The sequence below is a fragment of the Cibotium barometz genome, chromosome 3 (genome assembly GCF_041138505.1).
Source record: "Cibotium barometz isolate CiBa-2024 chromosome 3, ASM4113850v1, whole genome shotgun sequence".
Taxonomy (NCBI): domain Eukaryota; kingdom Viridiplantae; phylum Streptophyta; class Polypodiopsida; order Cyatheales; family Cibotiaceae; genus Cibotium; species Cibotium barometz.
This window is the reverse complement of record NC_141048.1, coordinates 45,239,447-45,300,395: the sequence shown is the minus strand read 5'-3', so window position 1 is coordinate 45,300,395 and position 60,949 is coordinate 45,239,447. Positions and strand designations below refer to the sequence as shown.

The window sequence follows — 60,949 nt, the reverse complement described above, 5'->3', positions numbered from 1 at the left end:
ATAATATAACATACTCTCCCATTGTGCAATTGAGTCTTGCTCTTGCTAATCCTCTTGCTAATCTCTCTCCCTAATGTATGCTAGTGAGTGTGTGTGAGTGAAGTGAGGTGAGAGGAGGAACGAGGATCTGTAGTGCAACGCGACAGTGTGACAACACTCATGGGAGGCGCGGTGGAATTACTTCTCAAGGAGTTATAGAGATTAGAGACCTCAAGGGTTACGAGCTCGGCCATTGGAAAGATCCTCATGAGACAGTTACGGTTCACCAGGTAATCCATTTTTGGATGTGTTTCAAGAAGGGTTAGGGTGAGCCATAATATTTTTGGCACCGCTGTCGGGGAGCAATCCCTTGGCTTTTTCCATCATTTTGCTTCTAATCTACTCATTACCCATTGCCCATTATCTTGTTTAATGGTTTCCCATGAAAAAGATGTGGATTTGATGATGGTGATTTGGTGTAGAATAGCTCTCTTTTTTGTTTTTGAAAAGAATACTTTTTGCTTAATTTTTAGATTAATTTATTATTTTTGTTATTATTTTTGTGGTTTTTCATGTTCTTAGGGCTTGCACGTAGTTTGTATTAGGCTTAGTTTGTATCCATTGCATCAAACAATGCAATAGAATGCAATTTTTAGTGAATGTTAGCTCTCTTTAGTGTTAGACATAGAACTAAGATCATTAATTTTAGTATAATTGTGTGTTTGTTGTTGAAATTGTTTGGATTAGAGTGTTAGCAAGCATTAGGAGTAGCTTAATCTTTTAAAAAATTTCTTAAAACCATCAAAAAATCCTTGAATTTGAGTAATTTCTCTTAATGGACTGGTTTTTGTCATTAAGGGTGATTAATCTTGCTCAAGAGGTAAAAAAATTAGAAAATGTGTTAATTAAGATCTAAATTGATCATATGAGTAGTCGAAATTGGTGTTTTTGAGTGTTTTGAGAGCATCTAGATACATTAAAACACATAATCACATCAATTTTTCCATCAATTGGGAGAAATTTGACTCTCTTTGCTTAATTTTGCTTTAGAAGAGGAGACCATAATTAAGAGTCTAATTAATCTCCTATTTTCGATTAATTTATACATTTGTTGATGCACAAAGATTAGCATTCCCTTGCTCTATCCAATGATGTGCTCAATTGTGTGAATTAATTAGGGATTAGTGGTTAATTAGAGTTCTTGATTAGTGTAAAAGAGGAAAAGATTAGTGAAAGAATTAATCTTGGATTAATTCTTAATCATTTTTTAACATAACTCATTAAGACTAATGAGCATTCAATAAGTAGATGCTCATGAGTTATCAATTTGTCCATTTTGGGAGTCATTTATGAAGGGTGTAAGGGGTGTCGTTAAAAGGTTGACCTTTTTTATTCCCACTTACCTTTTTGGAAAAATGCCCATATCCCTTTCATTTTAAATTCAAAAAATAGATGCTCATGAGTTATCAATTTGTCCATTTTGGGAGTCATTTATGAAGGGTGTAAGGGGTGTCATATTAAAGGTTCACCTTTTTTATTCCCACTTACCTTTTTGGAAAAATGCCCATATCCCTTTCATTTTAAATTCAAAAAATATCCTCCCCCAAAGAAAAATTCGTATTTCGCACTAGACTTTAAAAAAAAAGTTTCTGTAACTTCAATGAACCTGAGTTCATGCCCAAAAGGTTCACGTCCTCGGGAACTGTGCACAAAAAAAAAGAAAAAGTAAAATAAAAGACTCTGGAAAACACCCCTGTTTGGGACCCGTATCTCTTAAACTGTATATCCGATGAAGGCACTCTAGGGCTCATCAGAAAGCTGACATTGAGCTCTTTGACTTTGGACATGGCCGTTTGAAGTGAAAATCGATCATTTTGGCCTCCGACCAGCAGTCTCAAAATTTGACCCGAAAATTGATGCAAAAACAGCCCAAAAACCACGAAAAATTACAAAAATCAGTGCGAAAACGATGACGAGCCATATTCAGGCTACTTTTTGAAGGTCTAAACGACAAAATCATGGATGACTCAGGGAAACAAAATTGTAGTACTCCAAGAATACTACAACTTTCTCATATAGAGTTTTTTAAAATTCCTTTTGGAACACCCTCAAAAATGTGCTATGAAACATGGAAAAAATTCTCAAAAGAAATTTTCATCTTGAGATAGTGATGTAAAATATGTTTTAGGACCTCCTCTTCCATCTGGAAAGTTACTAGCAGATGCTTTTTTTGAAAAATTATCTATAAGGTTCACGTGCGTATATAGCACCTAAGCTATTTAGGGCAAACGGACATCCGTTTGATCCAACAAAGAGTACGCCAAGCCTCTTGAGGCTGTAACGGGTTGTGGAATAATATAAAAAGCAAAGAAAAAAACTATGTTTGCTCATTAAGGAGCATTTAGGCACTCCGACATGGCCACGATAGAGGAAGTGCCAGGAATCACACAAGGACAACCCGATGGTGGCTGACATCTTTGAGCCATTAAGATCTATGCCACAAATTCACCTCCCTATACCATTGGCTATGCCTATAACAAGCGTGTCATCAGGTTTTACACCCCCTATCACTTTGATCCCACAACCAGGCTTTGGTTCCTTACCTAACATTCCCGCAAATCCTATAAGTACCAACCCTTTCCTAGATGCCCACACCCTGGACGTACTGACTAGTCTAAGAAGGGGGGTAGCCCAAGGACTCAGTGACTCTCTTCCAACAAGAGTACTAACATACGGCCTCATTGACTCATACAGAAATACGGCCATACAGAAATACGGCCGTACAAATTTCTAAAATTATATTCAAATACGCCGAAACAACAGACCCTATTCAATTCATTCAAATGTTTGAACCACAGAGATGTGAAGCCTTTGGAAATCTCAACTGTCCCACCAAGGTACATGCGTTGAACCTATGCTTAGAGGGAAAAGCTAGTCGATGGTTCATCACATTGATGTCTGCGACCAAGACCAACTTCAAAACCTTGAAATCAGCCTTTATACATGGCTTTTCCAGACAAGGTGATCAGTGGAGTGCAGTAACAGAACTCTACTTGATTGAGCGTCAACCAAATGAATCCATTAGAGATTTTATCCTTCGAATAAAACTCTTAGACTCATGGAAAAAATTAAACGATGTTTGAAGAGATGTTTCATGATGGGCTTGAAGAATAACAGCTTACACAACTTAATCATTGTATCCAATCCGCGATCAATGTTGTAAAGAAGCAATACATTTAGATGACAACATGCTGGAAGATGATCATGCTACGAGGTGTACCTCATCTAAACCAAATGAAGCAATGGCAAAAGAAAAATTGATCTCGAAATTGACATTCCCCAAACTCTATGTAGCCTTGCTTAAAACCTTCCAATTGACATCTCTAAGAGAGGATGAAAACCTTCAAAACCAGAAATCCTTAATGCCTCTAAAAGTGAAGAACAAAATTCTTTGTGTTGAGTGCAATCACTACGACAATCCCAATCCTCATTGTGCATACAAGGCACATGTTCTTCTATATTGCATATATTTTAAAACCTTTGACCATGATACTAAAAAGTTTCCCGCTTCATCCACAATTGACTCAAAACATCCATCCCTCGTGTACCAAACAGAAACAGTCCAAAGGGTAGAAACTTCTCAAGAAACACTTAATCGAACACTTCAGTGTTTCTATTGTCGTGGACCTCACAAGGTGGTAGACTGCACAGTATGGAATACTTCCATGCCCATAGTCATTGACACCTTTGTGAGATGACCAATGTGTGAACAATGTGGCATTGACACATGTTCCAAGATTAAGACGAGTTGCGTCAATGCAACTCGTCTCACAAAATACAACTCTTAACATCTTAAGTGTACAAAATGGGCAATTGGCCACGGTAGCCTTGAATGTGCTTACACGCTTACAAGCCAAGACATAAGAAACAGTCGCAAAAGACAATACCTCAACATGGCTAGAGGAATATGCTTTACAGAAGAACCCAAAAGAAAAAGCAAAACCTTCTAAAACCAAGAAAAATAAGGGACAATAAACTTTCGAAACCAAGGTCGAATTAAAAGACAGGGAAAAGGAGCCTGTAGAGGACATAAACCCAAAAGGGGACATAATCCCAAAAGAGCCAAAATATACACAGGATGCAGAAGCCTCGACATCAAATGCCACCACACAAAACACAAAACCTATTTGTGCAACATAGGATACAGAAGTCCAAAAGAAAATTCAATCTCGTCGCATGGGTAAACATAATGAAAAACTGACAATCCAAATAAAGTCAGACGATGAAACAAGTTCTAGTACGACACTAAGTGAGGATGATACAAGTTCTGACTCTCCACTCACTACACCATATAGACCAATCAAGAAACTAGAACCCACCAAACCACCCTAAATGGATAATATTGATCATAGGACATATGCGAAACGCAAAAAGCAAGCTCAAGAGAGCATGCTTAGCTTGGTTGAATGTCTTACACAGGGTCACCGGTTGTGATTGAGCCTCATAATGCCAATCCTAAAACAACAACCAAAACACAAAGCCTAGAGGAGTATGGCTTCCCCTTTCAAGAGGAAGACATGCTCTCTATATAGAAGAGCCATTTGAGATAGATTGCATGAACTATACACTTGAGAAAGTATGTGAGGAATTCGATAATTCCCTTAAAGATTAAAACAGTCTCTCAAAACCTCATTCGGAGGAATGCTCTTCTCTCATGAGATAAACCCAACATCACATCCACACTTGCACCTTTAAGGGCTCAACCTCAGTTATACCAAGACATAAAGAACTCCATAAAATGGGATTTTGAGGATTTGCAAGTTTCCAAACAGACCTCATTAAGAATTATCAAAGGGCCAAGTGTGCCAGTGTACGCATTGGGTACTCTTGAAAAAGCTGAGACCCAAACAAAGGAAGAAAGTGAGTTAGAATACTAAATAGAAACATGATCTGAAGCTGAAACAAAAATTAAAATATCCATGGTTCTTTTGGAAGACTCCATCATGGTATGGTTGGATTTCCCTACATGCAATGATATTAAACGCAAACGCGCAGTGATTAGCCCTCGAGTCATAACATGCAATGATGTTAAATGCAAACGCGCAGTGATTAGCCCTCAAGTCATAACATCATGACAATAGACACTTGGGTGTCATTGGAAAAACCTAAACTCATCCCTATAGACAATAGTCTTGTAAGAGAAGCCAACATGGACAAAACATTGAAGTTCCAGGTTACTTCTTCAGATGCACTACTCAAGCAATCGAGGCGATATGGAATTTACATTCCATGTTACCCTAGATTCCCTTGAGTATGATGTTGTCCTTGGTGGAACGTGGATAAGTGAATCGTTGTATTCACTAGATGAATCCGTACAAATAGTCACTTTGAACACTCCTACTGTGCGGGTAATGTACAATTGCTATTATGGGAGGAAGAAACCTTGTGCAGGAGTTGGAACTTCTAACATATCTTACTGTGAAAAGATCCCTAGGATTTTGGTTGGATTGGAAATTTCAAATAAAATCACCATAAGCACAGCTTTATCCAACACGAGAACACAATCTTATGGCCCTCAAGATATGGGATTTGTTAGGTCAACACTCACGGCACATCCTGAAAAGATTACCTTTACACAAGACTTGAACATGCCATGTTTGGGGTACTTTGAACATACGATTCAAACATACGATGTATATTGAAACTAACCCCCTCATTTGCAAGTTTTTTATGGTTGAGTATGTGTTGGAAGCAGATTTGATCTTGGGGCATAAATGGACTATTGTTGCCCAAGCACCACTGTGCTTTGCTCTAGCGATAGAGTCATCATGATGGTCAATGACAAAAAGTTGACAATACCATACTGCAAGGAAGTGGATCCAGCTTTAATGGATATCTATGATGCTGAACGCAAAAGGATACAAGCCTTTTCCACACAAAAGCCCATCTACATAATGACCTACCATCTACATCAAAACGACCGACTCTGATAAAGCATCTACTCCTTTAACCCCATCCTCACCTATGAATTTCGATGCTAAAACCTCGCAAACAACAATCAACATCTATTCCTTTGAAGAAATTCCCATAGCTCAACCATCTATCTCTAACAAGGAACTCAAAGAACAGCCCTGGAGCCTATGCATCTTCATCGACAAACCTCACCAACGGAGACAACCACATGCTCAAAGGCCTCGTCATCGTCGATAACCACTCCACAAGAGACTCTAGCCTCATCATCAATGCCCATGAGTCTCAAACCTGTAGCCTCAGCACTAACCAAAGTCAAGCAGGGCCCCAAACCTTCCACATCAATCTAAAAGAAAACTCCACCAAGACAGTCACAATCATGGTATCTTAATAGTATCAAGATGTGGGTGGAGAAGCAACTACTTGTAGCTCAAGGATACTATGAATGTGCCAATCAAATTTGGGTGCCTCGATAGTCAAAGCCTCTTTCTCAATGCAGCAATCGGAGGCCAAGGAAGAAGAAAAGTATAGGCCACAACACCATCCACAAGAGCCTATCCAAGCTCCTCAAAGAACTCCACCAATTCATCAAGTGTGGGTACCAAAAACATTGCTGTGCACGCACAAGGGTACTACCAAAGAAATACCAAAGCTTGGGTCCCCAAGTGCATCACACAGTCCCCTAAGCTTGCACAAAGAAGGCTCAACACCACGCACATCGGCCACCAATTTATAATGGTCATCAAAGATGGGTGCCTGTGCATGTGCTTCAACAATAAGGATACTATGATGGTAATTCCATCATATGGTTGCCAAAATCGAACAATGTGAAGAAAACCTCACCACCGACTTCAACCCCAACAGCTTCACCTCCTAGAGTTCGACAAGAATGGAGGCCCAAGCAATAACAAGCAAAATCACTCAACCACTCTCGTGCATTCAGCACTAACACAAGAGCTTGTGTGTTTAAATAAACAAATTAGCAGTCTTCCCTACTGCCTCGTCAACATTTGAGCAACAAATGAAGAATCAATACCCACGTCTGCAAACACGAAGACTTATGAGTGCATCAAGGACAAAATAACAATGCTCTCGTTGCCCCTCTAGATGGGAGAAATAAGTGCACAAGAAGTTGTTGCTCGCAAGTCATGACCTAGCTGACCCATGAAATAAAATAAAATAAAATAAAAAACATCGAGGTCAAAACCTGCAACTTCACGAGGCCAAAACCTGCAATCTCACGGAATTTCTTTTTCATGGAGTTACATCTCACGGAATATCCCTTCACGTCCAAAAAACCTACAATCTCACGAGTCCAGGTTTCTCATGAATTATAGTCTCACGGCTTAAAAACCTGCACTTTCACGATTTAAGCCCCATCACGGATTAAGCCATCTCTCGCATTAACCTTTTCCAATGATCTTCAATAGCCATTGTACATTTGTTAAGCTTATTGCTTACTATTCTTTTGTCTAAATTAATGTAACAGTTGCTCCATGAGTACATATTCGTACTCATGCACTAGAGAACATTTGCACCAAAGCCTCACCATCGATAACTTCCAGGTACATATCCGTACTCATGCACTGGAGAACATTTGCACCAAAGCCTCACCATCGATAACTTCCAGGTACAGCCATTGTACACTTGTTAAGCTTATTGCTTACTATTCTTTTGTCTAAATTAATGTAGCAGTTGCTCCATGAGTACATATCCGTACTCATGCACTCGAGAACATTTGCACCAAAGCCTCACCACCATCGATAACTTCCAGGTACATCTATGGATGGGGGGCCATGGTGGGCGAAAGCTTGGTCAATGGTACAACCCGTCGCCTGGAATTTCTCTTCAAATTACCAACCTCTTCAAACGACGTTACCATCTTCACAAATCAATGATTTTCAATCCTTCATGAAGATATCTATATTAGCCTTGCAAGTCGATGTAATTCTTTCAATCCTCACCAACAAGTGGATAATTCAACACATAGCAATTCAATAAGAGTCTATATGACTCAATTTTTATACTTCATGTAAATTTGCTTCATAATAGCACTTAAATATACATAAAAACATACAAAGCACATGGGCAAAAGAAAGCAGGAACATGTCTTACTCAACAACATTTGACAAGAATCCTGACACACAAAGGGTCATCATCGAAGGCCAATATATTTAAATGATGAATGTCGCTTCAATGAATCAAACGAGGAACTGAGAATCACCATCTCGTTCTAATGATTACATCTACATTCCTCTGGATCCTTCCCTCTCTTCTCTCCCATTATTAACATCTCTTAGTGTCCCCACTAACAAAAATCACATGTAACCTTACCGATGATTACCAAAACCAAATTGAGCAAAAAAAAAACAAAAAAAAGGGCTCTCACAAATATAAAAATGCAATCATTCGCAAAAAAATCCCACCTGTTAGGAACTCCCAATACACCACTAACCTCTTCATTCATTGACTAGTTTTTCTTATTTCTTTCGGAGAGGAACAAAGACCATTGCACGTCACTCAACATCAAAGCCTTCAACAAAACTTGTTCATTCTCCCCACTTAAAGGTCTTCAATGCGATCACGAGAGGACGCGATCACCATCGGGAAGGGGGAGATGTTAATCCAATTCTAGGATTAACAAGAGCTACCGCCATTATCTTACATCAAGGAGTCACGGTAGATACGCCAAAGGGTCATACATTCAAGATATGAAGTAATAGTGTCCAAAGCTACAACTTGGACGGCGCTCGTAATGGTGTGACGGAGTACTTATGGCGATTGCCACTTCAAGAGCGTGTTGTAGCAAGTTAGGATAAAGTCCTAAGTGATGTACTTCATGGATATATTATGAGAGTAGTCATTGTAATAGCATTAGGCCTCTTGTGAGCCTAAAGTACCCGGTCGGCCAGAGTTTAAGTGAGTGTGAACACTTATGGCCATGTATATAAGTGAATATCTCTCATAATACAACATACTCTCCCATTGTGCAATTGAATCTTGCTCTTGCTAATCTCTCTCCCTAATGCATGCTAGTGAGTGTGTGTGTGAGTGAAGTGAGGTGAGAGGAGGGACGAGGACCCGAAGTGTAACGCGGCGGTGTGACAACGCTCGTGGGAGGTGCGGTGTAATTTCTTCTCAAGGAGTTGTAGAGCTTGGAGACCTCAAGTGTTACGAGCTCGGCCATTGGAAAGATCCTCATGAGACAGTTGCAGTTCACTAGGTAAACACTTATGGCCATGTATATAAGTGAATATCTCTCATAATACAACATACTCTCCCATTGTGCAATTGAATCTTGCTCTTGCTAATCTCTCTCCCTAATGCATGCTAGTGAGTGTGTGTGTGAGTGAAGTGAGGTGAGAGGAGGGACGAGGACCCGAAGTGTAACGCGGCGGTGTGACAACGCTCATGGGAGGTGCGGTGTAATTTCTTCTCAAGGAGTTGTAGAGCTTGGAGACCTCAAGTGTTACGAGCTCGGCCATTGGAAAGATCCTCATGAGACAGTTGCAGTTCACTAGGTAATCTCTTTTTGGATGTCTTTCAAGGAGGGTTAGGGTGAGCCATAACATCTTTCTTTTCCATATTGGGTACATGTTCATCTTTGGCTGCATGTTCATCTTCCTTCTCTTGTTGTGTGTGTGTTTCTATTGTGTGTGCGTGTGTGTGTGTGTGTGTGTGTGTGTGTGTGTGTGAGAGAGAGAGAGAGAGAGAGAGAGAGAGAGAGAGAGAGATTGATTTCAAGCTTGCCTATTTTTTTTCAAGTCTTATTAGTTCCTCAACATATCCGGTCACTACATTTTCGGGCCTCCTTCCATATACTTGCAAGTGTCTCAATCCCCCCCATTACCTGCAAAAAGCGTCTGAATCCCCCCCTTACCTGCAAGTGTCTAAAGTAAGTCCATCCGTTTTCTTACGTGATGTGCACAAGGTGGCATAACTTTGTGTGTGTGGCATGCAATAGCTGGGGGGCAAAGGTGGCCAAGAAAAGAAGCCACCACATTGCACAGACCCACATGGTGCTTACTAGCCTAGCTAGGCTTTCACAAAAAGAATTGTGCTCTAGGGCTGAAAAATTCAGCATTTCAGGGTTAAAATTTCATTATTTTTTTCTCTTTTCTTGCCATTCCCTAAGCTTTAAACCTTGTGTGTGTGGTGTGTGTGTGTGTGTGTGTGTGTGTGTGTGAGAGAGAGAGAGAGAGAGAGAGAGAGAGCGAGAGAAAAAGATTGGTTTCATTGTGTGTGTGTGTGTGTGTGTGTGTGTTTGAGATAGTTTTTTTATTGAAGGTGGATTTTTTAAATGTTTTAATTATTTGAATAGCAAGTAGGTGGGTTCTTTGTGTGTGTGTGTGTGTGTGTGTGTGTGAGAGAGAGAGAGAGAGAGAGAGAGAGAGAGAGATTGTACTCATTGTGTGTGTGTGTGTGTGTATTTGAGAGAGTTTTTTTATTGGAGGTTATTTTTTTAAAATATGTTTTAATAATTTGAATAACAAGCAAGTGTGTGCATGCGCGAGTGCACATTTGTGTGTGTGTGTGTGTGTGTGTGTGTGTGTGAGAGAGAGAGAGAGAGAGAGAGAGGGAGAGAGAGTGAGAGAGAGAGAGAGTGATTGTTTACATTTTATTGTTTTATTTGTACTTCTTACTTTTTTAAGTATGATGTTTAATATTATTAGTAAGTGCAGTCTTTTAATTTCTTCTTACTTTGTTTAAATATGATGTTTATGTGCTTTAAGTTTGTGCGTGTAATATTTTTGAGAGTTATAATGTACATGAGATTGACCATTGTAGTAGGCCGTATTTGTGTGTGTGTGAGAGAGAGAGAGAGAGATCGAAAGAGAGAGAGAGAGAGAGAGAGAGAGAGAGAGAGAGAGAGAGAGAGAAAGATTGGTTTCATTGTGTAATGAAGTAGGTTTGGGTGCACATGCACATGTGGAATGGGGCCTACCTTGGGCTATATTAGACATAGGGCTCATGGACATTGTACCCTTTTTGATCATATTCACTCTATAGAAATTCATGTGTTCTTGGTGCTCTTGCCCAAGCTTTCATGGCCTTTCTTGGCTATTGCCCTAGGATGGTGACCCACACCCATGTTGTCACTCCATGCTTTGAAATGAGTGGCCAACCCTAGTCTCTTGCATTGGTATCAGAGCTTTTGGCTTAGATCCCTAGGATTAGATCGCTTGGCTCAGATCCTCGCTTAGAGAGTGATTAATGATACTCATTTTCGAATTATTATTAATCTAGTTTTTTGAAATGCATTTTCTTAATCTTGATTAGTATTAATCATTTACTTAATCTTGATTAGTATTAATTTAGTTTTTTGAAATGCATTTTCTTAATCTTGATTAGTGTTAATCATTTTTAAAATTGATTTTTACATAGTTTTCAGATTTGCTAATTTCTTGTTTGACAAGATTAGCAATGAAATTTTTGTTAATCATTTTTGAATTTGTATTTAACATTGTTTTCAAACCCTAATCCACTTTACTGTTTGATTTCTTGAACTTCTTGATCTTCTTGATCTTGATTTTCTTGAAAATTTTCTTGATTTTTGAATTAGGGTTTACAGAGACTTTAGCAAACCAATATTGAGGGATTTTTTTGCATTCTCTTGCTTAGAGAGCCTACAGTTCCAATTATTAATCCTTTAAGCTCTTAATTCTTCAAGAACAAACCCTAGATTCCCAGATCTTAAGTTCTTGGAAGAAACATTACAAGAAGCAGGTTGTTGTGCAGAAAATCAAGGTTACTGTGCAGAGTTTTTCAGATTGTTGTGTAGAATATTCATATTGCTGTGCAGAGTATTCAGATTATTGTGCAGAGAATTCTGATTGCTATATGCAGAGTTCTCAGATTTCTATTGCAAAATTGCATAGTGCTGTGCTGAGTGTAGATTCGTTGCAGTTTTGAACAGATTTTCAAAATCTTGGTACAGATTTCAAGATTATGCGCAATTGATACAGATTTTCAAGGATTGGTATAGATCTATGGTGCAGAATAGAGCAGTTTACAAATCATGCAAAGTTTATTGTGCTGAAATCAAATCTTGACACAAAAACAAAACAGTATGTGATTCTTGATCAAATCTTTCTGATCTTGATACTTTCTTGCAAAGAAGATATACAAGATTACAAATCTGTTGGAATAGTACAAATCTACACAGATTAGTATAAATCTTAATGTATTAAAAGTAAAAGAAGGAAGAAAACTGTTTAGAAAAACATTGTTTACAAGCACACACCCTGGTTTATAGCATCTTAACACAGTGCCATCAAGAAGATGTATAGCATGTTATTCTATTATAGATTTGAGCATCAGTATTATGCAGAGAGCATGTTGATGTGACTAGTTGATGCAAAATGTACAAGCTTTACAATTTTGAGTGCAAAAATTCAAAAAGTTTGTTTATTAACACTGTATTTGCAAGTACGGCCTTGCTGGTATGAGCCAGTGTGCCCCATACACCACAAGGTTCTCCTAACTTGCATACAAGGTTCCTTGAGTGTGAAGATCTCTTACAGATTCTGTAAAGAACCAGTTCTGTGAAAGGAAAGGTTATTAAGAAACATAGCATAGTAAATAACGCCTATGCAGTGTGGAATAAGATCGAGATGTAGACTCGAAGCCAGACCACACCATACAATAGAATCCCTAACAAAGTCTCAGCTCAACATGCTTAGCGGCACAAGGTGCAACAATATCATCTTGAAGTATACTATAGCAGCCAAGCATAGCATTGCAAGTTCATGACAATATTGCAGTTGGACATTCTTATGATGACTAAGGACACAAATGTGTCATTGACTGACGTCAACAACAAAGGGATATATAAGCTACATTATGCTCATATTGCAGACCATATAGACACATTAGTGCGTACGTTCAACAAATCAACAGAAGTATTAGGTGCCAACGACCTTGCATGGATTCAAGAAGCCACATCAGTGCTCCATCGGAGTGCTACTCGTTGAAGTGTCCTGTGAATACAAATATCCCTAGAAAACAGTTGTAGCAACTAAGCATTGAGCAATTAATTTGGGTATAATATGAGGGTATGTGTTATATGCACATTATGTGTGCATATACTAGGAGGCTAACCCACATTAGGCTTGTGAGCATGGGAGCATAGGAACAAGCTCTATTGGAGCATGGGTTAGGACTAACCTTAAGGGTTAAGGTTAGGGTCAGGCATCCAAGGGTCACACAAGGGAGATGGAGAGTCAAGACTCACTTGAGGGCCCTCCTATATAATAGGGACATGGGGCACACTCAAGGGGGGCTTGGCTATGGTCTCCTGATGTTATCTTGAGGCTAGGTTATGTTATGTTCTCTTGTGTAGAGGATCATAACTAGTCACCTACCATTTCATACTATAGCTTCATGCTATTGGATTGGAGTTATACCTCTTGATGGTATGGGACATCAAGGTAAAGGTATGATGTACTTCATTATAATTCATGTGTGCATCCCTTGGGCTCGGGGGTGGTCGGGAGGATGAGTTTATGCCTGATTTATGTATGTTTATGCATAACTATTATCTAGAGAGATCTTAGGGTTTTAACACTGGTATCAGAGCAATCTCTAGTTAATTGTTGTTGATTTTTCTTTCTTATTGTAATTTTGGTATTTTTTGAAGTAAATTTTAATATTTACTAAATAAAAATATTATTTTATTGATTTGTGCTGATGATTTACACGTGGATCGTTGATATGGCGGTTGGAACGCATGTTACTACTATTCAATGGATGAATTGACATTGCGGGGAGATTCCATGAGTTTAATGCTATTTTTTCCTATTTTTTGTGGTTTAAAATAAGTATTAATGAAAAGTTTTACCAAAATACCACATATTTTATTGTGGATATTTTTAGTAGAATGGATTTTCTGAATTTTTACAAATTTTTACAAATTTTCTTGATTTTTAAGAAAATTTTAGAGCATTTTTATGGTTAAAAATATATTTTTATACATTTTTGTGGGTTTTTCCAGGGGTATGCTACCAAATTTCTGCGTGCTGAAATGCAGTAGGGGGAAGCATATTGATGCATGGAATGCTCTTCCGTGTGCGTGGGACACTCTTCGCCTCTCAATTCTGATTTTTCCTTCTTTTTTCCTCTTCCGCGTTGTGTGAATGTCTCTTAAGAGGGATTTTTTAAATTAAATATTAATCATAATTAATATTTAATTATGATTAAGCAAAATTAAATTTTTTCTTAATCCTCCTCTCTGATTACAAAGAAGGAGGGGATGGAGAGAATGGAATGGAGAAGGAGAGGAGAGAGGGGAGAAGAGAGAGGGACTTCTCTCACCCTCTCCCTCTGGTTTTTTTGCGCACGCCAGGGCCTGGGGGGGATTCGCTACAGGCTAGCGAAAAAAACGCCACCCTCCCTAAAAAATCATTTTGTAACCTTTAAAAAAAAGCTTATTAAAGTTTTTTTAAATATTAAAAATAGAGTTTTTCTTAAAAAAATAAAAAAAAGCTTTTCAAAGCTTAGAAAAAAGCTGAAAAAAGAGAGGAAAATATGAATTTTGAGAAAAAAAATTCTTTGAAATTTTTTTCTTGGAATCTCTTGGCTTTCCGCATTCCCGGGAAACCTTTTGGCTTTCCGAATTCCGGAAAATCTTGTGACCTTTCAGATTCCGAAAACTTTTGACCTTTCACATTCTATTTTTTTTGTCTTTTCATTTTCTGAAACTGTTGGCTTTTCGTATTCCGGAAAAACCGTTGGGATTTCGAAATTTTTTGACCATTTATATTCTAAATGCGTTCGGATTAAATTAAAAATTTTAAAAAAATTCTTGAGTAAAAATAGGCAAAGATTTTTTTAAATTTCTCGAAAATGTGGGGTTGGTGTTTGGCATGTGGTGTGTTCATTCGGGCAGCCGTGACCATTCGAATTCCTTTAAAAATGTATTTTTTGATCCAAAAATTTAGAAAATCCATTGAAATTATAAATTTTCATTGGATTTAAGAATTGTCGGATAGAATTGAAAATTTCGTGAATGATGGGATTCTCAGGAGAAATTAGAAATATTCTAGAAATTATTTTTAAAAATCTTAAAAATTGATATTTTTAAAATATCAATGGTATTTTGGCAAATCTAATTGCTAATTTTTTTAAAAAAAATATAGGTTTGGAATGCCACAAGATAGGTTTGGTGGAATTCAAAATTATTGTATTTTGAGACCCTATAAAATAAGAGAAAATTAGAAAAAAATCATGATAATTTCTTTTCTCGATAATTTAATATTTTTGAGAGTTATTTAATGTTAAAGTACGTTTAATATTTAATATTTTCAAGAATTATTTAATATTGAAGTACGTTTTCTAGTGTTAACAGTAGATAGATACGAGTTATTCGCATATATAAGGGTGCCAACTTTATATTCACACAAGTATTTTCAACCATGGATACAAAGTGCTTAAAGTACATAAAAACCTCTGACTTTTGCTTTAATGGATACACCCAACAATATCTAGAGTAATCATCAATAAAAGCGATGAAGTAGATACCTCGTATTAGTAGATATTTCTGTTTAGATTAACTTTAAAAACGATCTTTTTATGATTTTTTACCATTATTTAGCCATTCTTTTTGGACATGTTTCTTAATGTCTTTTAATGGCTATAATCTATGTTCAAAGAATTCAGAAGATGAGATTGTCTTTGAATGTTGAGGTCAACATGTTAAGTGATGTAAGCAAAGCAATAATCTTGAGCCCAAATTATCCCATAAGATAATATATATGAGGGATCGCTAGCATCCCATACCACCATGATACCACCCATATATACCTTATCAATTTGAAACTCCCTAATATACCATCTAAGAGATATGAATAAAATCCTTTATAAGATGACCTTATCCCAAACTTTCACATACTAAAACCTGTCTCTATATTTTTGAGACCACATCCAAGAATAACTCTTTTCGAGTACATCGTTAGAAAAGAATTTTAAATTATTGGCATCTTTCTAATAATAAACTCGATAAAGTTAGAGTAGAAAAACAACAATTCACCTAGATATATAAGCAACTTAGTATCTAAGTTGAAATATGTACAAAAGTACAAGGAACATAGTCTAAAATTACGTGCAAAAAAAACGAAGACAAATGCTACCTTCAAAGCACATGATACTATCCAAAAGATCCTTATAAAACCATGGATAAAAGCATAAAAGCTCCTCGAATCCATAAAAATCATAGTTGATCATAAAAATCAATGCATGCCATCTAATGGACATTAATCATACCAAAAAAGCATTAAAATTGATGACCAACTCATCAATCATCCGGAGTATATAAACATGGTATCGTTTAAGCAAAACTCCAAAGTAAGCAAGTGAAACACATGTGTGTAACACTCAATAAAAAACCCCTAGACACAAGTGATCTAGGCAAAACCTGATGAGTCCATATAAAACTTGAAAAACATCCAATAAAATCCAACAAAACAAATCGATCAACTAATCCATGATAGAGTTTATCTTAGGCTTAAGAAATTAAACATAAACCACACTTAAACAAGTACAAAATAAATTATCATGGACAAGTGTCAAAGGTGAAACATCAGTTTCTAGAGAGGATATGCTTCGTGCATGTCTCTAGAAAATCATCAAATTGAAAAAAGTATCTTTCAATGATAGAATTTGCGTATAACAATTTTAAATATACGACTACTAGTTTTAGTCCGTACATACTTATGTATGGGTATCAACCCAGAGCACCTATTGATGTTAGTCTTAAGGACATTGAGCTTGATGCATCGAGGAATTTTTTGCGTGTGAGATATAAAAAATGTTAATCGAAGCTCAGAATTCTATCAGGAGTGCTCAGAATGATAGAGCATGATTTTACGCTCATAGAGAACACTCATCTCGATCTTTTGAACCAAGAACGTTGGTTTATTTAAAAGTTTTTAAAAGATTCTCAAACTTTGTCAATGAAAAAATGCTTGAATTTATCTCCTAGATATTATGGTCCATTTCGATTTATACATCATATTGGCACAGTTACGTATGAACTTAAACTAGCTCCACATGTTAAAGTTCATCCAGTCTTTCATATCAATACATTGAAAGAAAAACTGAAAGATGAGGATAACATAGTTACTTCTCAAGAACTCGTTGAAGTCGAAGAATCATCATATGCTCTACATGAACTTGATAAGGTACTTCAATTTAGGAAAAGAAAACTTTCTAGTTGACTAATCCCTGAGGTTAAAATTAGATAAAAAGATAAAAAAATAGAGGTTTCGACTTGAAAGTTGGTTGAGATTGTTTAACGCAATTCTCCTTCTTTTCATTGCAAGAGTGCAATGTTTTGAAAGAGAAAGTATATTATATGCACATTATATATGCATATATTAGGAGGCTAACCCACATTAAGCTTGTGAGCATGGGAGCATGAGAACAAGATCTAGTGGAGCATGGATTAGAACTAACCTTAAGGGTTAAGGTTAGGGTCAGGCATTCAAAGGTCACACATGAAAGATGGAGAGTCAAGAGTCACTTGAGGATCCTCCTATATAATAGGAACATGGAACACACTCAAGGGAAGCTTAGGCTATGGTCTCTTGATGTTATCTTGAGACTAGGTTATGTTATGTTCTCTTGTGTAGAGGATCATAACTACTCACCTACCATTTCACACTATAGCTTCATGCTATTGATTGAAGTTATACCTCTTAATGGTATGAAAACTAAAGATAACATAGTTACTCCTCGAACTGAAAGATGAGGATGACAGTTATTCCTCAAGAACTCATTGAAGTCGAAGAATTATTATATGTTCCATATGAACCTGGTAAGGTACTTGAATTTAAGAAAAGGAAACTTTCTAGTTGACTAATCTTTGAGGTTAAAATTAAGTGGAAAGATAAGAAAATAAAGGTTTCGACTTGAAAGTCGGTTGAGATTGTTCAGTGCAATTCTTCTTCTTTTCATTGCAAGAATGCAATGTTTTGAAAGAGAAAAAGTATGTTATATGCACATTATGTGTGCATATACTAGGAGGCTAATCCCACATTAAGCTTGTGAGCATGGGAGTTGGAACAAGCTCTAGTGACGCATGGGTTAAGACTAACCTTAAGGGTTAAGGTTAGGGTCAGGCATCCAAGGGTCACATATAAGAGATGGAGAGTCAAGAGTCACTTGAGGACCCTCCTATGTAATAAGAGCATGGGACACACTCAAGGAGAGCTTAGGCTATGGTCTCTTGATGTTATCTTGAGACTAGGTTATGTTATGTTTTCTTGTGTAGAGGATCATAACTACTCACCTACCATTTCATACTATAGCTTCATGCTATTGGATTGAAGTTAACCTCTTAATGGTATGAGACATCAAGGTAAAGGTATGATGTACTTCATTATAATTCATATGTGTATCCATTGGACTCAAGGATGGTCAGATGGATAAGTTTATGTCTTATTTATACATGTTTATACATAACAATTATCTAGAAAGATCTTAAAGATTTAACAGTATGTACTTGAGATTTCAGACCGGGCATATTACTGATGGCCCAACACAAACTCAACTATCATAAAAACCAAAGCAAGTAAACCAACGATCACAACTCAGGCGTGACTGTGTAGAAACCTTGAAACGACAAACAAAGCAAATCAAAGCTCAGATCTAGACCTTAAATCCAGTCGAGCGTCTCTGCGATGATTGAACCAAGACAGGCGACTACATAGCAACCTAGACCAGACGGGACATGAGAGTGCTTTCGTCCTCAACCTTGATTACCAGGTCTCCATCTTCCACCACCAACTTTACCTCCTCCTTAGGCATGTCCACTCTCAGCTTGAAGCATTTGTTGTCCTCCATCACATCCCACGCGATGCGGTTGTTGGCGGTGCAGAACAATCGTGATGGATTAGAGATGGCTGGCAGAAAAGAGTTATCGAGGAGATGGTCCATGGTATCCATCATCTGCAGAGTTATCGAGGAGATGGTCCATGGTATCCATCATCTGCATAAGAGAGGTGGCCTGGCCAAAAGGAGAGAACAGAGTGTAGGCAGAAAGCTCCTTGGCCGCCTACTCTAAGAAGCCGGAGCTTGGCTCTCCTTGCGATCTCAACCTGAACCTGAAAAGCAAAAAGAAGACGAGCAGGTTCAGGCCAACACGCAGCAAAGTGCAACTTCACCAAACACATCACGTGTAAGCGTGACATTAGCCGAAGCAGAGCAGCACGCAGCAAGCTCAGAAACAACACAAAGCTGACTGAGCCTTAGACTGAGGCTCGGCTAGCAATGCAGACCTCACAAAAGCTCTGTGGTGTTGATGAGCGAGAGCAAGTTCAACGTCCTTTTTTTTTCTTAGTCGCTCGTCAGCTCGCTACAGTTTGAGGGAGCACAACCACCAGCCGAGATCCACAAGCTCAAGCAAAGGCGGAAAGAAACCTTCCTAGCCCGAGTATAATGGATGTCGCAAAGCTTCCAGCTATGGCGATGCAAGGCGTTGGCACCTGCCTTCCTCTAGAGGAGGAAAGAAACACCTAACGTCTAGCGCTTGAAAAAAAAAAAAACAATATAACCATTTCATTTTTTTTCCCTCTCTACAGCACGTTTGAAGCTCTGTAGTTTGATTAAACACCTCAATAGGTTCACAGTTTTCCATCACTGCGCATGAAGCTCTCAGGCAGCAGTTTGTGGTACGAATGTGTGGAGATGTGTGTATGAATGTCTGGAGATGTGTATGAACGTGTAGTTTTTTAATCGCTTCTATCCTCTTTTTGGCTTTAACCCTATTCTCACTCACATCTCCACCTTCCATCTACTTTACATCTTGTCCCTTCATTTCTTTGGGGTTTTTCACACTAGCCTATCTTGCCCATTTTGCAGTTTGTTTTCACATAGCTTTTGACGTGCTCTTGTGCCGAAGTATTTTCCCGGGTTCCTTCTATAGATTTGGATTTTTTTTGAGCTTTCCGATGATTCTCACGTGCATTTTGGCCCTTGTTCATGCACACACTTTTGGCCATTTGGTCTATTTTTGGGTATTCACACGCACATTTTGGCCATTTGAGCATACTAGTGGCTTTTTCACATGTGGTGTGGGATAGTTGGGCACATTTGGGAGTGTTTTCATATTTTCGGGCATTGGCGAGATGACATGGGGATCCATTACTACCTCTACCCCGTCTACGATCGTCGTGCTACGTACTATCATCATCCACCATCGACATCACTATGTCTCCATTCCAGACGCTGATCGTGTGGCATCTGCTCATACCCTATTATTCTGGCTTTTTGATTATTATCTTGATTTGCCATTTCATGTGAGGAGATGCATATCATTTGCCATATCATTTGCCAAGTTCATACATACATTTGGCACATCACGACTTCGACCTCTAGATCCTTCTTCACCGACATCATGCTATGATGACACATCATATTCATGTCGCTTATGGATGTTTGAGCTTGAGATGTTGTTGCTAGCTAGTTTAGACACTTATTTGATGAGGGGGATGTCCGTGCCAAATGGTCCAGACGTTCTACATATGGTGATTTTGCTGAGGATCTATGTAGGTATCTTTACAGGGATGGTTCACCATTGCTTGCGTGGGATGATGTATGTGGAGACTTGATTGAGTGCCCTACATTTGTGAGCAGAGATGACTATATACCTAAGGATAGGTTATGACATGCATTCATGGGATGATGATGTAGATAGTGATGATGATGTTCATGCTATGACTATAGATGATTATATGGGTGATGTGATGATCGTAGTGATCATTCATGGGATACATTTTTTAAGTTATGGCATGACATGTTTGGATCCTTGGAACGTCAAAGGATATGCTAAAACTATGATCGATATGCATACTCCTACGATGTCTCACCTCTATGAACTCATCACTACTCTCATGCACTATCCTTGACTGATTAATCACAACAACTCAATCCACCCGAATGTTGCTATAAGAATGCTATGAAAACTAGGATTAGTGGTCGTATCCAAAATCTCTCCACATGTAACAACTCTAGAGGAGTAGCCCAACACATCTAATACTAGAACCTCCATGGTATGTGATGTACTCAATGACATGTGAAGTGTCAATCCCATGTGTAACTAGGGATGTATGACTAGTTGAATGATCATGACTAGTCAAACACCCATCAAGATCATGGAATGCATCACTATGGTCATCTAATGTATCTTTATGATCACTAGGAATAGAGATAAGTAGCTCTATGATGCTCGTAATGCCCGTTGCCTTCTCTTCCCTCGAGATCATGCCCACATGATTTAACTCACACACATCACCCCTTATTATCACTATCACATACATCATCATCATGTGCATATGTGTCAATGGCATCATGTGTACGTGTATCAATATCATCATGTGTAACTAGGGATGTATGACTAGTCGACGAATGATCATGACTAGTCAAATGTCCATCAAGATCATGGAATGCATCACTATGGTCATCTAATGTATCTCTATGATCACTAGGAATAGAGATAAGTAGCTCTATGATTCTCGTAATGCTCGCTGGCTTCTCTTCCCTTGAGATCATGCCCACATGATTTAACTCACACACATCACCCTCATTATCACTATCACATACATCATCATCATGTGCATATGTGTCAGTGGCATCATGTGCATGTGTATCACTATCATCATGTGTATGTGTGTGTGATACATCAATATCATCATGAGTGTGTGTGTGTATAATACAACATCATCCCCATCATAATACAATCAATGAGTCGGTCTAAGTAAATGAGAATCAATGAGATGATGGCTAGTCGATGTCGTGGGTGAGTCATAGAAGCTCTTAAGGCCCATGCGAACACCACTGTGATAGCAATGAAAGTGGTAGCATGCTCGATCTATCTAGAATTTAGGTCATGTAGGGACACCATTGATGGAGATTGTCTATACTTTTGGGGATGACCTTAGTGGCCTTGTAGATTCCACTGATATTGAGTTGTTTGATACCACTAGTATCTCTCTTGTGTAGACACTTTGTCAATGCGTAGTGATTATGATCTTTATGATGATCCAGCTTTTATTTTAGAGGGACACACACGTATAGAGTGTCTTGCACATGGAGATATTGTGCAGGGGTCAGATCATACTCATACATACATTGATGTGGTGGATCATGCTTTTGACTTTTCGACTGGTGGCATGCATCCACATTTGACTCTACGTGAGGCCGACCTTGAGATATGTTCTTTTGGCTCCTATAGATGTCGACACACGAGCCTATGTTCTTGGGAGCCAGGGCATTTTCCTTTGGATGCATTCTTTGCCATTTGAGCAGCATAGTTTTTGGATATGTGGCTCGACATTCAGATGCATCTATGGCATTCTAGTCTTGGTCTACACACTTGTGCTAGCACCATTTGACATTTTGGCCAAGAGTTTCGAGCTTCTTTGTTGGATACCTTTCGTACCAGATTCACACTGTGGTCATGAGGATGGGCTTACGAGTTTTCCTTTCAACCCTGGGGCTACTATCTTTTTGGATTCAAGCTTTCCTTTTGATCCAGAAAAGCTACTACCATTTCAGCCTCTTCGACGGTTCAAGGTGTATACCATACATATCCCTTTGATCCTGGAGGATACTTGACTATCTTCGTCTCATCGACAATGGTTCCTTATCCTCTCCACTTGCACCAGATGTCATGGGACCATTGTCTTGGGATTTGCTTTTGATCCAGGAGGTTGCATAGATAGCCTCATCATCAAACGAGAACCCTCTATCCTTTCCATTTGACCCAGGGGGTCATATGATTCATGTATGGGTCTTCTGCTACATCAACATTCAGTCATGGATGTGATTTTTAGCTTTTGTACATAGCCACTTGTATATGTCTTTTCTTTGGGCACGACCACCCTTCGATTTCGAGAACGAAATCATTGTAGGAGGGGATGGCTTGTAATAATGAAGTAGGTTTGGGTGCACATGCACATGGGGAATGGGGCCTAGGCACTTGGACTTAGGGACATTTACATGTGTACTTTTGGGGGCCTTGGGCTATCTTAGGAATAGGGCTTATGGACATTGTACGCTTTTGATCATATTCACTCTATAGAAATTCATGTCTTCTTAGAGCTCTTGCCCAAGCTTTCATGGCCTTTCTTGGCTATCGCCCTAGGATGGTGACCCATACCCATGTTGTCACTCCATGCTTTGAGTGGCCAACCCTAGTCTCTTACACATTATGTGTGTGTGAGAGAGAGAAAGAGAGAGAGAGAGAGAGAGAGAGAGAGAGAGAGAGAGAGAGAGAGAGAGAGTTTTTAATGAAGGTGAAAGTTTTTATAAATTTTTAACAAAAAACTTCTTTATATTCATGGTTAGTGTGTTAAAAAGACACATTGTACTATCTTATTCGATCAATTATGATGTTGTCTCTCTATCTCTCTCTCTCTCTCTCTCTCTCTCACACACACACACACACACACACACACACACACACACATGTATTAATTTAAACACACATGTTTTACACTTATGATTTTTACTTCATGCACACTAATATAGTAGTTACAATTATGATTTAACACACTTGCACATAGTAGTTATGCATCTACTTACTTATATATATGTATGTATGTTTGACAGAGATGGAAGAGGTGACTCTTATTTTTTTTAGTATATGAGGAGTACTCTAGTTGGCTACTACTGAATTTGAGCATTGCTTTTTTCCTAAGCTACGCTGGTTTAGGCCATGGTCAGTTCAAGATAATGGATAGAACGATGTTTTTAAAATTATTATACGTTTAGATTCAGAACAATTGGATGAAAATATTACGCTAATGAATATTAAAGAAATTCTAGGCTTGATTGATTTTTATGAAATAAAAGATAATGTCTTTAGTGATAGAGATCAAGTACGTCAAGTATTTGACGAAGTTATTAAATGTATCCCAAAGCATAAGTTAATTCGAAAATAAATATTGTTGTGTTATTCTTGTGTGACCATTGGTACTTGAATAGTTTTTATTATTTTTGAATACAAATACTGTGTTATATGAATTTTGATGTTGTAAATAATGGAGTGTTGCCTCTCTCTCTCTCTCTCTCTCTCTCTCTCTCTCTCTCTCTCTCTCTCTCTCACACACACACACACACACACACCCATCAACACCCACCACCAAGAAAATAATAAGAACACACATGTTGTAAATAATGAAAAAGTGTTCTCTCTCTCTCTCTCTCTCTCTCTCTCTCTCTCTCTCTCTCTCTCTCTCTCACACACACACACACACACACACACACACACACATGGAGAAAAATATAAGGACTTACATGTATTTATTCAAACACACATGTACACACACTAAAGGGAAAGCAGCCATATGCACAAATTGAAACGCACATGTACACACACATAGTAGTTACACTTATGCTATTTACACTCGTGCATACGCATATAGTAGTTACAATCATGATTCTTATACCCATTCGCATGCATATAGTAGTTATTATTATGAATCATACACTTGAACATAGTAGTCACGCATCAACTTACTTATATGTATGTTTTTTTTAAATAAAATACTATGTTTGTCTCTCATTCTTTTCATGATTGTTATTAATGTATAGTTTGATTATTTTTATGCAGAACATAGCATCAGACATTCTAAAGTTGACCTATGACAATAATAAATTGTCAAATACAATCTTCTTTGAGGAGTGTAACATTATATGGTAGTTATGTGTGTGAACACACTTAGGACCGTCGGGGTGCTTTTTCCCTCAATGGGAGGTTTTTTTCTCCCATGCGTATGTACACCCTCTTATCTACTCATTTTGGGGTGTGTACTTAGCTTTTGTATCATTTGTTGATTCTAATCTAGTGAGTTTCTGTGCTCTCAAGCTTCTCTATCTTGTGTGTGTGCATTGTTACAACCCTAACCCTAATTCCAACAATTGGTATCAGAGATAACTTTCTTGACACTTGATCTAGTAGTCTACCTCCCTCCTTTTATGACCCTGTTTTTCTATCTCCAATTGAGATACTCTCTTAGGAGAAGAAGATATATACTGTAGTGTAGGGGTTGCATTCAATGAGATACTGAGCACTTGCAATGTGTTGAAAGATTTTGCATTTAGTAGACAGTCATTGCTTGTAGTAGTTATGTATTCAATATGTTATCTGTTGAGGACAAACTTGATGAGACTAACTATCCACTGTGGTTCTATATGATGCGGCATGTACTGGTTGCTAAAGGCCTTTGGAATGTGGTCAGTGGTAGTGAAACTCGTCCTATTTCACAACTACCAGTGTAACTAGGTGCTACAGGTACATCTAAAGTAGAATCTGATACAGATGTGGCTCCTCCACATGTACCACCAATATCTCCCACTGCTACCTACTCAAACGAGATGGGATGGAACAGATGTACAGGCACATGCATTGCTTGCACTTTCTATGAAGCAAAGCATTATTCCTCATATTCAGTCATGTAAGACTTCAAAATAGGCATGGGATGCACTTGCTGCATTATACCAGGTGCGTAATGAAGCTCGTGTTGCATATCTATGCAAACACTTGGAGTCTCAGCACATGAATGAGAGAGACTCAATGGACAACTTCTTGACCAAGATCAAAGATTTTAAGGAGCAGCTCGCTAGTGTGGATGAGATATATCCTAATAGTACATTTATGCCCACAGCTCTCAATGCATTACCGGACTCTTATCAGAGTTTTGCCTCTACCCTTAGACTCATGAGATGAAGGGAAATCCAAATGCCCTTACGTTTGATGAGCTAGTTTCAGTACTCTTGCAAGAAGAGCAGTCTAGGCAAAATAGATCTGTTATATGCGAGTTGGTGACCAAGCTTTTGTTGTTGCCAGTTAGAAAGGCAAAGGTAAATCTTCTTCGCATGGTGGCTATAAGCCAAAATCAGAATCCTTAGGTCAGGATTCAGAGAAATAAGGTGATAAACCTAAAAAGAAGGGCAAGTGTCACTATTGCAAGAAACCAGGGCGGCACGACATAAATCTGAATCCTTAGGTGAGGATTCAGAGAAATAAGGTGATAAGCCTAAAAAGAAGGGCAAGTGTCACTATTGCAAGAAACCAGGGCGGCATGACATAAATGAGTGCAAGAAAAGGCTAGAGAAGGAGAAAAAGAAAGAATCAGGCATGGCTGTGGTGGGATGATGCATCTGCACTAAAGTGCAGAAGAAGGAATCTGCAAGTTTTGCTCAAGATGATTGGGCATGGATTGTACATTGCAGTTATGACCCTTCTGTTCATGAATGTATGCATGTCAATGGCATAATCGGATGCTTGGTACTTTGACAGTGGTGCTAGAAGCACATTACTTCACAAAGAAATTTGTTCTCATCTCTGGAATCTATCCCAAGTGCAGGAACCATCACATGTCCAAATGGTTCCTCATATCCTATCAAAGGAGTTGGTAGAGTTGTGCTCCTGCTGCTGTAAATGGGGATGCATTTACTCTTTCTAAATTTTTATATGTGCCAGGTATTAAGAAGAACTTGCTGTTAGTTTTAGCCTTAGCCTTGTTAGGCTTGATGGTGAAATTTGTGGATGATAGATGTACAGTTCAGGATAGAAATGATGGTTATTCTATCATTGCCTCAAGTACCTTGTTTCATGGCCTATACAAGACGGATGTATTTGAGAAGTTACAGCATGATGCTTGCTCAGTCTCTAACGACGTGCTATGAGTGATGCAGAATTGTGGCATGCACCATTTGGCCATCTGAATTATGCCAGTTTGTTATGCCTTCAAAGGCATGATATGGTGTCTGAGTTGCCAACTCTTGAGACCCTTATTAGACATGTATGTGAGGGGTGTATTCTTGGTAAAATGCATCAAGCGCATCATTTCCAAAGGATGGATCTGCGAGAGCTGTTAAGAAATTACAGCTTATACATAGTGATGTATGTGGTTCTATGAGGACACCTTCTATTGGGAGATACTCTAGATATTGTTGGGTGTATCCATTAAAGCAGAAGTCGGAGGTTTTTATGTGCTTTAAGCACTTTGTATCCATGGCTAAAAATGCTTGTGAATGTAAAGTTAGCACCCTTCATTCAGATTGAAGGGGGGAGTATATGTCCAAGGAATTTCATGCATATATGGCTGAAAAAGTCATAAGGCAGTGCCATACACACCTGAACAAAATGGTGTGGCTCTGCTCTGAGAGGAAGAATAGGTCTCTCATAGAGATGGCATGATGTATGGTGAAAGCTCAAGATTTATCGATTAGAGTCAACTATGTGCGCAAAATGCCCTACCAAGGCCTTGCAGTCTAAAACTCCTTATGAAGCTTGGCAAGAAGCCTTCTGTGGCTCATTTGCATGCTTTTGGTTGTCTTGCTTATGCTCTTTTGCCTGAGCAACAGCACAATAAGCTTGGTGATAAGGCAGTTAAATGCATATTTGTGAGATACAATTCAAAAAGCAAGGGATATAGACTCTACCATCCGGCCTTAAAGTAGATTTTGGTAAGTAGAGATGTTTTTGTCAAAAACTTAGTTCAGCCCATGCTTTTATGCAAAAAACATCAGAATGTATGCTCACAGGATATGTTTGATTCACTCCTACCTTTGTTTAATGGACGGCAGCCAAATATAAAGAGATGTTTGTAGAGCCTTAAGATATTCATTTTGGATTTCAGTAAATGGAGATCCAGAATGATAACAATAGCTCCAATGCCATAGTGGCCGAGTGAGGCTTCTAATGCCAAAGTAGCTTTGTGTGCCCTGCCTGAGTTTATGAATGTTCGAGCTGCAAAACACCTTGTTCGGTCAAACACTCCATCTGGATAGCCAAGCTCCAAACAACTACAAACTATTGTGGACATATTCGAGCACACTAGGAAAAATCAGGTTGCTTGCAAGGAGTACTTAGATGATCTTTGGGATGAGATCCATGGAAATGGTAGCCAAAGGGGAGATACGCTAAGAGATGAGTTAACTCATCATTTCCATCACATTCTTGATGGTAGTGGTTGCATGGAGGCTAACCAACTAGACATGATGTCTTTCATGGAAAATATGCATGTTGAAATTAGGGAATGTCTAGGTGGATGTAATAGGTAATGTAAAGAATAAGTCGATTCTCTAAAAGAGCAAGTACGCACATTAGGCTTGGAGGTATTGAGTCTAAAGATATCTATTAATCAACTCAATGCTATTATGAAGAATATGAGCTATATGTTGTAGACTAGGGTAGCTGCCTAGAGATTTTTGTAACAGCAATGATGATTTTGCTCAAGGGGAAAATTGTATTGCAACTTTCCAGATCTGGCTCATTGTGGTGATATTTATGAAGTTTCTATTTTCTCAAATTATTTACATCTCTATTTCTATTCGTTCTCTCGGTCTTCTTAGTATTTGTTATTTTGTTTTTTGAAGGAAGTTGAAGATGGTTGGGAGCTGCATATTTCTAAGTTCAAGCCATGTTCGTCGCCTTCGAATTTTGGATACAACACTTATGTCTCGCCGTAATTGTTCGCACGAACAAGGACTTGCATTCGAAAAAAAATTACTACTAATTTAACGGAGTACTTTAACGAAAATGAAATCAAAACATTTGGAAGGGTTGAAGAAAAGGATTATAGAGAATTCTATGGTAGAATCCATTTAGATTTGAGTAATAGAGCCACTCCTAATAGATTTGAGTAATAGAGCCACTCCTAATGCTACGGTACTTCAAGATCCTACCAATGAACATCAGAATGTTCAGGCACATAGAGATTTGAGTAATAGAGCCACTCCTAATGCTACGGTACTTCAAGATCCTACCAATGAACATTAGAATGTTAAGGCACATAGAGATATGTCACAAGCCCCCGTTTCTTTTTATTTGAATGAGCTACCTAAAGGTGAGATTGGTTGTGTTGATAATCTTGAACCTATTTGTTGTGCTATTGGCAATGTGAAAGGTATTAAATCCTAGTGTCACTCTACAAGGCATGTGTTTTCACTACCTTGGAATGTTAAGCACCCAGCAACTAAGGTGGTATGTTCTGGAAAATATACCCTTCACTCTTTAGGAGCCCTTGATTATAAGTACCTTTTTTGTCGTACACTAATTTGGAAATGTGAGGTGTTAAGGAAGCTTGTACAATATGTGTGCAAGTGGGAATATCTCTTTGCTACATTTGGGAAATCCTCCTTCTACATTGGTTGAATTATTACTTGGTAATGATAATGCAAGGAATGAATATAGAAATAATATACGCTCTTATAACAATGCCTTGGCATTGTTATAATATACGCTCTTATAACAATGCCTTGGCATTTGTTTCACACTGGGTGTTCAATTGAATAATCAGTTCACTAGGGGGAGGAGTATTTAATTTTTGAATCCATGGTTCTACCTATGATCGTGTTGGTTTTGCAATACCTTATGAAACATGAGGTGTGTCTCCTCAATTTTCCCAATTATATGTGTATGATACGAAGCATGAATTGGAGAATAGACTTCATGGAATGCCTTCTTAAATCATATCGTGCTTCCAAGGTCGCAAACAATGATGTATGAACATAATCTATATGCCTGTGTACTTTGTACAATGAGAGAAATGCTGCAAACAAGTCCACATGTTGATTTGAGAATTGTCATCACTCACAGAAGCTCGACCAACCTCAAGGCAATACTTGGTTCCTACAGGGAGTGAGGTACTGCTATCATGCCGGGTCAAGGAGATAATTTTCATGTAGGTCATAGAGATATTCAAATAATGTCCTGAACAGGTGCTATAAAAAGAATATCTAACTTGCATCGTTCATATATGCCTCTATTATATGTTTTTTTTCCTCTAGGAGAGGACGGTTAGAATCTTGGAATTCCACTTCATGATAGGAATAGACAAGGTTTAAAAAAATGAGAAGTCAAACACTATAACTCAATGGCAATATTATGCATATAGATTATAGATAAGGAAAGATACAAATGCCTGCTTTCTACACTGGCCAACTTTTGCAACAATTCATTGTTGATGCATATAGTAGCATGGAAGAATTAAGATTAGTATGGATGCATATAGTAGCATGGAAGAATTAAGATTAGTATGGATACATAATAACCAAAAAACATTCCATGTCGAAGTATACCAAGGGCTTGCAGATATGGTTAATACAAGCAATGGGGTCAATAGAGTCTCTGGAGGCATTGTTGGATGCAAGATAGTTCTACCATCTTTATATATTAGTGGTCCTCGATATATGCATCAATTGTATTAAGATTCAATGGCAATTGTTAGAAAGGTGGGTAGCCTAACCTCTTTATTACCTTTATGTGCAATCCTAAGTGGGATGAAATAAGCAATGCTTTACTGCCGGGTTAAACCACCCAAGATCGACCAAACTTGACGGCATGGGTCTTCTATGAGAAGCATAAGGATATGATGCACTTATTGGTGAAAAAAGCATTATTTGGAAATGTGGTAGGATTTGTTTCTGTTATTGAATTAAAAAAAAAGGTTTTCCACATGCACATATATTATTGATATTGAAAAGTGGATGTAAACCAATTGAGATTGCTCACTATGATATGCTAGTATGTGCTGAACTTCCAGATAAGGTGATGTTTCCTGAGTTGCACGACATAATTAGTCATTGTAATATTCATGGATCATGTGGGGAGCTAAATATGCGCTCTCCTTGCATGGTTAACACGAGTTGCAAACATCAATATCCTCGAAAGTTTTTTGAGATTACTATTGTTGATGACAATGGGTATCCAACAAACATGCAGCGAGACGATGGTAGTTTCATCCAAGTAAAAAATCATAGGGTGGATATTCAATGGGTTGTTCCATATAATCCTTTTCTCTCTATGAGATACACAACACATATTAACATAGAAGTATGTTCTACTATTATAGTAGTGAAGTATTTGTATAAGTATGCTCTACTATTACAGTAGTAGTGAAGTATTTGTATAAGTATGTATAAAGGTTTGGACATGATATAGCTACTATAGAGCTGCAAGATACACATGGGGTTATTGATGAGGTTAGTATATATATCTGGATGCATGGTACGTGTCTATATATCTGGATGCACGGTACGTGTCTATATATCTGGATGCATGGTACATGTCTGCGTCTAAGACATGTTGGCGCTTATACCAATATGATTTGCATGATTAAATGCCTAATATACAAAGGTTGCATGTTCATCTTCTGATGTAAAATAATGTGATATTCAATGACCAAAATGACTTGCATAATGTAATTAGTTGTGATGACAGAAACCAACGAACTACTCCCTTTGAATGGTTTAGAGCCAATGAGTTGCATGCAGATGCAAATAGCTTGCTATATGTTGATTTCCCTTGCAAGTGGGTTTGCAATTCAGCTCTTCAATCATGGACTAAAAGAAAAAAGGAGAATATGATTGGCCATATGTATAATGTTAGCCTGAGTGCAGAGGTGAGCAAAACTACGTACGCATGTTACTCCACAGTGAGGCTATAAATCTTTTGAGAATGTATGAGCTGTAAGTGGACAATTGTATCCCTACTTTAAGGCTACATGTGAAGCAGAAGGAATGTTGGAGAGTGATGAGAAGTGGTGTATGTGTCTTCAAAGAAGCTGCATTATTGCAAAAAAGAGGATTCCAACTACGTCAACTATTTGTCACTATACTGGTTTTTTGTGAGCCTATATCCCCTAGAAAACTTTGGAGCAAGTTCTACACAAGACTTTCAGATGATTTTTTTCATGGCTTGCAGAGGGTGGTGTGCTGATGATGATGTTTATCTTTCTATAGCAAAGAACCAAGCTCTGTTGCACATGTAAGAGCTCTTACAACAATATGGAAAATGGCTACATGATTTTGAAGGGATGCCTATTCTTGATAGATCAAGTGTTGCTTCTATCAACAATGGTTTGATGATGGAAGAGATGATGTTTGATCCAGTTCAAGAGCCTGATTGGTCTGTATCCATGGAAAGGAGTCTAAATAGTTGTCAATCAAGAGCATTTGATACTATCCTTGAGGCTGTTGCTTTGAATAATGGTGGTGTTTTTTTCCTTGATGGACAAGGTGAATTAGGAAAAACATATCTTTATAATGCCTTTCTATCTTGATTACATGGAGAGAATCAAGTTGCTTTGGCATGTGCATCATCCATTGTTACTATCAAATGGTCATACAACACACTCACGTTTCAAAATCTAATTGGTTCTCAATGCTTCTAGCACATGTGGTATCAAAGGTAATAGCCCATCGACACTGAGGTGCTGAAGCTTGCAAGGTCGATCATTTGGGAATGATGCATTGGTATGCCTATGAAAGCATTGGATAGGACATTAAAAGACATTATGCAACGTGATATTTTGTTTGGTGGAAAAATTATTATTAAAACCCCATAGATCTCTCTAGCTAATCACTATGCATAAACACACATAATCCATGCATATACTTATCCACCCAACCACCCCCAAGCCCAAGGGTGCACACATTAAAGTAATCAAGAACCACATACCTAACCTTGGTGTCCCGTACCACGAAGAGGTATGTCTTCAATCCAGCACCACATAGCTCTAGTATGAAATGGCAAGAGAGTAGATACTATGCTCTAGTATGTCTTCAATCCAGCACCACATAGCTCTAGTATGAAATGGAAAGAGAGTAGATACTATGCTCTACAAAAAGAGAACATCCCTTGAGAGTTCCTCATGCTCCTATTATATAGGAGAGCTCTCAAGTGACTCTTAACTCTCCATTTCCATGTGTGACCCTTGGTTGCCTGACCCTAACCCTAACCCTAATCCTAACCTTGGTTAGGTCTAACCTTTGTCCCATTAGAGAATGTTCCCATGATCCCATGCTCACATGCCTAGAGCGGGCTAGCCTCCTAGTATATGCACATAACATACTTCCCCTCTCTCAAAACATTGTACTCTTGCAATGAAAAGAAGGAAACTTGCGCTGAATGTTCTCAACTGACTCCCAAGTCGAATCCTCGATTTTCCTATATTTCTACTTAATTTTAACCTCAGGAATTGTGATTACAAAGTTTCATTTCCCTGAATTCAAGTATATTTTTAGGTTCATGTGGAACATAGGATAAATCCTCGAACCTCAATGCGTTCGTGAGAGGAGTAACTGTGTTATCCTCACCTCCCAGCTTCTCTTTCAGTTTGTTGACATGAAAGATGAACTCTTACATGTGGAGGTAGTTTTAGCTTATACACAACCGTGCCAATCTGACATATAACTCAGAATGGACCACAATATCTAGGAGATGATTTTGAGCATTTTCCTATTGGTAAATTTTGAGGATATTTAGGAACTTTTAAATAAACAAATGCTCTTGGCTTAAAATACCGAGGTGAGTGTCCCCATCAGCATAAAATCGTGCTCTATCCTAAGCATTCCTAATAGAATCTTGAGCTAGGGCCAATATTTTCTACATATCACATAAGAAATCCCTCAATGCATCAAGCTCAATGTCCTTAAGAATGACATCAATAGGTGTCTTGGTTTGATACCCATACATAAGCATGAACAGACTATAACTAGTAGATGTATGCTTAGAACTATTATAGGCAAATTCCATCATTGGAAGATACTTTTCCCAACTCGATGGTTTTTCAAAGATATACGCATGAAGCGAATTCTCTAAAATCTGATTCACATGCTCTGTTTGCCCATCAGACTGTGGGTGATCTAAGGAAATCATACTCAAAGTTGTTTCCAATTTCTTGAAAACTTCCTTCCAAAAATGAGTTGTGAACTTAGAGTTCCGATTGCTGACAATATCAAAAGGTAGACCATACAGTCTAAACAATTCTAATGCTTTGAATGTTGTCTTTGTGGGTAAAAACGTAGCCACCTTTGTCAATCTATCCATGACTACCCAAATGGCATTGTGACCCCTGCTGGTACGTGGAAGTCTCGTTAATGAAATCCATGGAAATACTTTCCCACTTTTGAGACAAAAAGGATGCAATAACCCAACAGATTTAAGGTGTTCAGCCTTGCTTATCTAACATTGATGATATCAAACCACATAAATCTAAATAAAATCTTTCATTTTTGGCTTGTAAAATGTTCTTTAACCAAAGCCAAGGTTCGTTGTATGCCAAGATGTCTTGCTGGATGGTGTATCATGGCACTCAAAGAGGAGCCTGAGTTTAATTTTTGGCACATCCTATACGCAAACCTTATCGTTTCGGAATAAGAGACCATTCTGAATAAAAAATTAGTTGAATTTAACAGGTTTTGATCTACCTCAAAGTGAGGCCTTGATTTTGCCAAATTCTAATACTTTCCAAAGAAAATATCTATACTACATTTTTCCCTGAGTGAATCGTACAAGTTAGAGGTAATTTCCATGAAGCTAACTTCATTAACTTCACCAATTAGACTCAACACGAGCTACCTTTTCTGTATTTAATCATGAAATCAAAGTCTTGCATCAACTCATCCCATCTGGCCCTTCTACCTTTCAAGTTCGGCTAATCACAAATGTACTCTGCAAAGATTGGTGATCTATCAAGACCATAATCTGAGACCCGTAGAGGTATTGTCTCCATGTCTTTAAAGAACAAATGATTGCATGCAACTCTTTCTCCTGAACTGGGTACCTAATCTGTGCATCATTGAGTTTCTTACTCTCTTGAAGGCCACAGGCTTCCCATCCTGGAACAAAGTTGCTAACACAGGAGCATCTCAAACTTTATTTTTCAAAATATCAAAATCTCCTTGTAGCTTCTCATTCCATTCAATCGGAGAATTAGAATTCTTATTTTGACCCTTAAGAAGTTTGGTAAAGGGCACTATGAACTTTGAATAATCCTTGACAGATTTTCAAAGAAACACTGCAAAACCTAAGAAAGACTACTTGACCATACATGGAATTGGCCATTCCAAAACCTTTTGGATTTGATCCAAATCTGTACTAAGCCATCTCAAGAGATCTTATGACCCACCAAGTATAACAATTCCTTCTTGAAGAAATCACACTTAGATAATTTACAATACAGTTTCTCCTTCCTAAGCTTTCCTAGAACCTCTTTAAGATGATCCTCATGCTCAGCCAAAGTTTTATTGTGTATCAAAATGTCATCTAAGAAAACCACCATGCATTTTCCTAACAGATCCTGAAATAAATCATTCATCATTTGTTGGAAAGTTGTTGGTGCATTACTGAGACCAAAGGGTAACACTAAAAATTCGTAATGGTCGTAAAGTGTTCTAAAAGTAGTTTTAGGAACATCTTACTCTTTGCAACAATGAATCTTGTGATAACCGGTTTGCAAATCAAGCTTTGTTGCAACCTATCAATAAGATCATCTAATCTGGGCAATGGGTATTTGTTTTTAATTGTAACCTTGTTAAGATGTTTGTAATCAATACATATCTGCCAGGTACCTTGATCTTTTTTTCTTAACCAATGAGAACTGGTGCACCCCAAGGAGACTTACTTGGCCTAATCTGACCCATCCTCAAGTATTCAGCTAGTTTCTTGGCTACCTCATCTTTCTCAGTCTGGGTAAGTCGATTACGAAGGAATACAAACAAGTATCGCACCCAGTACTAGCTCCATTTTATGGTCCATCTCTCATTTAGGAGGTAATCTGTGAGGTAACTCATGAGGAAATATATCCTGAAATTCGCTCTTAATGGAATTTAAAACTTTAATTTACCAAACATCTAAAGAAACAGTGTTGACATTAAAAGGAACACATGAAGACACTGGATCCATAACCAATTGGAAAAGTTCATAGTTAAAAAGATTTTCCATTAACTCAAGCTCATTAATGAAAGTTTCCTTGGGCAATAACATTTCCCTTAAGAGTAACAAGGTTTCCATTAACTCAAGCTCATTAATGAAAGTTTCCTTGGGCAATAACATTTCCCTTAAGAGTAACAAGGTTTCCATTGTGACGGAAAGACATCAAATGTTTGACCCAGTTAATAGAAAAATATTTACTTTTTCGACCATCCCTAAAATGATGTCTATATGACCCAAACTCATTACATGAAAATCAAGTCTTTTTGAGTATAACTACATGTCTAGTGTGGCAACTTTCACATCTTCTTGTCCTAGAGTTGGACTTGTCCTCCAATGATCCTGACCTTGTACATGTGATCATTTTGAGTGGTTTCCAGCTTCATCCTCTGTACCACAATGCTGTCTCAATAAAATTGTGAGTACTACCAAGATCAAACAATATATGAACCTGATATCCATTTATTATTCCATAAATACGAAATAATTTGTTTGGACCAAAAATGTCTGTACATATTGTACTGAAAGTACAATATGGACATTGGCTTCCTTCATGCGTAATATTGACTTCAAAAAATTTACCTTGAAGTTCTATAATGTGCACAGATTTCTTTGGTATAAACTTCTTCGATCTTACCTTTTGCCTTGGCGGCGCCGAAGGTGTTGTAGCTCCATTATTCAAAGGACATAATTTCTTTGTGTGTCCCTTTTGTTTGCATTTGAAACATGTGAGTATCCCTACTCACAAATTTCGGCTTCTTGCTGGCATTGTCAAAAATTTTTAGTTTTGGTATAAAAACTATCTTCTTTTTTTATCCACGCTTCGTAAAAGTGAATAAGGATTTCTTTTCATTAGATGATGGTTTTGAAGTGTTGGCACCGACCATGTTCTTATAAAAAACCTGAGCTGCTTGACCTTACATTTTTTACCTCGTACTGATAGTCGTCACGAGCTAGACCGTTGATAAAAATCCCACATAAGGTATGATCATCTGATTTGGCTTTGGCAGCCAATTATTTAAACTTTTACACATAATTATTAAATGAATGATTCTCCATGCTATTTTTAACAAGCTTGGGGCAATTATCTCGAATTCATCCTTTAGTTGGATAAACTCTTTTTTGAAAGCTTCTTTGAAATGTTTCCAAGTGGTAGAAATGGAATCTTGTTTGAGATCCTTCCACCAAGTTAGTGCCTTCCCTTTTAATAACCCCTGTGCCATCTGCATCTTTTGCACATCGGTAAATGGATGAAAGGCAAAGTGTGTAGTCCACTTGTTGAGCCAAGAATCTACACATTCTTGAGTATTCTCCTTTTTCTCACTGCTGTACACCTTTGGTGCAAACGACGGAGCAACTGCTTTGGAAGGAGCAGGAGGTGTTGCCAAAAGAGCCTTTTGCAGAGTCAAGATCTACACTTTCAGTGACTTCATCTCGTCATGGCATTTTGTAATAGTTTCTTCTAGACGCTCTTTCACTTCCATAAATTCACTCTTTCCAACAGCCTCCTCTTCTTCAACAACTTGGAATTCAAGATCTTCCCTTCCTGAGTCGGGATGATCGCACATCTCATCGACATTATCATTGACGAAGAAGTCAATGTGAGCCATGGTGATAAGGTTCTCCGAAAATCACAAATCACTCGAGACAACTTCACTTAACCACCCTTGATCAAAATAATCTAGCGAATTAATTCACTAGAATTGACTGCACATAAGAAAAAATGCTTTAATTAGCATTTGGTGGCTAAACAACGGTAAAAAATCATGAAAACACCGTCTAGAATTAATCCAAACAAAAATAACTACTAATACAAGGCACACTTGCATTAATATAAATTCTCGAGAAAAAAGAATTATTATGATTTTTTTCCTAATTTTCTCTATTTTTTGGGCCTCAAAATTTACTAATTTTGAACTCCTCCAAATCCTATCTTATGGCACTCCAAATCTAAATTTTCCAAAAAAAATTTAGCAATAAATTTACCAAAAATACAATTAGTATACAAAAAATAGCAATTTCTAAGATTTTTAAAATAATTTTTAGAAATTTTCCTAGATCTAGTAATTATGAAAAAGTTATCCCAAGAATCCCATCAATCACGATTTTTTTTTAAATTTCACCCAACAATCCTCAAATCCAATTAAAATCTATAATTTTAATGGAATTTATAAATTTATGGGTAAAAACTAGATTTTTACACGAAATCGAACGGTCACCCCCTGAACGAACACACCACATGCCAGACGACAAACCCAGATATCACATGCCAGACGACAAACCCAGATATTCCAAAAATTGGAAAATTCCATCATATAATTTTCTAGGATTTTTAAGATTTTTTTTGTATCCCGAACGTGCGAGAATGCAAACGAACACAACACCCGAGACTGAGCAGTCTCGAATTTGAACAGTCATGTAGAATGCGGACAGCCAACAGACGTGAAAGTGAATGGTCACGAAAACCCAAAAGGTAATGACTTTTTTTTCTCGAGAAAAAGATCCTTCAATTAGTTAAAGAAAAAACAGTCCGCAAAGGGCTAAGTACAACCACGACGGGCTAAATATAGCCCCACCTCATATAAGGGCAGCAGGAGACAAATGATCAAAGGGAAAGAGATGCTTCTCCTTCGGCTGGCCGCTCTGTGTGGTGACGAGAAGGCTATTTCATACATGGGGAGGGGGGGAACAACCATACAGGTGGTCTTCTATGTAATGCCAAATGGGGTCATCGCCTCTATCTATGAGGAAAGGGCCAGGCCTCCAAAGTATCAAGAAGGCTTCTCATCGCTTTTACATCATGCGATCAGAACCTCCCTGCAGCTTTCCCCCACATTGACCCACGGAGGGTGTGAAATGATGTCAAGCCATATGCTCCTGATGGTCTCAGCCGGTGGAGTGTGGGTGCCCTCGATGGGCTCGCTACATCTAGCATGCCAAATGTGCCAGGCGGCTATGCTACTACAAATCTCCCATCAGTGGCATGAGCCTGGTTGCTAGACACCTGCCGGTGGGGCTGTGAGGACTGGTACTACTACAATACGATGGTGGGACTGGTACTACTACAATACGATGGTGGGAGACCTGAAGGGCAAGTCCTCCCCCATCCTCCTCATACGTCCTGACCACTCTAGCCTCGGTGACCCAAGCGACAGTACCCTAAGTGATGATCCGAGTCGATGCCCTGTACATAACGAAGATGCAGAGAATCCATTGCCAAATTCGCTGAGCCTTCAGGCAATATCACTAAGACTCCTGGGGGTGGCCACACCTCAGGCAAGCTGTTGACCTTCGCCTTCCAACCAAGTACCAACCACCACCAGACTCCTGTGTGCCGTCAGCCAAATGAAGAGAGTGATCTTTCTTTGCCAAAAGCTATCCCAAAGACTCTTTCATAAATCTAAAAGGAAGCGTTGTGATAGGCCCTGAGACTGCCAGTGTATTGCTGCTTCTGCCGGTGTGCCATCCATCTCCGGCATCTCGATCCTGCGGGGCCGAGCTGCGCTGTATATGCAAAGAAAGGGGCATCTAGAGTCTCCACCCGATCAATGGGACCATGCCAAGTCCACTCTCCAGAGTCCCACTGCAACTGCGTGAGAGGTCGGCACTCCCAAATCGATAACCACCAAAATCTCTCCCTGGACACCTTGGTCGGTGTGCTGGATATATGTGCCATGCCCATGCTTGAAAACTAATCACCCTCACCCTCTACAAGGTGTAGCCTCTAAAATCCTCCAAGGGGTGCTCTGATCTCTCTAATTTGCCATGTAATCCAATAGAAAAAGTGAGCAGACCACTATCCTCATCATTTGCTCCATGGACTGCCACAAGGATATCGTGTCTGCTGGTGAACAACTTAGCCACACTGGTGGGGGGGTTGGCTCTGGAATAGGAGTCAGCAATTCCTAAGGAATAGCTAAGTCGATGTCGATGTTAAGCCTGTCTCTACCCCGAATCCCTGTCATGTCTCTCTCCTTCTCCTCCAGAGGTAAGTGCCTGTGTGCAATCCAATCTCCAAAAGATCTAGTTGGTCCCATGCTCAAGGCACCCCAGGATATGTGCGGTCAGCGGGCCCCTAGCATGTGGCCACTAGGTAAACGATCAGGGGGTTCCAGATCAAAGGCTGCCAAAGTTGCTCCTCTGAGGCTGCTGGAACAATCTGCCATCTGAGGGATGGCCTGAGATGAGCCCAAGCACGAAGTAGACTGGCTGCAAATCTATCCTTAAAGGCTGGACTGAAACCATGGGCTCACATCTATGTGAAGATCCATCTAGTACTCTTCGGCCACATGCCTCCAAGGCTCGGAGTGCAGGTTGAAATCCGGGCCAAGAGGAAATCCTTCCAAGGCTCACCACCGAGTAGGAGTCCTTTGACAATCAACTTGCCCAATAGGGCACGGCTCTGTATAGCTGGAACAATGAGGCCAATCCCCCCTCTGCTACGTGGCTGAATGATCACTCTCCATGCCACCTTGGCCCTGGCTAGCCTCCCATCACTTCCCGCCCACAAGAAGTTCCAAATCAAACGTTGTACCTAGCCAATACAAGCCCAAGAAAAGGCCCAGCAGCACGAGGTGATGTACCGCATGGTGGCAAGCAATACATCGTTCGCCACCACCACCACTCTGCTTGCTAGGGATAGCCTCGCCAAGATGCAATATAAAAGCTTCTTCCAAATACTCAGAAGAAGCGGAGCGAGATGCTGCTCGAGGGAGATATCAATGCCAACTTGGCAATCGAGGTATCAGATTGGAGTGCCCCTCGAGATCCACTGGAAAGCCTTAACTCGTTGCCAAGTCGGGGTGGGTGCTGAGCTTACCCAAAAACCACACGACTTGTGCCAGTTGTTGATACATGCTCCTCATGCACTGCAAAAAATCTCTATTGGCTCCGCGAATCTCTGGAGATTCCCAACATCTCTTAGGAAGGTAGGCTATTATGTCATTCGCAAACTTTGAGTCTAGCAGCTCCTCTTGCGTACGGAGGGGAAGGCGCAAGCCCTAGAGAGAGAAAACTACTCATGGCCTCAGCAACAAATAGAAAGAGATACGGTGCCATAGGACAGCCTTGTCGAATTGGGCAGGAAAGGGGGAATCTGTTGGCCTTGGGCTCCCTGAATGAGAACTTGGCTGTGAGATGCTAAATAAAGTCCTGAGACTCCACAAATCCACTCCATGGGGAATCCCATCCGGCTCATAGTGCCCTCCAGAAAGCTCCAATCCACCCTATCGTAAGATTTCTCAAAGTCTAAGAGTAGCACAATGAGGTCCTGTTGTCGCATCATCCTGGCCGAAGTTGTCACCTCCCAGAAGGTAAAGATCTTGTCCACAATGCTCCGATCCTAAACAAAACCAGTTTGAGTGTTGTGGATTAAGTCTTGGAGAGAAGGCTGAAGTCGCCTTGCTGATGGACTTGGCCAAAATCTTATAGGCCATCCCTAGAAGGGTAATGGGCCTCCACTGCTAGATCTCCAATCTATTACCACCCTCCTTGGGGATCAAATGTATCAAGCCCTCTGTGAGCCTCTCTGGCATGGCACTTGTGAGCATAATCTCATTGAAGGCAGCACAAAGGCCACCTTCCATGAGGTCCCAATGTTGAAGAAAGAAAGAAACAAGAATCCCATCCACCCTCGGGCATTTGCCCCTGAGTAATGCCTTCACAGCCTCTGCCAGCTCCTCTGAAGTGAAAGGGGTCAATAATAAGAAAGATCGGAGGGAGGGGGGAACCACCTCCCTCGTGTGCCTCCAAGCTCGCTTGTGCGCATCCATCACCTAGGGGGATAATGGGGCACCAATGAGAAGAGATCGGAAGAAATCTGTGGCGATGGCTCTCACATACGGCGGGGGATTAGAAACAATAGCTCCATCCTGGGGCCACGTAGCCTACAAATATTGTCTCTCCTCCTGTGGGGGCTGGCTATCTCAAAAAGAAGTCTCTAGTAACTCTATCACCGGCCTGAGTCCAGAATGAAGCCCTGGCATGGTATCTATACTCCACCCTCCTCTCCTTAATGGACCGAATCTCTGTATGGGTGGTAGCGATCTGACTCTCAATCTACGAGCTGTCTGGGGAACTCTCTTGAATACTCTATAAAGAGGCTAGTTCCCTCCTCAGACTCCTCTCTTGCTCCTCCCGAAATCCCTCCAATCTACTCTGGGTCGTATCCTCCTGTAAGAAAATGCATATCTCCCCAAGGCCATCATCCAAAGTGCACGTTGGAGAGCCTGAGGAAAAATCCAGTCCCACCCATATCTGCTTAATCTAGCCACAAATCTCGGGGTCCTGAATGAGGCTATCTGGAAACCTGGAAGAGAAATGCAATGCGGTACTGACTCCGATCTCCTCGAACCTGTTTTCCCTTCCATCGTCCGGAAGACACCAAAAGAAACTATAATCCAAAGGTTTCCCCAAGATCGTGGGGGGGTTGCCCTGGAGACTCAGATGGGAGAGCCCTCACTAGTGAGGCCACAATGGTCATCTCCACCGACTCTAAGAAATGATGAATTAGGCGACAAACGGAACTCGCCAGCTGTCTCCTCTCTGGATCAGGGGCTGGAGGGGACCGATATGGGAATGCTCTAGAGAGCCAGAGGGAGGGGGGATGGTACGTACGGAGGAAGAGGAAGGGGCAAACGGAGCGACTGCAGGTATAGTCAGCAGAGGGGGGGGTGGGGGAGGGGGGGAGGAGGCAAGGGGGAATGGGAAGGCAGAGAGTCTAGAGAGGGATGCTACTGTGAGAGGTATCCATCGGAGAGGAAGCCTGTTGGGGAAGGCTCGATGAAGAGAGGGTGAGATCAACCTGCCCCACTGGACACTGAGGTCTAGAGGAGAAGTCGTGGGTGATGAGGAATCGACCGCCACATCCCAGGGGGGGTCTCCATGCCCTCCATTTGCGGGCGGGTGCTGTGATAAGTGCTCGAGACAGTTCTCTGACAGAACCGAATCCTCTGCATGTTGCTAGCCTCCCATGCACGATGGCAACGCTCAGCTCTGGTGCTCGATCGACGACTTGGGCAGGGCCCACAATCGTCCCACTCTCTGGATGATGGGTCATCCATGGTCGGAACGTGGTGCTCCGTGGCCTGGGAACCTTCTCCTCCCTCGGCCTCCTGGTGAGGATCTGAGTGGGAAGTAGGAGGGGGAACCACCCAGGGCAGTCTCCTAGTCTAACGCCAAGGGCAAGCTCTGGCGGCCAGATCGCCCATCTATATGCAAATGAAGCATTGGCCTGGGAGGCTGGAATACTCCACATGCTGCTGTATGGGATCCCCTCGGAGAAAGAGAAATGCAATGCGGTACTGACTCCGGTGAGGCCACACAGATACGGAGGGATGGGATCCTAGCTGCCCTCGCTAGAGCCGAGGCAGTGGTGGGGAGGGGACTCCTTCACTCTCCCGATGGCACCACCAATCACTGGGAGAAGAGGAAGGTACTCCTTCCTTAGGCTTGGGAAACAAAGTGGAGGGGGGGAGGGGCGAGGAAGCAAGAAGAAGAAGGAAAAAGGAGGAGGGGAGGCTATAAAAAACAGTGGGGTGGAGACACACACAATAACAATTTAAAATATAAAAATTATTTTAAAAAAACTAGTGGAGACACACAATAACAGTTAAAAATAAAAATAAAAATAAAAATTAATTTTTTAAAGAAGAAAAGAAAGAAAGAAAAGGGGAAGGCGAGGTAGGCAAAAGGCGGACAAAGGGAGCGAACAGGGGGGCAGCGAAAGGGGAGGGGGGTGGGCATCGGATCGAAGAGAGGGGGGGAGGAGGGGGGCAGGCGAAGCATAGAAAGAGGGAAGGGGTAGTGATGTGAAGAAAGGGGGGGACGTGGGTAGCGAAGCTAAGAGGCGGGTAGCAAAGCAAGGAAAAGGGAGGGGAAGGAGAGGCGCACAACAGGTGGGCATAGGCAACGTGAGCGAAAGGGGGGGATCTAATGGGAGCTTGCCGATGAACTCATCAAAATGACTTTTTAAAAAAAAGGTAAGCTTTATATAAGCTTAATTTTTATTTAAACAAATCATGGGAGGGGTGCATTTTTCCTACGCACAAGAAACATCCCTCCCCCCATGTGCGCGATGATGAGAGGCAAGAGCCACCCTCTTCTCCTCCATCATCTCCTTCTTCATCATCTTCACCTTCTTCATCTCCCTCATCTTTTCCGTCTTTTCTCAGTCTCTGTGTAATAGAGTAATTAAATTTTAATCACATGATTGAAACTTAGTCATTTCCACCCCACTACTATAAGAGGCGTTCACACATGGGAGAAGGGGAATAAGGGAAAAAAACTGAAGAAGTGGGAGAAGGGGAATAAGGGAAAAAAACTAAAGAAGAGTGAGAGAGACACCTGCGCGCATACGACAGAGAGCTCGATGGATTGGAGCAATGCATCTTTGCTAATTTCCAGTAGAAAACTGCAAATTGCATCCAACACGCTTGCAACAAAAAAGCATTAAAAAACCTAAATTGCCATAAATTGCATCCAACACGCTTGAAACCCGCAAAAAAACCTAAATTGCCATAAATTGCTCAAATAATGTTCTAAAATTTAGAATTTTTTTTCCCTAAAATTAGTAGAGGTGTAGGGGATCCATTCTACCAAAAAATTACCCGCAGTATCATGTGTGGTATTTTGGTAAAAAATCCACAAAATGCTTATTTTAACCATAAAAGTAGAGAAAAATAACATTTTCACTCACAAAATTCCCTTGCATCCTCGTCGATACATCTATCCAAGTTGAGAAGAATCACGTTCCAATCGCCATATTGACGTTCCCAATGCGTAGCCCACCAAAATAAACCAAAAAATAACATTTTTGCTTAGTAAACGTTAAATTTTACTTTAAAATGCTAAAAAATTTGGTATAATGAGAGAATTATGAGGAGAAAAATACCAAAAATTTAACTAGAGTTTGCTCTGATACCACTGTTAAAACCCCATAGATCTCTCTAGCTAATCACTATGCATAAACACACATAATCCAGGCATATACTCATCAACCTAACCACCCCCGAGCCCAAGGGTGCACACATCAAAGTAACGAAGAACCACATACCTAACCTTGGTGTCCCATACCACCAAGAGGTATGTCTTCAATCTAGTAGCACATAGCTCTAGTATGAAATGATAAGACACTAGATACTGTACTCTACATAAGAGAACATCCCTTGAGAGTGACCCATGCTCCTATTATATAGGAGAGCTCTTAAGTGACCCTTGACTCTCGATTTCCATGTGTGACCCTTGGTTGCTTGACCCTAATCCCAACCCTGGTTATGTCTAACCCTTGTTCCACTAGAGTATATTCCCATAATCCTATGCTCACATGCCTAGAGTGGGTTAGCCTCCTAGTATATGCACATAATATGACATGCGCATAACAATTATGCTCTTTGTTGGTGGTGAATTTAGGCAAATCTTACCAATTGTGGCAAAGGGATTGCGTGAGGATATTTTTAATGCAACGTTATGCCGATCATATATTTGGAGATATGTGAATGTTTTAAAGCTTACCCAAAATATGCGGGTCGTCAGACAGAGTGCATTTGATTGTACAGAACTAGAATTTGTCAAATGGACTTAACAAATTGGAGATGGCTCTTTAGACCATCCAAACAATCAAGGTAGAGTGGTAATTCCACCATGAGAGTTGATCCATGGAAACTTCCTTTTGAGTTTGGTTAAATGGGTGTACAAAGATGTTCAAAGAGTGGAGGACTATGCATGCTTCTTCAAAGACCATGCTATTCTTACACCCCGAGGTTGATGAGATCAACAATAAACTAGCGTTGAGTGCATTATCTAGTCCCGAAAGAGTATACCTCAATGCAGACACGATTGTTTCATTTGAGAATGACAGAATAATGTATCCAATTGAATACTTGAATAGTTTGAATTTAGGTGGTGGGTATCCACCTCACCGCTTGCTTCTAAAGATGAATGCTTCTATCATGTTGCTCCGCAATTTGGACCCTCCACGGGGGCTTTGCAGCAATGGTACCAGACTGATATGCTAGAATTTTCACTCAAAGGTGATAGAAGAAAAAATTATTACATGTACAAACATTGGAGATAGGGTCTTTATTCCCAGGATAACATTTATACCAACTATGCTTGAATTGCCTTTTGACATGAGAAGGACAGTTTCCTGTGAGGCTAGATTTTGGTATGTCAATAAATAAGTCCCCAAGACAAGCGTTGAATGTGTTTGGACTTTATTCAGCCACACAAGTATTCACACATGAATAGTTGTATATTGCTATGTCACGTGCTAGATCATTTGATGCAGTGAAAGTGTGTGTAAAGGATACTATGGAACATGAAAGTAGCATAGAAGGTTCAAAAGAAGTCTACACAGCCAATGTTGTCTATAAAGAGGTATTGCAAATGTCATGTAGAAGAATGTAAATGTAATCCATAGCCAAAGGGTTGAGAGTGAGCTATTGATATTGCAGCCTACAAATGGCAGACTACATTCCTAGATATCTCTGTATTAATCAAGCAAGCATTTGAAAGAAGAATGCTTGTAGAGATGTGGCATGTACTACCTTATGTTGTCTTTCTGTAAGTGTGCATGCTTTTAAGTTGATTGATGTTTCTTTTAGAATGATAACTATTTTATTATGATATGAAGACATGAACTTTAATAGGAGTTGGATGGCGAATTTCCTTCAATTTATCTCACAACGGTGCTACTCTTGCCGGTAATATTGAATTGATATATATAAATCTACTTACATTCTGTGGATTAAATGGCTGACATTGAGGTAAAGCCACCATATATAGACGCACAATATGGAGTGACCCATCTATTATTTAAGGGATGGTTCAAAATTGTTGATATGGTTATAGGGACTCAGTGAGTTCATGTTTGTTTTTTTAACATTTGGAACCTCAAAATCTTGATTTAATATCACATGCATATTGCTTAACGTGGATGTGAAAATGAGATCATTTACATTTATTTATGGTGATGATGAACAAGATATTGAAGGTATCCTTCAATATCTTGTTCAATATCTTGTTCATGGATGTGAAAATGAGATCATTTATATTTATTTATGGTGATGAACAAGATATTGAAGGTATCCTTCTTGACGTTCGCTTTAATATAGTCATCATTGTTTACCATAATCTATTTAATTTTCATGGTTCAATTGTAGACCCGCCGTTTTAAAAAAGACAAGCAACAACATCTCTAATAATTGAACTATTAGAGAGCACGTGTATTACGACATGAAAACTAGCTTTTTAAGTAGCTTTTGTATTTTATGTCAATAAAAAATATTATTAATTTTTTTACAACAGGGAATCTCTTTATTTTTTGGAGCCTAGATTATTGCCATATTTGCATGATCGACACTTACAATGATAGTTTTGGGCTCCTTGGAATTTACCAGCTACTAACAGTGCAAAAGAATATGGATCAGCTTCATGTACATGTAATGTTTATAGACTATGGAAAGCCTAATAAGTTGGATTTTTGGTGCATAAACACTCGACATTACAGAATATTCCGCTTTGCTATCTACAAGCCTATTGAAATGCCATTCGTCTGAATTGTTGATCCACCGAATGAGTTTTGTAAGTTTTTTTCTTTTTGCTTCTTCTCGGTGTAAATTAAATATTGCAATAGCTAATGTTATTATCTTAAATATATTTTTTGGACAAATGGAGGTAAGGAGTTTAAGCTTCCACGGAGAGAGAATCCAGTTGCTCGAAGATTGTTTTAATGCTTGCTCAAGTGTGTTAAGATTGTCAACACTACTTTGGTTGTTATCTAGATGTATATCTTTATGCCAAATTTGGTACTTCATTCAAAGAAATGTAACTGCTTTGGGAGTTTCTACATGGATATATATGGCAAGTATGGTGTGTATATATGTAGGCTAGCAAGTTGAGGACCATGAGATCCAAAATAGACTTTAAATATAAGGCTTATCTCTACTAACTCCGCATGATGAGCTTTTTGTTTTTATACATGCAAGAATACTCTTGCACGTTAGGGACATGTCATGCCACTAGGTATGAGTATAGTTGCGTGAGTGTATAAATAAGTGTGTGTGTGTGTGTGTATAGGTATAGGTATGCTATGTTTGTACTTATGATAGATGGACGTTCATATGTATAGGTAGTCTATGTGAGTACCATGTACACATATATGTCCAAATATATGCTATGTTTGTACTTATGTATGTCTAGAGATAGATGGACGTTCATATGTATAGGTAGTCTATGTGAGTACCATGTACACATATATGTCCAAATATATGCATTTACGTAAGGACCAGTTGAAAATGCATATACATGTATGTATACTTCGTTAGTTCTATGCATGGATACATATGGATATATAGGTATGAATGCGTATATATATATATATATATATATATATTATATATATATATATATATATATATGAACATATATATTTACAAAAACATAAATATGTGTATCCGTATTTAGACATATATGTGTGTACGTAAATATATATGGATAGACATTGTAGATGTATGTGTGTATATATATATATATATATATATATATATATATATGTTATATATGTATATGTGTGTAGGTTCCTAAAGTATGGATGTATATGTGTATGTATATGCAAAGAGATTTTGTGTGCATGTATAAACATGAGAGAGAGAGAGAGAGAGAGAGAGAGAGAGAGAGAAGTCCATGACTCTCTTCAAATTTAAGACCTACTCTATGGTACCATGTCCGAAGAATAGGGGATGGGTCATCTCATCACGACATTGTCTTTTTTAATTGTGTGCTTAGCTCAGCCGGTCGAAGATTTGTCTCTTGCCACTAGTCTAAGCTCAAGAGGACTACATGAGTTCTTTCCCAAGTGATTTCATTCACTTTTCTATGGAAATAACGCGTGGAATGTACAGTAGAAGGCTTGCATCAAACTTTGAGTGCGCTCTTTTACATTATAATGTTACGAGCAATTCTAAAAGGGAGACTCCAGAGCCGACCCATAGTAGTAATAAATGTTCTCATGACGACGTCACGTGAAAACTGAAGAAAAATATAACTCCCACAACACCAAACCTGCCCCCACTTAATACATGAATAACAAACACAATTAGAGATAACACATGCTTAATCCAAGGGATGGATTTAATTAACACGGATAATCAGCTCCAATGCCTACTACACTGGTCTTTGGTTGTCCACGTACATCATCACATAAAGTGAGGTAACCCAATCCCTTATTAGAGATCGGGTACCCTTAACGTTCTTAGTGATGGGTACTCTTAACCTTCTTAATGATGGGTGCTCTAAACCACCTCACCAATGTGATTAGTCTCAATAACCCTCAGCATTAGGTGATTAAGTGGCATCTGGGAGCCCCTCTTATTATCAAAATTAATGTCCACCCACCCACTAGACAAACCTTGCTGCTTTGGATCCTTATTTCTACTATCATCATCATGCATATTTGCTTTAAAACAGATGCAAATAAATACTATTATTTGCAAATGCAGTCAAAATTGCTCAGTGGCACTATGTCTCCTCATATACATTCATTTATATAGATGTATGACCAGCCCAAGTCTACGAGAGGATCCATAAAAAGCACAGAAACTGCTAAGGTGTCAACTTGCCTTGTGTTGCAACTTAGCAGTGGGCTATGCATAGAGCTTCATCCTTTTTTGATGCTCTTATGGAGTCCTTCAATCCTGTCCAGATGATGAGGTTCCCAAGAACCATAGAACAAAGCTTACTAGCGCAATTAGCAAGCATATGAGGCCCATTTCTAGTGGTAGATATGGAGCAAATTCAAGGATTTTGCTCTGAAAGCCACCCTTTGATTCAGCTTCTTCACTTGCTTCCATTGTGTTGTTGCTATACACAAGGGTAGTGCTTGTGAAGGATGCAAGCTTCTTCGATTTAAAGATCTGGTCGTTTATGTCCAGAGATCTAGGTAGCTCTTCAATCTCTTGCTGCTGCACATGGATTGTGGGTTTTGCCTCTGCCCTTATGGGTTCAGCATGCCCATCATCATCCTGCATAGCATTAAGCAAGTTCGTTAAGAGTATGATTAGCATAAAGCAAGTTAATCCATGCCATAAGTAGCCTAATGCAAGTTAATCAAGGCCAAAGGATATTTTTTAACCCAAAAGAAAAAGAAAAGGCAATTTCAACAATCAAATTGAAGAACAGCCTTGCCTTTGTGCCAGAGCTAAGTTCTTTCTCACATGCCTTTGCTTCCGTTGATGCAATGGGTGAGCTGTGAATGGAAATAATAATTACAAAAATGGTAAATCACCAATTAGGCTCTCAATGGTAGCCAATTCGATCAAGCGATGCAACAGTAGATTTGTAGGGGGTTAACCAAACAACAGAAGACAGTATTAACCACGTGTATTATTAGGACAGAAAAGATTTTTAATTACATGCACCTAAGCACTTTATTAATATAAACAAAAGATTACTACCTGGGTTGATCTTGCTCAGTATCAAGGATGTCCTCAGTATTGTTAACACTTGTATCATCAATCCTGTCAAGGTTTTGCCCTTGTGATTGCAATACAGGTTCTTCCAGAGAGTCACCATTGACAAGTTCTTCCAAGGGGTCACTGGTACCGGTTCTGTCTTGTGCTAATTGCAGATTAGGCTCACCATTAGTATCAAGGACGTCCTCAGTATTGTTAACACTTGTATCATCAATCCTGTCAAGGTTTTGCCCTTGTGATTGCAATACAGGTTCTTCCAGAGAGTCACCATTGACAAGTTCTTCCAAGGGGTCACTGGTACCGGTTCTGTCTTGTGCTAATTGCAGATTAGGCTCACCATTAGTACATAAACCTCTGTTATCATCACACCCCTCCTTCGCTGATTGCAGATAAGGCTCACCGTTAGTGCTAAAACCATTATTATCAGTTCCCTCCGATGCTAATTGCAGATCACGTTCACCATTAGCCATGGCTTTAGAGGTGCTAAGCTCATTTGGTTGGGGGAAACCTGAGGTTTTAATTTCCGGCTGCTCATCAGAAAGCACCTTGCCACTGATTCTCACAGCCTCATGAATCCTCTTATCTAAGCCAATATCAACAGAAAACTCACCTTCCAGGACCAAATCATCACTTTTTACCTCATAATTAAGCTGATTAAGATTCTCTGCAGAGACACTTTCTTCCTTAATCTCAACCAAAACAGGCTTCAAGTCAAGCAATTCGCCATCTGCTTCAGCAGAAACAGGCTTCAGATCAGGCAAATTTTGCTTCAAATCAGGCGAGTTTTGCTTCAAACCAGGCATTTTCTTCTCCATTTGACGCAAATTACTCTCCAATTCAGGCAATTTCTTCTCAATTTCAGGCCAATTTTCTTCTACTTCTTCTTCAGCAAGAGCAAAGTCAGGCTTTGTTCCACGCCAGGTAATCTGAGCTTCTTCTATAGGCAATGGCTTCACAGGTTCACTGCTCACCTCTTGCAGTGAGCTCTCCGAGAGAGCATCAGAGAAAGAGTTACTCCCACTAGACAGAAGGTCATGGTCTTCTTTAGAATCAGCCATTTCTTCATTGAAAACCAAAACTTTCCCATTGATATGAACAGGGGATGGCTGCTGCTCTGCAAGCCTCTCATCATCATCATCATTTTCTTCTTCTTCTTCTTCTTCCTCCTCTTCTACTAGACTTGTCTTCGGCAGAGCTTCCATGGGAGCTTCATCCATAACTACCGAAGCTTCAACATCTACAGTGATCTGCATAGCTTCACCTTCTCCTTCTCTTGTTTCTCCTTCTTCATCTGTAGCTTCACCTTCTCCTTCTCTTGTTTCTCCTTCTTCATCTGTTACTGCTCTTTCTTCTCCTCCTCCTCCTCCTCCTTCATCAGCCTTTGCACTAATTGTCTTCTGGATGTAAGCCTCTTCAAAGGCCTCAAAAACGGGCTTTAGTCCAAGCTTTGCAGGCTCATGAGATATGGCGATGGTTCCATTAATGACTACAAGGGAGGAAGCCTTGGGATCATCCTTCTCCTTTATCTCGGTCTCTCTATCCTGCACTGGAAGGGGGATGGATGAATCTTTACCTGTAGAGATGGCCTGTTCTTGCAAGCTCACAGACCGCTTCTTTCTCAGGACGCGGGAGGCGGCAAAGCCTGCCGCAATGGCAGCAAATAAACCCAGGGCAATGCCAGTGAGAGGAATTGGAGAGGAGGAAGAAGAAGATGGAGAAGAAGAAGGGTCAGGCCTCTGCTTTCGTCTGCTTGGAGGCGCCATGGAAGCTGCTCAGGCAGAGAAAGGGTATAGAGAGAGATGGAGAGGAGAGAAGCGGGAGAAGAAGAAGAAGAAAACAAGAAAAATATGCCCTTCTTCTGTGCGGCATTTAGGGCCAATGGAAGCTCCCAAGCTTCGTGTCCTCATTATTATTAGCACCTTAATTATAAACTATCAACTATTGAGGTAAAACCCACATTAACACCTTAATGTGATAATCACCTCCAATTCACTCTTCACCTTAAACTATTAACTATAACTTAACTAGTTTTGAGACAATCCAGATTAGCACCTTAATGATAATGATAAAATTCCTAAAGTGTCACAAAATTCACCCTAAATTATAATATTTTCAATTCCTTACCATAATCATAAATGCACTTTAATTAACAATTCCTCCAAAGATGAAGTGGTTGACTATTAGCATGATAACTAGCACCCTTCTCTTCAAAGGTAGCATAATCAGTAAAAAAATGTTGGTTTCTTAGTAGAACTAGATCTCAACAAATATCAACGTACTTGAATTGTTCCTTGCCTTAAGGTCCCAATTACTATCTCACATAAGCCTTGCTTTTTGCCTTCATCTTACTTTTATTAGGTCACCGGCGGAGAAACTCTAAAAATAAGGCAAAGTTTTTTAAATGGCATATTTGAGACCAATAGAACCTAACCAAAACCAGAACCCCTTGATGCCCCCACTTTCTGCCAAAAGAGAGAATAATGGGATTCTACCAATATGTTTATATGTTTTGTTTTAAGGTTAATTATATGTTTTGTTTAAGGTTAATTAAGTATTTGATTTCCATACACAAAACAAAGAACTTGGGACCACAATTTCATGAATCCTAGGATAACTAGTCATACCTTGAAGGGATCGTTGGGATACCCCTTCCTTGTTATCTTGGTCCTGACCAATTACAAAATCACATACTTACCAAATCAAATGACATTAAGGCTACCCTTTGGGGGCAAATTGTCATTTGCCCCAAAAGGGTAGCCTTAATGAGTCAATGGGTTGGTTAGGTGCACTAAATGTTCACTTGTATCCTTCAAATTCTCCAAACACCATCCAACTTGTATGCACAAGGTAAAGGCACCACCCACTTGGTATGCATTAGGTCCCATTGTAGTTAAACCACCCACTTTGTATGCACAAGGTAGAGGCACTAGCCACTTTCTATGCACAAGGTCTCACTAGATTTAGAACACAGTGAGACTACATTTAAAAGAGAGTGAGACTTTTTGTGGTGAGGTAGAGAGCCCACCCCAAACCGAACTTGATGTGCATGCATCGGGCATATGCACACGCATACACGCATTCGCTTATAAAAAAACCCAAACTCCTTCTCTCTCTGTGTAGAGGAGCCAGGAGAACTTTCTCAAAGGTGCCAACAAGTTCTCCTCTAGTTTTCAACCAATGGGTTTGACAACGTTAGAAGTAGAACTTGGGTGCTTTTTTCTCTTGCTCTTAAAATGGGACCCTTACCGCCTTGTCCTAACTTGTCCCAAGGCCACACAAAGTTCCCTATCCATATTCCTCCCAAATTCCAACTACATGACAACACATGGGCCCATCTAGACATGACATGCACTTCCACACACGTTTATGGCACTCCTTGCATAGGTCTTGACTCTTAAATGAATTTGAGCCCAAGTCACATAACGTGCCAACAAAATTTATATTACATCCTAAGCCTTAGTGACCTTACTTTTCTTTGTACACTGTATAAATTTAGAGTCTCCTAGAGCTTTGTGCACATATATATATACTTATAATTTTGGTTTAAATGTTTGTCGCTTTTTCATAGCCTTGGATCTTTTTTATATTGTGACCTTACAAGAGTCTAAAGGAGGTGTGGCTTCATGTTGGCATTGAGCTCCCATATCCCATGAACATTTCTCACATCTTCAAAATAGCATGGTAAAAACATAGCTGTGTGTCTTACTCAAAATTCAAAGCAAAAGTGAACTAGACTCATGGTAGCTTGGAAGCTCTACCCTTAGCAGAATCGAGTATCTTGCCACTTTTTGCAGACATATATAAAATAAATGGTACAGCCCAAAAAGCTAGAAGTTCCAAAGAGGCGGCAGCAATCTTCTAAAAGGTGGCCATTGACACACACATTGATTTTCTAGAAAGCAAGCACTATCAACCATGTCTTTTTTTTTTCTTCTTAAAACTGAAAGAGGAAATCAAATTTCTACCCAACTGTCCCTTTAAAAAAAGTGCATCACAATTTCATCCTAAAAAATAATAAATTCATAGGGCTATTTGATGCTTAAAAAATAATAAATTCCTAACGTTATTGAGCATTTAGAAACTCATTGATTTTTTTTTTCTTTTCTTTTTTTAAGTTGGACGATTTTTTCCCCTTTTTCTCATGTAATGATTTTTTGAAAATCGTGTTTGAATTATTTAATGCTGCAAATAAAAACAATAGATAGTGAGCTTATATAATAAGCATTTTAGCTCTTTGGCAGATCTCATCTCCATCGCCATGCAGGCCGTTCAGTTTTGCGTACGTGAGTTGCCTAAGGCTCTCTCTCTCTCTCTCTCTCTCTCTCTCTCACACACACACACACACCCCCCCCCACCCCACAGAGGAGCATCTGCGCCGTTCAATTTTGCGTTCACACACACACACACACACCCCCACCCCACAGAGGAGCATCTGCGCCGTTCAATTTTGCGTACGTGAGTTGCCTCACACACACACCAACAGAGGAGCACCTGCGTGCGATTGCTCTCTCTCTCTCTCTCTCTCTCCCCTCCCGCCTGCATGACCATAATTATCGCTTAACCTTAGGCATTCCCAATGTCAGCCATTGCATCTCAAACTATTATTGCTCATGCTGTTGTGTCTGATAGCCTACTTCGCTCTCCACCGTTTCCACGGTCCACCTACCCCTCCTCTTCCATGCAGTTTTTACATATTTGCCTTCATGAGAAGGGTTCAAAGCGCTGGGCGTCCATGTGTGTGGACATTGGGTGGTGATAATAATATCCTACATTCCCCCCATTTTCTCAAATAAAAAACGGGAGATTTTTTCATTTGCCTTACATCATGAAATGTTATTGTGCATCTAAAAAGTGCCTGTATGATCATGCATAACACCAGTTTTGTCATGTGCGGTGCTACACCCTAGTTGCATATGCGTGTGCACCTAAGCTATATGCTATAATAAGGTTACATTCATGATTTGCGGATCTATTTCCGCTTTAATAGTTTCATAGAGAAACAAAGCGGTCTTCTTCGTCTTTACTTTTGCTGGCGGCTTCAACCCCATCACTTCGACGTAATAAACAGAGAACTTATGCTTCTTAGCGCCATCACGAGCAACATCTTGATCTTCAGAGAGGCCTCGAAAAGATTAAGAAAACCTTCAAAAGGAACATAAAAATTGCCCAACTTGTCACCTTCTTGTTGTTCTTGCAGGTGCCCATTAATCGCGAGGGCTTCTTTGTCTCCTCTTTTTCCTTTCATAGGCAGGAGTTCGCCATCTTTTGCTTTTACGTTTGTGGGCAGCAGGTCGCCTTTCCCTTCTGCTTTAATGGGTAGCAAGTCGCCTTTATCTTCTGCTTTAATGGGTAGCAGCTCGCCCTCTTCGCCTTCAGCTGGGTATTTGCCTTCAGCCAGCTCGCCCTCTTCGCCTTCAGCTGGGTATTTGCCTTCAGCCAGGTCTTTACCTTTAGCTGGGTCTTTAGGGTTCTTGCCCTTATTTTCTTCATCTGCACTTTCGGGCAACAAAAAGCCCTTATCTTCTTCTCCTTTGTTTGGAAGGTTAGCCCCATCATAGGGTGCCTTAACGATGGGCTTCTTGAGCCCTAAATACTGGTTGGCTTCATGCAGCAGCAAGAGCGATGAAAGCCTTGGAGCACTTGCAGGCTAGAAGCGTGTCTGTGCAGGTCCCCCCATAGGTCACCAAGAAGGGGCTCTGATACCATGAAGGGTTTTGGATAGACCCCTGTAACTCTGTTGTATGCGTATCTGAGGGAATTACAACATCTCTGTGAACGCAGAGAATGATACACATGAGAGAGAGAGACAGAATAATCTATTATTCCATGCAGTTACATATTTATTGGAACTGCCTTCATGTGAAGGGTTGCATGTCCCTTCAGTGCTGGGCGTCCACGTGTGTGGACATTGGGTGGTGATAATAATATCCTACCCCGTCTCCTACACTAGCATGACAGCCAGAGAGATCACTCTCAAAGAGTTATAGCCCAAAGTCCGGCCAAAGAGAGAGAGAGACAGAGTTCATGGCCTACTATGCATGTGAAAATCGAGGAAGCTTGCTATTTTTGGAGAAAACACTAATTTTAGCAGAGCTGTATAATTGTAAGAGCCTAGACCCGACCTAATAAAACCATTCCAGGTTGGGTTCTTCAATTTAAATACTAATTCAATGATGTCATATTAAATACCAATAGGCTAGTGTTGCTATTATATGCATATTTGGGGCGATGCTATTGTTATTGGTAGTGCAGGTGATTTCTTGTTACATACAGAGCTAGTGTTATTGATGTTTATGGTTGTGAATGTTCATGTTGACATGTTGGTATTGATTGTGAGGAGTTTAATTGATTGTTTAACTAACATGGTTTTTGTAGACATTGCACACTAAACTCCTGCTAATTTCATTAGACCGATCCTTTCAAGCTTTGAAAGAAGCTCTTACTTATTGACCAATGTTACACGTACCTCATTTCACAAGAACATTCTTTGCAATCGTTCACTGATGCCACTAGTTGTTATGGGAATATTCATGCAGTGTCCATATGCAAGTAAGATGGACATCACATAGCTTATGAGAGTCGCAAGTTGAAACCAACAGAGAGCAATTATAGTACATGTGACAAGGAGTTGATTGTTGTGCTACATATTTTTAGAATTTAGAAACATTACCTTATGGGTTCCAAATTCCTTATTCAGATGGATGAACAGAATGAGTACTAAACACTTGCTTTCTCAACCTTTGGATTTTCAAACAGACTTATTAAATGGGCATCTTTTATATAGAGTTTTCAGCTAATGAGGGAAAATTTCTATATAGAGCTTTGAGGGAAAAGTCTTATATAGAGTTTTTAGATAATGATACAACACCAACCTGGTAAAGAAATAATAGTGCATGAGGTTCTAAGTATAATACCAAGCATCAATCGTAACTCAGCCATAGAGAGTTCACCCTTTGAGGTCATGAAGGAATCTTACGAGCAAGATCTAGATTTTTTAGATATTTGGGCCACAATGAAAGATAATAGCTAGATTCTTAATGTGACTTTACATATAATGAAGTTATAGTGGACCGCTAAAGTTAAAAAGCCTACTTTATTCCATGCAAAAAGACATTAACATAACAACAAGTGGCACATTTATTCATCAAGGTCTTTGTGCATCATGGTCATTCAAGGGGGGTTGTTGTATAATCCTCAAATGAAGTAGCAAGTGGTCTAGTCATGTGACTAAGGTTCAAAGGCCCAAAAGAGGTGCAAATGTAAAGGAGAATATGGAATGTTAGCCCAAAGGGTGCCCCAATGAAGGCACCTAGAATTAGGTGAGAAGAGGCCCCAAGTCGGTCTTCATGTCAAGGGAGGTGGTCCTCAAATCTTTTCAAGATTAGGGGATGGCTTAATCAATTTTATGAGTCATAGTTAGTGGCTAATGGAGATATACTCAAAACCTACATAAAAGCCTCTATCTGTTTTAATCATACATGAGTTTTTGTCTAATCTTTCATCTTGTCATTATGTAATAACTTTATCATTTGCCTTAATTCCATTATTACATTTCTTATTATGTTAACATGTTGATGTTAATCCAATTCTATATCCCTTAATCCTCTCTAGGCATGAATTTAAGTTGACCTATCAAAGAGCCAACCATTATCCCTTGATCATCTATGCATCATAGGATAACCTTAGTTAGCTAAATCACTAGCATACTAATTAGCCAATACTAACCATTAATCTAGTTTTTTCCCTCTTTTCCCAGCTCTCAAATCATAAAAAATAAGGTGTGTGGGTATATCTACAATAAGCGGGATCCATTTGGTGCATCTATGTCATCTCCAAAGGCTTCAAGACATCAAAGGAGGAGTGAAGTGATCAAGACAATCATTCCAAAACATCCCTGCATGTAGCCTACAAGGAAAAATCTAGCAATAATGGGTAAATTTTATATTTCTCCATCATGTTTAGCAAGACCTTGAGCCATGGCTTCATATAACTTGTGGAGGAAGTGTATGTTTATTTGTTGAGGATAAACCTCAAGTTCTTAAGCTTTAATCTTCAAATCATTCTCTAATTTGTTTAATAGAAGATTATCTCTTTTAATAGTGTTATTAATGCTAATCATAATTAGTTTTTGAGCCATTTAAGGGGCTCAAATCTACCATTAGGGTGTTGCTAAATCCTTATGCATTATCAAACTCCTTTTTAATTCGGTGCTCTAACGTGCTCTCCCAAAATGAGCCCAAAATAGTGATAGCTTTTTGAAATTGAGAAGAGAAATTATATTATTTCATCTTTGTCTCTTTGTAAGGGACTAGGCACCGGCATTGGGACATTTCATTGCTAACACCTTCCCATCCTCATAGAGAAACCATGATAACTCCACTTATGAAAGAAGAAATTTTTTAATGGTGATAGTTTTCGTACATAGCAAGTAAAAGTTAAATTTGTACTCATGAAGGATGGACTTTGGGGGACTTTGAGTGGAAGAGACAAGTATTCAAATTGTAAGGAGAAGAGAAAATATTTTGTCTTGGAAGAGATGATAGAGCCCTAGCCATCATTACGGTAGGACTAGGAGATAGTTTCATCCATCATATTGCATCAGAAAGGGAGCATGGAACTTAACTAGAAAAATTGTTGGGTGCCAAAAAAAAAAGAACTCAAAAATTAGTTTGAAAATTAAATTTTTTGGAGTGGACATAAAAGAAATTGAGTCACTTCAAGCTCACTTAAACAAAACAAAAAATGTCATGCAACAAGTTGCATGTATTGGGGAGCTTCATTGGAGGAGAAGTATGCCATAGCAATCCTTATCTCAAGAGCTTAACCTTGGAAGCATTTAGCCCATTAGTGGCTACCTTGAAAAATCTATAGACCTTACGTTTACTAGTATTGAAGCACCAGTATTGAAGCGGCCTTGATTGAAGAGGATAAAAGACTCAAAGTCAAAGCGGGTGGACCTTGATCACATGAGGAGAAATCATTCTTCACCAAAGGACCAAGAGACAAAGTAAAGTGCAAATTTTGTAGCAAGCAAGGCCACATTGAAAAATATTATTTGCACAAAAATAAGACTCAAGCCTCAAGTAAACATAATGATCAAAGAAAGAGACGAACCAATGGAAAGGGACTTCCCAAGATGTAGGTCAATCATCAAAATATCTCTTCTAAATGATGGAAGAGGGCACCTCTCCCGCCTTAAACCCATGTTAATCCAATTCTCAGATTAACAAGACATTAGGGAGCATTTAAACATATTTTGGGCCTTTTACTAATGAAAGTAATTAGCAACAGACTAATAGGAATAGAGGATTATGTACATTTGGTCTCCTTTGAATATAGGAAGGGAGACTAGGCTGTAGGGAGGGGGACTAGGCTTTCAGTACTAATAATTACACTTGTCCCTTTAAAAAAGTAGGGGGTTTAGGGTAGGTATGGTCCCACCATTTTCGTGGCTCAAAAAATCCTTAAAATTTTAAAATTTTTGAGATCCCCCCAAAACTCACTTTTCCCCCATCTCAAATTTCATTGTAGTCAAAAATTTCATTTTCAAGTCCGCTTTCCCTTTCTCTTCCATCTCTATCTCATTTGCCCAACCCTGATGAAACCATCAAAGCCCAAAACCCTAAACTTTCTCCTCCATCTTAATCTCCCTCCCTTCTCAGAGCTCCATCTCTTTCATCTTCAAGGCTGCCGTAAAACCTTAGTTTGCACATCATCTTTGATCTCTTTCCTTTTTACTATAACCCTAACCTTTCTACTCTAGCTTCCAAGAAGATATGGCCACACCAAGAAGACCAAAAGACGAGATTGAGGAGATATCCCTACACAACAAGAAGGACGATGATGGTGCTTGGGTGGGAGAGGCATTTCGTAAGAGCGCTTGGGTTTATCTACAACCTGCTGCAATCGGGCCTCACCGAGTTCAATGACGAAATGTACTGGAGCACCATTGGAAAGGTTGTTTACAAGGCTTCAAGAAGGCAAGCAATGGAAAACTAGTGGCCATGGTACAATATGTTTACACAGCACGAGATATCTATCTTCGCCAAACAAACTCGATTTCCATGCAATTGTAAGTATCCGGGTAGAAAGGGGCATGTGAGATTTTATGATAGAGATGTTTCAATCTAAGTGAACTTATTTCTTGTTTGCAGATCTATTTTTCCTTCTTCAAACATGGTAGAGGAGAAGCCATTGGAAAGCCTTACCGGAACATTTCAAGCATTGCATGTAGATATTGGGGAGGCAATGTTTTCTTGTAAAACAAGTGCAGAACTTCTTAAGGAAAAGGTCTTCTTTTACCGGCACTCTTATCTAGTGTCAAAGCAGGACGGTGGTTTTGGTAAGCTACAGATAATCACATCTCCACCTCTATCTTCTGTAGAATGGCCAATTCCAGATGCTTGGATTGTAATGGTCATGAAATCAAAGATGCTTTGTGATATACAAGGGTCTTTGAAGTTTGCAAAGCCCTCTCGATCTGTGGGTCTTAGTTGGGTATGCCCAATACATCTTTTTGCCAAGATGTTCGATCAATTTTGTTTCTCATAAACACCTACCATGTACACAACACATACGCTTCTATTATGAGCGGTGGATGAAAAAGAATAGTTGTTGGGTCCCAATGCAGGCAAATGAACAAGTTGTTTTGCCTCTTGACATAGGCGTTCAGTTGCCCAGTGGTGCAGTGGAAGTTGTAGGTGCAAGTAGACATTGGAGTCTCCTAAATATTAGAGAGCACCTCAATATCATGGGAGGTGAGGATATTAGCAGAGCACAATTCAAGGTGAACAATACGAAGATTTGAAAA

General features: G+C 39.4%; 1 protein-coding gene across 2 annotated transcripts; it reads right to left on the bottom strand.

Moving 5' to 3' along the window:
• Positions 1–48,781: 48,781 nt before the first annotated feature.
• On the bottom strand, positions 48,782–52,082 carry LOC147640129 (uncharacterized). 2 transcript variants are annotated; one of them, XM_086777450.1, is made up of 4 exons: positions 51,443–52,082; positions 50,122–51,400; positions 49,853–49,913; positions 48,782–49,689 (listed from the first exon to the last, which is right to left on the bottom strand). In XM_086777450.1, exons 1-4 carry the CDS (start codon positions 51,900–51,902, stop codon positions 49,357–49,359), a joined length of 2,133 nt encoding a protein of 710 aa, XP_086633576.1. In that variant the 5' UTR covers positions 51,903–52,082; the 3' UTR covers positions 48,782–49,356. The 2 variants fall into 2 exon arrangements, with proteins under 2 accessions (XP_086633576.1, XP_086633569.1); XM_086777443.1 differs by having other exon boundaries at positions 50,122–52,082.
• Between the last annotated feature and the right edge of the window lie 8,867 nt (positions 52,083–60,949).

Bases quoted from the DNA above. Each gene is read 5' to 3' on its own strand.
- LOC147640129 (XM_086777443.1), bottom strand. From the start codon at position 51,902: ATGGCGCCTCCAAGCAGACGAAAGCAGAGGCCTGACCCTTCTTCTTCT. The intron at 49,914-50,121 runs GTAGTAATCTTT...TTCCATTCACAG, and splicing joins ACTGAGCAAGATCAACCCAG to CTCACCCATTGCATCAACGG. The intron at 49,690-49,852 runs GCAAGGCTGTTC...AATGCTATGCAG, and splicing joins AACTTAGCTCTGGCACAAAG to GATGATGATGGGCATGCTGA.